General features: G+C 36.8%; 5 protein-coding genes and 1 pseudogene across 5 annotated transcripts; 4 read left to right on the top strand and 2 right to left on the bottom strand.

Annotated features, from left to right (window-relative positions):
• Positions 1–4,283: 4,283 nt before the first annotated feature.
• LOC116125454 (polyol transporter 5-like) lies at positions 4,284–5,509 on the top strand. The gene is made up of 2 exons (XM_031411170.1): positions 4,284–4,370; positions 4,432–5,509. The coding sequence occupies exons 1-2, from the start codon at positions 4,284–4,286 to the stop codon at positions 5,230–5,232; spliced, it is 888 nt and encodes a 295-aa protein (XP_031267030.1). The 3' UTR covers positions 5,233–5,509.
• A 3,148-nt stretch (positions 5,510–8,657) lies between these two features.
• Positions 8,658–11,718, top strand: LOC116125453 (annotated as a pseudogene).
• Positions 11,719–14,780: 3,062 nt separating this feature from the next.
• LOC116125452 (putative polyol transporter 2) lies at positions 14,781–25,894 on the top strand. Its single transcript, XM_031411169.1, has 6 exons — positions 14,781–14,903; positions 15,016–15,362; positions 15,487–16,593; positions 22,744–22,868; positions 22,985–23,223; positions 25,557–25,894. The coding sequence occupies exons 1-6, from the start codon at positions 14,867–14,869 to the stop codon at positions 25,892–25,894; spliced, it is 2,193 nt and encodes a 730-aa protein (XP_031267029.1). The 5' UTR covers positions 14,781–14,866.
• A 3,455-nt stretch (positions 25,895–29,349) lies between these two features.
• On the top strand, positions 29,350–31,709 carry LOC116125473 (putative polyol transporter 2). The gene is made up of 3 exons (XM_031411184.1): positions 29,350–29,660; positions 29,761–30,107; positions 30,231–31,709. The coding sequence occupies exons 1-3, from the start codon at positions 29,501–29,503 to the stop codon at positions 31,347–31,349; spliced, it is 1,626 nt and encodes a 541-aa protein (XP_031267044.1). The 5' UTR covers positions 29,350–29,500; the 3' UTR covers positions 31,350–31,709.
• A 529-nt stretch (positions 31,710–32,238) lies between these two features.
• LOC116125472 (phosphatidylinositol 4-kinase alpha 1) lies at positions 32,239–50,594 on the bottom strand. Its single transcript, XM_031411183.1, has 26 exons — positions 49,394–50,594; positions 48,456–48,797; positions 48,047–48,214; positions 47,755–47,925; positions 47,436–47,594; positions 47,208–47,335; positions 46,706–47,012; positions 44,697–44,865; positions 44,054–44,271; positions 42,879–43,037; positions 42,596–42,775; positions 41,012–41,545; positions 40,553–40,912; positions 39,605–39,819; positions 38,574–38,757; positions 38,318–38,454; positions 38,048–38,201; positions 36,676–36,942; positions 35,945–36,022; positions 35,756–35,806; positions 35,083–35,255; positions 34,801–34,996; positions 34,542–34,682; positions 33,395–33,603; positions 33,043–33,204; positions 32,239–32,946 (listed from the first exon to the last, which is right to left on the bottom strand). The coding sequence occupies exons 1-26, from the start codon at positions 50,318–50,320 to the stop codon at positions 32,688–32,690; spliced, it is 6,048 nt and encodes a 2,015-aa protein (XP_031267043.1). The 5' UTR covers positions 50,321–50,594; the 3' UTR covers positions 32,239–32,687.
• Positions 50,595–53,414: 2,820 nt separating this feature from the next.
• Positions 53,415–54,359, bottom strand: LOC116125451. Its single transcript, XM_031411167.1, has one exon. The coding sequence runs from the start codon at positions 54,357–54,359 to the stop codon at positions 53,415–53,417; it is 945 nt and encodes a 314-aa protein (XP_031267027.1).
• Positions 54,360–54,877: the final 518 nt, after the last annotated feature.

Here is a 54,877-nt window from a genome sequence, read left to right as displayed (position 1 = left end):
AAAAAAGAGAAATAGAAATTTGTGTAGTAACATTTTGTTGGATTGTAATTGTTGTAAACTTTTTTAATTAATTGGATTTAAGTGAATCGTTAGATCTATGGTTTTCTTCGCTTTTTTTAATTGAAGAGTTTTTCCACGTAAAAATTTTCTTATGTTTCCTCTGAATTAGATGTTATTTTCAATTTGCTTAAGGTTTTGTTTTCTCATAAATTTATCCAGTGATAAAGTATTGTGTTTAGTATATTATTTTCTTTCATATTACTGATATTGTATTATTTATTTACTTTTATGATTTTTTTAAGTTTTCACAAATAATGTGAGAGCACGAGCTGCCTGGGCAAAATCCACTACCCTAAAGCTCGTAAAGTCGCCACCCTCTTGGAATTTTCAATAAAATGTACTCCTTCCAATACTAAAAATAGCTTTATTATTGACCCCAAGTGTTCATTAATGGAGGGGGACTACTGGGATCGTTTTCAAACACGCATTCTCGAAGTTGCCACTTCACTTGGATGGCAAATATGCTTGGCATCAGCGCCATCCCTTCGTGCTGTTGGCCGTCGGCGTCTTAGCCATGCCTGAGTCACCTCGTTGGCTGGTCATGCAGGGTCAGCTTGGAACACCAGGAAATCCTAGAGAACCTCCGACTCTAAAGACGAAGCCACCTAAGACTTGCCGATATTAAGAAGTTGTTGGCATTCCCCAAGAATGCAACGACGACGTCGTTTGGGTTGAGAAACGTAGCCACGGAGGGTGTATGGAGAGAGCTCCTCCTCATCCTACACCGGCGGTTCGCACTGTTTAATCTGTGCCATTGGTATTCATTTCTTCCAACAGTCGTCGGGTGTGAAAGCTGTCGTTTTGTACAGTCCCTAAACTTAAAAACAAAGAAACCAAACACCTCCTAAATAATGAATGTTTTAATTGAAATCCATTTGGGTATCACCAAATAAGGATGAAATTTTGGTGGAGCAATATCTTTGCTTACGTTTGTTTGGGTACAATGATTTGTCCTATATTAGGGGAAAACGGGAAAAGGTGCAACAATTAGGAAGCAATGATTGGTTCGATTGAAACTTTTTAGTGTATTCTCAAGAGTCATAATTCGAGTTTAGAGATGTGCGCGGGCCGGGGACCCCCTTCCCTTTCCCCGTCTCGGTTATCTACTCACATGACCATCCCCCGCCCATCCCCGTGGGAGGGGTTTTCTCATGATCGTCCTCGCCCGTAGGGATAGAATCAATCCCATACCACCCAGCCCTACTTGATGAATAGGCTTCGCGGGGAATTTTCCCCCACGGGATTTTATCTCCCGAACGGGGATTTTTGCCCCCGTGTAGATCAAAACTTTCTGCATGCTCTCACGACATTGATATTAAATTATTTTAATTATGAGAAACTAGCGCGTTACTAGGTACTATATTTGACTGCTTAATTTTAGTAGTTAATTCATTAAAAAGGCTAAATTTATGGTAAGAAAATATAAAATCAACATTTTCTTGTAAAATTTAAATTAAGATTTTAAAAGCAATACATAACTACCACCATAAACTAATTTAATTGTTACTAAGTTAGTGACACCTTTTCTATATAGTACTAAATAGAGGAATTTAGATTCCATATTCTGATGTTTTATGTTGCTGAGGCATTGTAATGTTCCACTGAAATAGTCTCATCTGCTAAAATTCATAAAATAAATACCTGAAAGAAAATTTCGCTGAGAATTGATATGAATATGGTGAATAACAACAATTTCTTGGCAAAAATTGAGACATGCTCATGGATTTCAAAACAATAAAATATAAACATCCTTCAGGCTGCAACATAAACCTCATAGTATACTCAAATCATCCATTGCAACATAAACCTTATAATATATTGGTTTTGTAAATTATAATAATCTAATTAAAAATTTGCTTGGGCCATGTTTATTATTTTGTGAAATTCACAAAGTAATAATATATATATTTAATTATTAGACTCCCTCGTTAAATTATTTTTTTAATAAATTAAATACAAACATTAGAAAGTATTATAAAAGTAAATATCATAAATTTAGATACATTACATAAAAGCATGATTTAAATTCTAATTTTATCTAAATCTCGCAAAGGGAACAAAAAAAAACATAAAATTCCTAAAAAAGAGGGGCGGGGCTTCACAGGGACAGGTCAGGTCGAGCCGGGCTGGGGATTGCACTATCCCCTCCCCCGGCCCATCCTCGGCTGCGGGGTTTTTCTTGAGGACCATCCCCGGCCCTATCCCCGAATTTTTTGGGGATTCCCCGTCCCATTAGGGCGGGGTCGGTCCGGATCCCCGCAGGGCTGGGGCAAACGCCCATCTCTATTCGAGTTCCTCTTCAGGTGTTAAATAGCGGTAGCCACTGGAGTTCTTTCTCGGCCAGTAGTTCCAGAGTCTCGAGGATTAGTTGAGGTACGCGTAAGTTGATCCGGAAACTCCCGACCATAAAAAAAAAAAAAAAATTTGGGAAGCTGAATGTTGTGAACTTGTGATCGACAAATTGAGTTTGATTATGAAAGCAATTAACGTTGAAAATTGGCATGTGATTGGATCCTTTGAGGTGGGGATGGTAGCTATTTTTTTTGTTTTTGTTTATGTGCTTTTCCTTACTTTTTCTTTGAGCTTGTAAGGTGTTCAAATACCTGAGGATTATTAGATGCGCACAAGTTAGCTCGGATACCCGGTTACCACAAAAAAAAAAAAAAGAATTTAAAACAAAGAAACCAAACACCTCCTAAATAAATGAATGTTTTATTGAAATCCATTTGGTATCACCAAATAAGATGAAAATTTTGGTGGAGCAATATCTTTGCTTACTGTTGTTTGGGTACAATGATTTTCCTATATTAGGGGAAAACGAAAAGGTGCAACAATTAGGAAGCTAATGAGTGTTCGATTGGAACTTTTTAATGTATTACTCAAGAGGTCATAATTCGAGTTTAGAGATGGCGCGGGCCGACCCCCTTCCCTTTCCCCGTCCCCGTTATCTACTCCCATGACCATCCCGCCCCTCCCCGTGGAGGGGATTTTTCTCATGATCGTCCCCGTCGGCCTGTAGGTAGAATCATCCCATACCGACCCGCCCGACTTGATGATAGTGGCTTCGCGGGGAATTTTCCCCCACGGGATTTACTCCCCGAACGGGGATTTTTGCCGGCCTTGTGATTTTTTTTACGATTTTATCTTTAAATTCTTTACTCTCTCATTCACTTTCTTTATGTTATTCGTTCTTAAAACTTTTGAAGACTAAAATTGTTAAAGCTTTCATTAATCAAGGTACTACAATTAGATTTATTTTATATTTTATCAGTTTTAAGTATGTGTATTGCTTATTTCATTTTAGTTTATTTTAGGGTTGAATCATACTTATGTTTTGGAGTTTTTTTTATTTTAATTTGATGGAAAAAGACATAGATCTTGTGAGTTTGTTTTGTTTTTAAGAATGTTCTTGCTTTCCCAAATTAAATTTTAACTATATTTTATTGAATGTTATTCTTCACCCTTCACCCACCACTTTCCCACATTTCAAACGTCACCGTTTAGTTTCTCAAAATTATTAAAGAAGATTAAGTTATTATCTATGTTTATACTAAGAAAATTTTCCTTTTTTTTATTAATTCATTTTAAAAGTTAAGGCAACGTTGACTTAATTTAAGTTTTGGTTGACTTTCGCTTATACTAGGCCTGATCAAAGTCATGAAAATTTATATTATAATCTTTGAAAGCAAAAAAAAAAAAAAACCAAAAAAAAAACCAAAAAAAAAAAAAAACCAAAAAAAACAAAAAAAAGAGAAATAAGAAATTTGTGTAGAACATTTTTGTTGGATTGTAATTGTTGTAAACTCTTTTAATTATATTGGATTTAAGTGAATCGTTAGATTCCTATGGTTTTCTGCTTTCTTTAATTGAAGAGGTTTTTCCACGTAAAAATTTTCTTATGTTTCCTCGTGAATTAGATGTTATTTTCAATTTGCTTAAGGTTTTGTTTCTCATAAATTTATCCAAGTGATAAAGTATTGTGTTAGTATATTATTTTCTTTCATATTACTGATATTGTATTATTTTATTTACTTTTATGATTTTTTTTAAGTTTTCACAAATAATGTGAGAGCACGGAGGCTGCCTGGGCAAAATCCACTACCCTAAGAGCTCGTAAAGTCGCCACCCTCTTGGAATTTTCAATAAAAATGTACTCTTCCAATACTAAAAATAGCTTTTATTATTGCACCACAAGAGTTCATTAATGGAGGGGGACTACTGGGATGCGTTTCAAACTACGCATTCTCGAAGTTGCCACTTCACTTGGGATGGCAAATGATGCTTGGCATCAGCGCCATCCCTTCCGTGCTGTTGGCCGTCGGTGTCTTAGCCATGCCTGAGTCACCTCGTTGGCTGGTCATGCAGGGTTAGCTTGGAGACACCAGGAAAGTCCTGAACAGAACCTCCGACTCTAAAGACGAAGCCACCTTAAGACTTGCCGATATTAAAGAAGTTGTTGGCATTCCCCAAGAATGCAACGACGACGTCGTTTGGGTTGAGAAACGTAGCCACGGGGAGGGTGTATGGAGAGAGCTCCTCCTTCATCCTACACCGGCGGTTCGTCATTATTTAATCTGTGCCATTGGTATTCATTTCTTCCAACAGTCGTCGGGTATGAACGCTGTCGTTTTGTACAGTCCCAGGATCTTTGAAAAAGCCAGGATTACATCTGATAACCTCAAGTTACTCGCAGCAGTAGCCGTCAGATTTCTCAAGATTCTTTTCATCTTAGTGGCTACATTTTTGCTTGATAGGATCGGACGGCGGCCGTTGCTTTTGAGTAGTGTGGCGAGTATGATCCTGTCCCTTGCCACCCTCAGATTCTCTTTAACGGTCATTGATCACTCCCACGTAAGGTTACCATGGGCTGTAGGATTAGCCCTCACCACGGTGTTATCATACGATGCATTCTTCTCGATCAGAAGGGGGCCCATCACGTGGGTCTATAGCTCAGATATCTTCCCGTTGCAGCTACGCGCTCAGGGAGCGAGTATGGGAGTTGCAATGAATAGGGTTGTAAGTGGGGTCATGGCAACGACTTTCTTATCCCTTTACAAGGCCATATCAATCGGCGGAGCCTTCTTCCTTTTCACGGGAATAGCAACGGTAGCCTGGCTGTTCTTTTATACCATGCTTCCGGAAACACAGGGTAAAACCCTTGACGAGATGTAGGTCCTTTTCGGTAACTTCCATTGGTTGAGGGATTCCAAGCGCAAGAAGAGAAACACTCAACTTTTCGGCAACGGTAACAAAAACAGTGACGGTTCTAGTAACGTTTAGTTAGGGCCGGTGTCTAAGCCCATTACTAACTAGAGGGTAACTTGGTAAATATGATGCTATTTTAAATATTTTGGTGTAGCTTTCTAAAACGATAGTGATGTTTGAGTGAAGAGAGATGAAGGAGGAGAAGAAAAAAATGACAAACCCTTATGCAATGAAAAATCATAAATTATGCAGTGAAATACATTATATTCTATCTATAGTTTGTCCAAGTTTGGTTTGTTACGTTGCTATGATTTTGTCCAGGTTCAGTTTTATTAAACTTGACCATTAAGGAGGTTTGCTCCCTTCTTTGAGTTTTTGGGTTCAAACTTTGGAGTCACCTATCACATTGTGATTTACTTAGTTCTTTGAGCTTGTAAGGTGTTCAATACCCTGAGGATTAATTGAGATGCGCACAAGTTAGCTCGGATACCCCGGTTACCAACAAAAAAAAAAAAGAAAGAATTTAAAAACAAAGAAACCAAACACCTCCTAAATAAATGAATGTTTTAATTGAAATCCATTTGGGTATCACCAAATAAGGATGAAAATTTTGGTGGAGCAATATCTTTGCTTACTGTTGTTTGGGTACAATGATTTGTCCTATATTAGGGGAAAACGGGAAAAGGTGCAACAATTAGGAAGCTAATGACTGGGTCGATTGGAACTCTTTAGTGTATTACTCAAGAGGTCATGAATTCGAGTTTAGGGATAGGCGCGGGCCAAGGACCCCCTTCCCTTTCCCCGTCCCCGTTATCTACTCCCATGACCATCCCCGACCCATCCCCGTGGGAGGGGATTTTTCTCATGATCGTCCCCGACCCATGGGGATGGAATCAATCCCATCCCGGCCCAGCCCAACTTGATGAATAGGGCTTTGCGGGAAATTTCTCCCACGGGGATTTATCCCCCGAACGGGGATTTTTGGCCCTTGTAGATCAAAACTTTCTGCATGTTCTCACGACAATGATATTAAATTATTATAATTATTTTAATATTGAGAAACTAGCATGTTACTAGGTACTATATTTGACTGCTTAATTTTAGTAGTTAATTCATTAAAAAGGCTAAATTTATGGTAAGAAAATATAAAATCAACAATTTCTTGTAAAATTTAAATTAAGATTTAAAAAGTAATACATAACTACCACCATAAACTAATTTAATTGTTACTAAGTTAGTGACACCTTTTCTATATAGTACTAAATAGAGGAATTTAGATTCCACATTCTGATGTTTTATGTTGCTGAGGCATTGTAATATTCCACTGAAATAGTCTCATTTGCTAAAATTCATAAAATAAATACTTGAAAAAAAATTTCACTGAGAATTGATATGAATATTGTGAATAACAACAATTTCTTAGCAAAAATTGAGACATGCTCATGGATTTCAAAACAATAAAATATAAACATCCTTCAGGCTGCAACATAAACCTCATAATATACTCAAATCATCCATTGCAACATAAACCTCATAATATATTGGTTTGGTAAATTATAATAATCTAATAAAAAAATTGTTTGGGCCATGTTTATTATTTTGTGAAATTCACAAAGTAATAATACATATATTTAATTATTAGACTCCCTTATTAAATTATTTTTTTATAAATTTAATACAAACATTATAAAAGTAAATATCATAAATTTAGATACATTACTTAAAACCATGATTTAAGTTCGAATTTTATCTACAATCTCGCAAAGGGAACAAAAAAAAAAAAAAAAAACATAAAATTCCTAAAAAAGAGGGGCGGGGCGAGCAGGGCTTCACAGGGATGGGTCGGGTCGAGCCGGGGTTGGGATTGCACTATCCCCTCCCTCGGCTGCGGGGTTTTTCTTGAGGACCATCCCCGGCCCTATCCTCGAATTTTTCGGGGATTCCCCGCCCCATTCGGGCCAGGTCGGTCTGGATCCCTGCGGGGCTGAGGCAAACGCCCATCTCTATTCGAGTTCCTCTTCAGGTGTTAAATAGCGATAGCCACTGGAGTTCTTTCTCGGCTAGTAGTTCTAGAGTCTGGAGGATTAATTGAGGTACGCGTAAGTTGATCTGGAAACTCCCGACCATAAAAAAAAAAAAAATTTTGGGAAGCTGAATGTTGTGATCGACAAATTGAGTTTGATTATGAAAGCAATTAACGTTGAAAATTGGCATGTGATTGGATCCTTTGAGGTGGGGATGGTAGCTATTTTTTTTGTTTTTGTTTATGTGCTTTTCCTTACTTTTGAAGTCATTTCTTTTGTGTTTGGTTCTGCCCTTTCTTATTTTCTCTATATATTTTTAACAAATTAAATTATGTGGTTATGTTGCTTTAAGAATGAGTGGTCCAATAGCTTGCATGGGTTGATTGAATTGACTACCAATAATAATGCAAAAGCAAAGGAGACCTTATATTAATTCTTGCACATGTGTTATGTTTCCTATTTCTAAAGTTTGGCTTACAGTATTACTACAAGAAAAGTTAACCTTCTACTACATGACAAGTTTAAGAAGTGTCCAATCAGCTTGCGTATCAGAATTTTGATTTGCAAATTTTGGGTTTTCTGTTTAGTCATTTTCGACTTTGGAAAATTTGAATACTGTTTGAAATGTGTTTTTGTTCTTTTGGTTTTGGAGTAGAATTCCATAAAGTCTCACCATGTTTTATCTGGTGGGTGATCAAATCAATTGAAATATTGTAAGCCTAATGTCAAAATGGTCTCTCATATAGTGTCTTGTGGAAATAACTAAATGTACATATACTTAATGTGGAACTGGAAATAACTGAATGTATATATTCTTAATGCGAATCTAGATTACTTACCTCCAACCATATTGTCCAAGCGTTATAAGAGAATCAATCCAGAGATGATAGAAGTCAAATGTATATTGTTGTTAACCTAAGAGATAAAAGTAACCAAATGTAAATTTCAGGATGATGATTTGTGAAAGAATGTTTGAGAGATGTTTTCTAACCTATGCCAATTATAGTTGATATTCTGTTCCCAACAACTACCTTTCATAACTTCTATCAAGGACTAAGATAGACAGTTTACCTTGAATAACTCCTTAAAACTACTCCTTAACTACATAATGTTAACTGAATAATTGTCTTCACTACATAATGTTAACTATATAATTGTGGCATGTGGCCATTTTAAATCTTTTCACTAGGTGGGTGTTTCAAAATCAATTGAAATATTTCCTAACCTAATGTCAAAATGAAGATTGAACCCAGCAAGAACATATATAACAAATATTGAAACACATTGGCCCTCAAAATTTCACTTGGTGTAGTTATATATTTTATAGAACAAATGAAATTAATGAATGAATAAATGAACATGTAAGAGATGGGTAAGAGATGGGCAGAGATGGAGGCTGTAGTTGTAGTCATTGTCGAAGACAAAGAAAGTCCATGCAAATAATGGAGATGTGGTCTGGGAATCTGACACGGGACCAGCTTAATGAAAATCTTTTAGAGATTCAGATCATACAATATATAATTCAGGGACCCATTTTAGTTATAATATAGTATCCATAATTGAAGCCTGTAGGGATTGGTGATCATGGCTACTCACTTAAGAACCCACCACTAGGTTACAACCAGCTTAATTCTTCTCACTTTCTCAGCGATCAGTTGTCAACTGTCTTGTGGTGGTTCTGAAATATTTTCTACCCAAAACTGCGGTGGAGATCCTCGGAAAAATCATAACTATAATAAAAGAATTACAAAGATGATTTCTCATGGAAATTGCAGCCTCACGTTCACTCATCTCCGGATGAAACCTCTTGCGAAGATATCCAATTGAGTCACCTCTACTAAAGCAAGGTAATCCACTGTCTAGCATTAACAACACGGTGTTGATGATACTGTCCATGTAACGACGAGCAGCAAGATAACCCTTAATACACAAGCTATTCATGTACAAAATATCGGCATCAACTTTGAGATAAAAGTTGTCAACAGAACGTAGAAAGATAAAAAGATCCAACTGTAGAAAATGTTTTCATTACCTTTAAAGTATACACTTTATCACAGTACTAATAAAAAGATAAATAATTTGTTGACTAGAAGATTCAGAAACCCAAATGAATTTGTAAGTTCGCGGCAGGCTGTAAAAAATCAGAAATTAACCATGCTTTTACAAATCTAGCAGTGTCAATAATTGATTTTTTATTATTTTTTCTAATGATAAAAATAAAAATTCGGAGTAGGATAAATCGGCATAATTGAAAGAATATGTGAATGTAAATTGCAAGGAAGGAAGGGGGCTCGACTTTGATTATTGACTTGACTATAAAAATATGAAGTCCATTAAGTAATTACCTAATTAATCAATTAGTCAATTATCTAATTAATAAAAGCCTACCTTAGTCCTTGGGTAAAAACGCCGCGCTTATCCTTTTAAAACCGCAACACCTTTGAAAATTCAAATTCATGTAGATAACAGTGTAGTTGGACTCATTGGTCTGAAAGCCGAAGTCTGGACTTCCTTCTTGTCTATAAAGTTCAACTCTCTTCCAACTCATGGCATAGCTTCAAATTCCACCTAATCTCGTTCTCTTCCTCTCTCGCTAGCTTGCTTTTTTTCAAACATGGCTAGCCTGGGAGCCAGAATACCAGCTAACTACTGACCAACGTCCCAAAACTCTTGCAGATTTTGATCCTCCCCAAAACGAAAACGCAACAAGTTTGCTTTCGCTTGCTCCATCTAGCTTCCATGACTTCCATCTTCTCGGCTATGGTAACTTAACTTAATTACTAACGAAAATAAACAAAGAAAGAAACTTGTATAATATTGAGATTTGATAATCTTTGCATGTGTTTTTTTTTTTTTTTTTTGTTTGACAGACATTGGAGTAATGAGTGGGGCCGCAATCTACATAAAAAAGGACCCAAAATCAGCGACGTGGAAGTGGAGTTCTGGGGGATCAACCTTTACTCACTGTTTGGTGCGCGGCAGCCGGCAAACCTCCGACTGGATCGGCGGCGCTACACCATCGTACTAGCGGGAGCCATATTCTTTGTAGGAGCTCTGCTGATGGGTTTCGCCACAAACTATGCTTCCTAATGGTGGGTCGTTTTGTTGCTGGAATTGGCGTCGGTTATGTCTCATATTGCTCCTGTTTACACTTCCGAACTCTCGCCCGCTTCCTCTCGTGGTTTCCTCACGTTCTTTCCCTGAGGTAATTTGAATTTACTTTGTTATTCTCTCCTTCACAACTTTACGCATTAATTATACGAGTCGCCACCTTCCTGGAATTTTCAATAAAAATTACTCTTGCAATACTAAAAAACTGCACCACAGGTGTTCATTAATGGAGGGCTATTACTAGGATACGTTTCAAATTACGCATTCCTCGAAGCTGCCACTTCAATTGGGATGGCGAATGATGCTTGGCATCAGCGCCATCCCCTCCGTGCTGTTGGCCGTCGGGGTCTTAGCCATGCCTGAGTCACCTCGTTGGCTGGTCATGCAAGGTCGACTCGGAGACGCCAGGAAAGTCCTCGACAAAACCTCCAACTCCAAAGACGAAGCCGCCTTAAGACTCGCCGATATTAAAGAAGCTGTTGGCATTCCCCAAGAATGCAACGACGACGTCGTTCGGGTTGAGAAACGTAGCCACGGTGAGGGTGTATGGAGAGAGCTCCTCCTTCATCCTACACCGACGGTTCGTCACATTTTAATCTGCGCCATTGGTATTCATTTCTTTCAGCAGGCGTCGGGCATAGACGCCGTCGTTTTGTACAGTCCCAGGATCTTTGAAAAAGCCGGGATTACATCTGATGACGATAAGTTACTCGCAACTGTAGCCGTCGGATTTTCCAAGACTATTTTCATCTTAGTGGCTACGTTTTTGATTGATAGAATCGGACGACGGCCATTGATTTTGAGTAGTATGGGGGGTATGATCCTGTCCCTCGCCACCCTCGGATTCTCTGTAACGGTCATTGATCACTCACACGTAAAGTTACCATGGGCTGTTGCATTAGCCATGACCATGGCGTTCTTCTCGATAGGGATGGGGCCCATCGCGTGGGTCTACAGCTCTGAGATCTTCCCGTTGAAGCTACGAGCTCAGGGAGCGAGTATGGGAGTTGCAATGAATAGGGTTGTAAGTGGGGTCGTGAGTATGGCTTTCTTACCCCTTTACAACGCCATAACAATCGGCGGAGCCTTCTTCCTTTTCACGGGAGTCGCAGTGGTGTCCTGGGTGTTCTTTTATACGATGTTCCCGGAAACACAGGGTAAAACCCTTGAAGAGATGGAGGTCCTTTTTGGTAACTTCGATTCGTTGAGGGACTCCAACCGCAAGAGGAGGAACAGTCAACTTATCGGCAACAGTAACGGAAACAGTGACGGTCCTAGTAGCGTTCAGTTACGGGCGGTGTTTAAACCTGGAGGGTAATTTGGTAAATATAAAAATAAAGATAAGTTAATAAACACTTCTTACAATTTATTTTTACAAACGTTGACGTGATAACTCATATTTGGTCAAACAAGACCATTGTTGGACAGACAAAATCTATTACGAACTGACCAATTGCGTTGACATGTCATTTTTGTGACAAAAATCTAATGAGAAGGGTTTGCGAGTATAGTATTACTATAAATATAATTATGTTTTAAATATTTTAGTATAGCTTTCTAAAAAGATAGTGATGTTTGAGTGAGAGCGTTGAACGAAGAGAAGAAAAGAATGACTAACCCTTGTTCAATGAAAAATCATAAATTATGAATGAAAAACATAATATTCTATCTATAGTTTGTCCAAGTTTGGTTTGATACGTTGCTATGATTTTGATGCCCACAAGTTATTCTATAGAGTAATGCTACATCCACAACCTTTTTTTACAAGCTTTCTCTTGCAACTTTAAATGTAGATTGTTGCTAACCTAAGTGATAAAAGTAACCAAATGTGATTTCAGGATGATGATTTGTGAGAGAATGTTTGAGAGATGTCTTCTAGCCTATGCTAGTTATAACTGATATTCTGTTCCTAGCAACTACCTTTCATAACTTCTATCAAGGATTAAGATAGATCGTTTACCTTGAATAACTCCTTAAAACTGCTCTTTAACTGAACAACTGTCTTAACTGCATAACATTAACTGAATGATTGTGGCATGTGGCCACTTTAAATCTTACTTGTCTAACCCAAATAATAAGTTTCACTAGGTGGGTGTTTCAAAATCAATTGAGATATTTCCTAACCTAATGTCAAAATGAAGATTGAAGCCAGCAAGAACATAACAAATATTGAAACACATTGGCCCTCAAAATTTAACTTGGTATAGGTATATATTTATAGAACAAATGAAAATGAATGAATAAATGAACATGTAAGAGACAGGCAGAGATGGAGGCTGTAGTTGCAGTCATTGTCTTAGATGAAGACAAAGAGAGTCCATGCAAATAATCGAGACGTGGTTGGGAATCTGACACAGGACTAGCTTAATGAAAACTTTTAGAGATTCAGATCATACAATATATAATTCAGGGACCCATTTTAGTTATAATATAGTATCCATAATTGAAGCCTGTAGGGATGGGTGATCATGGCTACTCAAGCAATTGGGTAACGAAGAATTATATTTTTACAAGCCTCACTTGTAACCCACCAGTAGGTTACAACCAGCTTAATTCTTCTCACTTTCTCAGTGATCAGTTGTCAACTGTGCTGTGGTGGTTCTGAAATCTTTTCTACCCAAAACTGCGGTGGAGATCCTCGGAAAAATCACAACTATAATAAAAGAATTATAAAGAAGATTTCTCAATGGAAATTACAGCCTCACGTTCACTCATCTCCGGATGAAACCTCTTGCGAAGATTTCCAATTGAGTCACCTCTACTAAAGCAAGGTAATCCATTGTGTAGCATTAACAGCACGGTGTTAATGATACTGTCCATGTAACGACGAGCAGCAAGATAACCCTTAGGGGGTGTTTGATTCAAGGAATATTAGATTATTGAAAATGTTGGATTACTAAAAAGTTAGATTACCTTGAAGATTCTGGGAATCTTTAGGAAAATATGTTTGGTTAATTATTGAGTATGTTATATTAATATGTTTGGTTGAGAGAAATAAATTGATGAGTATGTTATTTAAATTATTGAATTGTCCTTTAATTAAATATTATCATTATATTATTTTTTAATATTGATTATTATAAACCCCATGCATTTAAAAACTTAGCAAAAAACAACCCTATAATAAAAGTTTGGAAAATCAACAAAGCACCTCTACCAACCTAGCCACTGTTGGTCACCAGCAACCACCGCTAGCCGCCAGGAGCCGGCAACCTAACGGCATACGGAAGATAGAAAATGACCTCTGTGCGCAGTACGGCTATTTCCAGCCAGAGATTTGGTCGTTAACGATATTAACTTTGAGATAAAAGTTTTCAACAGAACGTATAAAGATAAAAAGATCCAACTGTTGAAAATGTTTTCATAACCTTACAAATTGATGCCATGTATCACTCTTCAAAACCCTAGATGGATCTAGTAATTGGGTCATTTCATGGCTCAGCTTGAAGTGTGCGCTCTCAAAACGCATATTTCCACCAGGTGATGTTTCCAAAATGAAACCAAAATCAATATGGACAAGCCGTCCCTTGCTGCATGTATCTTTATTACTGATACTAGAGAGTTATTTACTTTTCTAAAGGATTTGGGGGAGATAGTGAGCCAAACAAGTGATAATAGTAACACGATTTGTCAAGTAGCCGTTCAAAATAGTAAAAAAATTAATAAATCATACGAGCTAGAGCATACTTGACTTCTGCCCCGTGTATTAGGCACAACACAAACTGCAAAATAAGAAAAGCTTAATAGAAGGAAGTGTAAACAGTATACATAGATAACCCTTGTAACTTGAAAGTTAAAACTGGTTCATAGCACTCATCAGAACCAAATTTTTTGGCCTTGGTGACATTTTCTTAGTAACCAATAATTTCAAACATTGAAAGCAAAGGAAAGAGTACATGAATTGTGCCATTCGGAGTAGGATAAATAGGCAATAATTGAAGAGTATGTGAAATGTAAATTCCAAGGAAGGAAGGGGGGCTCGACTTTGAGTATTGACTTGACTATATAAAAATGTGAAGTCCATTAATTAATCAGTTAATCAATTATCTAACCAATAAGAAGCCTACCTTTGTCCTGGGGTGGGAAAAAGTCGCCTACCCTTTTAAGACTGCAACACCTTTGAAAATTCAAATTCTATATAGATAAACAGTGTAGTTGGACTCATTGGTCCAAGAAATGATGTAAGCCGATCGTCTGGCCTTCCTTCTTGTTCTATATAAGTTCAACTCTCTTCCAACTTTCATGGCAGCTTCAAATTCAGTACTCTTCAAAAACCAGATTGCTAACACCATACACATCTTAATCTCCTTCTCTCTCGCTAGCTTGCTTGTTTTTCAAACATGGCTAGCCTGGGAGCCCAGACTACTGCTGCTACTACTACTCATGCTGACCAACGTCCCAAACCCCTTGCAGATTTTGATCCTCCGCAGAAACCGAAACGCAACAAGTATGCTTTCGCTTGCGCCATGCTAGCTTCCATGACTTCCATCTTGCTCGGCTATGGTAACTTAAACTTAGTTACTAATGAAAATAAACAAAGAAAGAAACTTGTATAATATTTCGATTTGATAAATCTTATGCATGTGTGTTTTTTTTTTTTTTTTTTGTTTGACAGACATTGGAGTAATGAGTGGGGCCGCAATCTACATAAAAAAGGACCTCAAAATCAGCGACGTGGAATTGGAGGTTCTGGTGGGGATCATCAACCTTTACTCACTGTTTGGTGCGGCGGCAGCCGGCAGAACCTCCGACTGGATCGGGCGGCGCTACACCATCGTACTAGCGGGAGCCATATTCTTTGTAGGAGCTCTGCTGATGGGTTTCGCCACAAACTATGCGTTCCTAATGGTGGGTCGTTTTGTTGCTGGAATTGGCGTCGGTTATGCTCTCATGATTGCTCCTGTTTACACTTCCGAACTCTCGCCCGCTGCCTCTCGTGGTTTCCTCAGTTCTTTCCCTGAGGTAATTTGAATTTACTTTGTTCTTCTTCTCCTTCACAACTTTACGCATTAATTATACGAGTCGCCACCTTCCTGGAATTTTCAATAAAAAATACTCTTTACAATACTAAAAAACTGCACCACAGGTGTTCATTAATGGAGGGCTATTACTAGGATACGTTTCAAACTACGCATTCTCGAAGCTGCCACTTCAATTGGGATGGCGAATGATGCTTGGCATCAGCGCCATCCCCTCCGTGCTGTTGGCCGTCGGCGTCTTGGCCATGCCTGAGTCACCTCGTTGGCTGGTCATGCAAGGTCGACTCGGAGACGCCAGGAAAGTCCTCGACAAAACCTCCAACTCCAAAGACGAAGCCGCCTTAAGACTCGCGGATATTAAAGAAGCTGCTGGCATTCCCCAAGAATGCAACGACGATGTCGTTCGGGTTGAGAAACGTAGCCACGGTGAGGGTGTATGGAGAGAGCTATTCCTTCATCCTACACCGACGGTTCGTCACATTTTAATCTGCGCCATTGGTATTCATTTCTTTCAGCAGGCGTCGGGCATAGACGCCGTCGTCTTGTACAGTCCCAGGATCTTTGAAAAAGCCGGGATTACATCTGATGACGATAAGTTACTCGCAACTGTAGCCGTCGGATTTTCGAAGACTATTTTCATCTTAGTGGCTACGTTTTTGCTTGATAGAATCGGACGACGGCCATTGATTTTGAGTAGTATGGGGGGTATGATCCTGTCCCTCGCCACCCTTGGATTCTCTTTAACGGTCATTGATCACTCACACGTAAAGTTACCATGGGCTGTTGGATTAGCCATCACCACAGTGTTATCATTCGTCGGGTTCTTCGCGATAGGGATGGGGCCCATCGCGTGGGTCTACAGCTCTGAGATCTTCCCTTTTAAGCTACGAGCTCAGGGAGCGAGTATGGGAGTTGCAATGAATAGGTTTGTAAGTGGGGTCGTGTGTATGTCTTTCTTATCCCTTTACAATGCCATAACAATCGGCGGAGCCTTCTTCCTTTTCACGGGAGTCGCATTTGTGTCCTGGGTGTTCTTTTATACTATGTTCCCGGAAACACAGGGTAAAACCCTTGAAGAGATGGAGGTCCTTTTTGGTAACTTCTATTTGTTGAGGGACTCCAATCGCAAGATGAGGAATAGTCAACTTATCGGCAACAGTAACGTAAACAGTGACGTTCCTAGTATCGTTCAGTTATGGGCTGTGTTTAATCCTGTTTTTTATTTTTGTTTATTTTTATATATATATTATTTAATATATTTTTTTTATTATTTTTTTTTATTTATTTTTATTTTTTTTTTCTTATTTGTTCATATTTGTTCATTTTTGTTTTTTTTTTATTTATTTTTTACTTATTATTTTCTTTTTTATTTTTTTTTTTTGTCATTTTTTTTATTTTAATTTTTTGTTATTATTTTTTTATTTTAATTTTATTTTTTTTTTAATTATTTTTTTTTATTTTTTTATTTTTTTAGTGATGTTTGAGTGAGAGTGTTGAACGAAGAGAAGAAAAGAATGACAAATCCTTGTTCAATGAAAAATCATAAATTATGAATGAAAAACATAATATTCTATCTATAGTTTGTCCAAGTTTGGTTTGATACGTTGCTATGATTTTGATGCCCATAAGTTATTCTATAGAGTAATGTTATATCCATAACCTCTTTTCACACGCTTTCTTTTGTAACTCCAACGTGACAGTTCGATAATTTATCAGATGAGACTAAAGACGAGCTGATTAGTTACGAACTACTATATCAGGATTGTTAGAGAAAGTTTGTAAGAAGAGGTTGTGGATATAATATTTTTTTATTCCATATCATAAAATTTGTTCAGATTTCAAACTAATTCTGTTTTATTAAATTTTGCCTTTTCCTTCCTTTAGAAGTCAATTTTTTTTGTGTTTGGTTCTGCCTTTTCTTTCTTTGGATTTTTCTTTATATACTTTTAACAAATTAAATTATGTGCTTATGTTGCTTTAAGAATAAGTGGTCCATTCTTTCTTGCATTGGCTGATTGAATAATTTGGATTGACTACCAATAATAATGCGAAAGCAAAGGGACCTTATGGCACCAAGTTTGACCTGGTGGGTGATCAAATCAATTAAAATGGTCTCTCTAACCCAAACTATAAGTTTCACGAGGTGGATGTTTCAAAATAAACTGAAATATTGCCAAGTGTAATGTCAAAATGAAGATATTTTCCCACCTACTAATTTTTAAAATACCACTTGTCCACCCAAATGACACTTTCCCACCTTCCCCATCAATTGCCGATTGATTCCAACATCGTTGTGATCCAAAACTGCCATCATTCTCTTCCCCGATCATCACTCACTAAAACCCCTCAAACCTTACTTCTATCGACTCCACCAACTGTTAACAATAGAGCGATTAGGGTTTGCGTAGCCTGATGCGACTAAATCAACCCCAGCAAGCGCACTAGTCGTGTTTAAGTAATAAAGTGATAAGTTTGAGTATCGTCCCACAGAGATCAAAGAAAATATTCGTAATTACCTAAAACCACCTACACGTTATTTGAGAAAACGAAATTTTAGAGTGTAAAACTAACAAATAAGTGTAAAACTAACAGATAAAAATAAATAAATTAAACAAATAAACAATGTGAAGAACTTTGCAGTATTAATGAAGTTAAGGTACAAATTTTCCCCTAATTATGCTTGACAGCTACTCTTAATACATGTTTATGCTATGAGTTGGTAGGATTATTCTAAGACCAATTATCCTTATTTAGACATAATATTCAAGTTAATACAGATCCTATTCGGTTACTTTGAAATTAAGAAGCATAAATTCATCAATCCTTTACAACTAATTTGCCTTATTCGAGTATGAATTAGGTGGAACACAAATTAATCCTAGAATCTCTATTTGATTACTTCTAGTTTTAATTTGCTTTGCAATGTTATTCCAATAAAACAATTATGAATATGAATTAAGCAATCAACCCTAACTTCTCTATTCGAAACATCATCAAGGTAATTAAATCAATCCAACATTCATAAAACATTAAACCTAAACTCTTGCACAAATTCATAAACATAAATCTGGTATTAAGAATAAAAATTGTTTAAAACATAATTAGGGTTCATAAACATAAATCTGGTATTAAGAATAAAAATTGTTTAAAACATAATTAGGGTTTCATCCTCCCCTAACAAAAGAGATTTACTCCATCCTAAGAACAAAGAAAAAAACAGAGAAGAAAAAAACATATTTAGACTTGAAAAATAAACAAAAATCAAACTCTTAAATCTAATTTTTAGTCTTCAAGCCCCAAGAATGTGTCTTCTCTGCTCCAAAATATGCAATATTCGTCATTGACAACTAATCTCCATTATACTTAAATACCCAAAAGAATCCTAAGTGAAAAAGAAAAAAAAAAAAACTAACAAAAACACCTTAATATTTTCTGCCAGGGCCTTGGCCGTGGCCAAATTTAAGTCACCACAGCCTAGGCTGTGATGCTTTCTAGTCTCTTTGTTTTATCTTAATTCCACCACCATGGCCATGGTGAACCACCAAGGCATGACCATGGCCTTCAAGAATGTTAGGTAGTCTTAACTTCTTCAAGCTTTAAGTCTCAATTTCATTCCAATGCTCCAATCTACTCAATCAAAACCTGAAAAACACAGAAGTTATTCAAATCAATAGCTAACCATTCATATCTCAAGCTTAATAAAAATTAACACCAAAACAAATAAAAAAAATGAGAAATTAACTAAACTAACATAAAAACAATCATAAAAACACTCAAATTATGCAAATTATCATAGATGCCCCTCCCAAGTCAAATGACGACCAATCACGACCATCAAAATCCAATCTTCCACCACCAAAAGACTCGTCAGCCTCCCATCTTCGAGAACCCCAACGACATGGACCAAGTTTGCTCTCCATTTACCATTGACTAAAAAAGCTTATTTTTTTGGGTGGAAAAGTGGTATTTCAAAAGTCTGTGGGTGGAAAAATGTCATTAAACCATTATTTGGGTGGGAAAAAGCCGTTAACTCTAGTTATACATTTATAAAACAAATGAATAGATGAACATGTAAGAGATGCGTAGAGATGAAGGCTGTAGTTGTAGTCATTGTCTTAGATGAAGACAGAGAGTCCATCCAAATAATTGAGATGTAGTCTGGGAATCTGACACAAAACCAGCTTAATGCAATTTTTTTAAGAGATTAGATTATACAATATATATTTTAAGGACCCATTTTAGTTATACTATAGTATCCATAATTGAAGCCTATAGGGATGGGTGACTATGACTACTCAAGTAATTGGGTAGGAGTTATACAGAATTACAGATAACCAGTTGAACAATTTTTCCTTCCAATTTCGGCCTATGGTTGCAACAAGCTGTAAAAGTTTAAAAAATAAAAGGGAACTAGAATTATATTTTTACAAGCCTCAAGAGGAACCCACCACTAGGTCACAACCAGCTTAATTCTTCTCATTTTCTCAGTGATCAATTGTCAATTTGTTGTGGTGATTCTGCAATCTTTTCTACCCAGAACTATGGTGGAGATCCTCGGAAAATTCACAGCTATAATAAAAGAATTACAAACAATAATTTACAAGTGAAGACGAGGTCCAAAATATTCTTGTTGGAATTTGAACATTTTTTTTGTAATTGATAAAGAAAAGGCAATCACAAAGAAAAGGCAAGCAAGAAGAAAAGGCAAACAAGAAGAAAAATGAATTTAAGTTTTAGACGAATTTCTAGTTTAGGAATTTGTAATTGAGAATAATTGTTTTCCTTTTCTATTGTGAGATGTAGTAGGAAAGAAGAATTGGTTTAGGACTTTATTTTAGTTAAAATAGGAGAATAATTTAAATTAGAGGAGTTTTATTATGAATAGGAATATGAATCTTAGTAAAATAAGAATGTCTTATTTTACCTATAAATAAGGGAGTCCAAACCAATTCAAGATTATGAGAGATGGAAGTAAAGAAAGAGAGAATGTAGGAATACAAGGGGTTTTAATGTAAGGGTACTATGGGTATCGGAAAAATACCAAGGGGTATTAAACATCATAGGAACAAGATGTTCGGCTGAGGAATTAGAGTATCCAACGATCGCTCATAATGAAGGTTGATAGTGTGATGAAACATTTGTATCGTATTCATATTATTATTGTGAAAACTCTCTCATTCGTGGATGTAGGCAAGTTATGCTGAACCACATAAAATATCGTGTGCCTTTGTGTGTTATGTGTTGTTCTTTAATTTTATGTTTTTTTACTCTTCTGATTTTCAACATGGTATCAGAGCAGATTCTGATTTTTCAACAATTCTTTACTTCTCAATGCCCTATTGTAGATACTGTATCAAGTCATATCCAACAGTGGTCCATTTGTTGTAAGCATCTGTGCATACATTTCTCATGAAAATTGTAGCCTCGTGTTCACTCATCTCTGGATGAAACCTCTTACGAAGGTTTCCAATTGGGTCACCTCTACTAAAGAAAGGTAATCCACTATCTAGCATTAATAGCACAATGTTGATGATACCATCCATATAATGACTAAGCAGCAAGATAACCCTTAATACACAAGCTATTCATGTAAATAACGGAGTCAACTTTAAGATAAAATTTGTCAACAAAATGTATAATTAAAAAAAAGATCCAATAAGAAACTCTTTCATTACTATACAAATTGATGCCATGAATTACTCTTCATAAACCCAGATGGATCTTGTAATGGGTCATTTCATGGCTCAACTTGAAGTGTGCGCTCTCAAAATGAGGTGATGTTTCCAAAATGAAACCAAAATCAATATGGAGAAGCTACCCCTTACTGCATTGTGATAGAACCAATGAAGTCCTAGTCTATAGTAGGAAGAGTAAAGAAGTGAAATAGAGAATTATAAGCCAGAACATGGGAGGGTGACAGAAATGTACAGGACATATGGTTTTTATTAATAGGTAGAGTACAATATTTTGTTATATGTGGGAGTGCTGGATGAATTAAAAAGGGAGAATGACAGGAGATACAAATTATTGAGAAAAGTTGGGAAAAAAGGAAAGGGGAGGAAGTTGGCCCTCGGAGCTCAACGATGTCCTTGTTTTTCTTTGAGTCTTTATTTTGTTTAATGCATTCTATGAGTTAGACAGATAGTAGATTTGCATTCCAAAAGTGTATCACTTTGATTTATGTCATTGATATACACATTTTCTTGAATCTTGAATCTTGGTTTATTGTTTGAGTTGTTTTGTTTCCTTGAGTGTGTGTGTTAAAGAGAAGGAGTCTATCAAGTGGTCTCAGGGCAATCGCTCACTAGGGCATGGTTAACACTAGAATGGAGAGTAGAGTTGATAATGTTGAGAAAGAATTCACGGTGGTTTAGAGAGACTTAACCAAGTTGATGGAAACTGTTACTCCATGAGGGAGATACTGGTTGACATGCAAAACTAGATACAGTGGAAATATGAAGAAGAAGAAGCTCATAGAATAATGGTGTTGGAAGAAGGTAACCACTTCGGAATAGGAAACCAATATGATGGACAAACTCGCCTGGAAAACGAACCACCACCACTACCACTTGAGTATGGGGGTTATAACCACGGTGAAGGGGGAAATTGGAGAGATTAGGGGGGATGAAAGCTTGAACTGCTGATTTTTTCTTTTATGATGACCTTTATAGTTGGATTTTTCAAGTTGAACAATACTTTGTCATCAATTAGGTAAAGAGGAGAACAAAGTCCTCTCTACGGCGCTGTGTATGGAGGGAGAAGCCCTTAATTGGTATCATTGGATAGAATCCAAAAATCCAATACTGGCTTGGCCGGCCTTTAAGGTGGTGCTCCTTCAAAGGTTTAGTAGTGCCTAGGAAGTCAGTCCTCAGGAGTTGCTCATGTCAACGAAGAGGTAGCAGTACTAACCATCGACGAGAGGGAAGATGTTCTCACCGCTACCTTCATGAACAAACTAAAGTCAGATATCAGGGCTGAAATTAAACTCCAAAGACCCAACCTACTGGACCAACCTAACTCCTTAATCCAAGCTACCACCTTAGCCTAAAGAGTTGGAAGGAATATTGTATTGGATTAAGCCTGGGTAGGTTCGGGCTGACAAGGGAGAATGGGAGGAAATGTCATTGGGCCCCAAAATTTTACCAACCCCTTCAAACCCGATGAATATGATAAGGCCCAACTTGACCTTACCCAAACCCACATGACCTAATCCCTTATGACCCAAACCCACCCAACAACTAATCAAAGAACTCAACCCACTCCATCGACATTCAGGCGTTTCTCCACTAAGAATGCATGCAACTAAGGTTAACGCCAACCAAGAGTTTCAAATCTAACACTTTTCGGTGGGATTTTCCCTTCAGGAAGCTTATTTAGGCAGAGATTCAGAGGAAGAGAGAGGCGTTTATGTTACAGGTGTGATGCAAAATTCTTATCTTGTGATGCAAAATTCTTATCTAGGCATTGATGTGGAGAGAAACAATTATAGGTAATTTTGCTTGAAGAAGGTGAGGCAGACCCAAATCCAACCAATGAAGAAGATGAAGAAGAAGGTAAGGATATTGAAATTGAACAATCATAGAGTAATGTTGAGTTGTCCATCAGTTCAATGGCAGGAATACATGGGCCAAAAACGATAAAGCTAAAAGGGAATGTTCAAGGTAGGGAGCTGATTGTTTTGATTGATAGTGGGGCTTCCCACAATTTCATCAGTATAGAGGCAATAGGGAGTTTAGGGATCCCAATTGTTGCAACTCTTTCTTTTAGAGTTAGAGTTAGAGTTGATGATGGGTATCGGGTTACATGTAAAGGGGAGTGTAAAGAAGTTCCCTTGGAATTACAAGGTATGGTGTTCGTCTAGAATTTCTTTTCCTTTAAAATGGGAAGTGTCGATGTGGTGCTTGGGATGGCATGGCTAGAGACCTTAGGGGAAACAGTGATAGATTAGAAGAAACAAACCATGAAGTTTAGGTTAGGAGAGAAAACTATGAAGTCGTGTGGAGACCCATCCTTGAGTAAGACAATGGTGTCCTTGAAAGTAATGATAAAAAAGGTACAGAGTAAAGGTCAAGGTATTTGGTAGAGTTTGGGGAGATTCAAAAGCAATCTGGAGGTGAGGAGAGAATGGATGAAGCATTGGCTGAAGTGTTAGACTAGTTTAGGTAAGTGTTTGAACCCTTAACGGGACTGTCACTAGTTAGAAAATATCAGGGTATTTGGTGGAGTTTGGGGAGATTCAAAAGCAATTTGGAGGTGAGGAGAGAATGGATGAAACATTGGCTGAAGTGCAAGACCAGTTTAGGCAAGTGTTTGAACCTTTAACGGGACTGCAACCAGTTAGAAAATGTTAGGGTATTTGATGGAGTTTGGGGAGATTCAAGAGATAGTTGACCATGAGAGCTCAAGAGAGAGATTTTCAATCAAAATGAAAATTAGATTAAATTTGGGAATATCACTTATTTATATACAAAGACCATTTTGCAATAATTTGAAATTGTTTTCAAGTCCTTAAATTAATATGAATCCTATATTAACACTTAACACAAATTCAATATTGTTTTTAAGTCTTTAAACTAATTTCAATTTAATATTAACTCTTAATATTAAATCATTATTGATCCTAAGTCCTTTAAACAATTTCAATTTAATATTAACTCCTTAATATTAAATCCTTGATTTAAACAAATTTATAATCAAGGCATATAAAATAATCTTATTTAATATTTGTCCCATTATTGAATCTAGTTCAATAATATATTTTAGTCCATAATTGAATCTAATCCAATAATGACCAAATTACCTTATTACCTTTGGTAAGTGCTAGCTTTCGATGAGTAGTCATTTCTCACCAATACATAAATTCAGATACACACGTTTACATCTGAACATCGTTAACCTTTAACGATATGTATTACTTTCTCTTCTCATACTTGGTTTTTAGATGTGACCACTTAGGTTCACTGTAATCTAGCCATAGGCCCAATATCACAATCTGATATGTTTCGTCATAACTCTTTATGATCGAAACTCCCACCGATCATGGTAGTTATCTAGCAATGCTCCATAACCCCTAGGTCACAATGAAGTTAAACTCTAATAAACCTTTTTTCCCGATCGTACGTTCTATGTAGTAAAATCTCTCCGTCGTCTAATCCCGATTAAGTATAAGTTCATGGTATGTCAAAACCCTTAACTTGATCTTTATCTGAATTGTCAATCAATATAATGGAACGTGTCATCATGAAACACCTTTTCATATGACTATTTTGTACTCTAGCTTGAGATTCCCTTTTTCCAATGTTTATTGACATTCGTTTGGCAACTCGGACCAAACTATTTCGAGTTAACGGATCACATCTTGACTATCACTTGTCTCACACATGAATAACATATGACTAAACCGACTTCTTACACAAAACATGACTAGTCTCGTGTATATATACCATATGAATCATATGTATCCTATGTCGAGTCCAACCGTGATGTCTCAAGTCTAAGGATCAATGATACACTAGTACGATCCTACGATGTATCATTGACCACATTCTAAATGTCCATGTAATTCATCGTAATTAGTCATATTCGATAAACAGTTCACCAACCTTTTATCCATGCTAATGCCCTAGTGATATACCTCTTATAATCACCCACACTAATACCATCACATGATATTCAATGGAGACATTCAACTTGCCTACTATGCAATGTTATTGCCCGATTAATATTACTTACGTAGAGAATGCTTCAATGATTTGATATTCTAAAGATCAGTATCATCCTGAAATTTCACATGCATTATATATAGTATAAATAAAGCAGTAAACAACATGTGAAATCACAACTCTTTCTTCCATTCTCAAAAGAGTATTTACAAGATATAATGCCTTGAAACAGACAACACGATTGGTTCTTAGTGCATACACTAACAACTACATCCTCCAGGAGTTAAAGAACAATCTGATTCATGCCCAAAATAGGATAAAAACTTATGCATATAAGAAGAGAAGGGAAGTCACTTTTGAGGTAGGGGACTCGACCTATTTGAAGCTACAACCCTACAGGCTATGTTCCTTAGCAAGGCACCATAATGAAAAGCTTAGCCCACGATTCTACGGTTCGCTTGTGATCAAAAATAAAATTGGGACAACAGCTTAACAATTGGATTTACACCTATCAGCCCGCATACATGATGTCTTCCACGTTTCACAATTGAAGAAAGCCATCTTCTTTATTCCAAATAGTCAACCACTTCCAGAGAACCTCAATGAAGACCTTGTGCTGATCGTTGAACCCGAAAATGTGCTCCAGAAGCGGAAGTTGTTGAATGGACAATGGGAGGTCCTCATTCAATGGAAGGGGCCACCTCCTCATGAAAGCACTTGGGAAGATTTCCACACTATCAATACCCAATTTCCCTCGTTCCACCTTGAGGACAATGTGATTCTCCTTGGGGAGGGTAATGATAGAACCAATGAAGTGCCGGTCTACAGTAGGAAGAGTAAATGGGTGAAATAGAGGATTACAAGCCAGGACATGGGAGGGTGACATAATTGTACAAGACAGATGGCAAGACATATGGCTTTTGTTGATAGGTAGAGTACAATATTCTGTTATGTTGGAGTGCTGAATGAATTAAAAAGGGAGAATGTCAGGAGATATAGATTATTGAGAAAAGTTGGGGAAAAGGGAAAGGGGAGGAAGCTAGCCCTCGAAGTTCAGCGGTGTCTTTGTTTTTCTTTGAGTTTTTATTTTGTTATATGCATTTTGTGAGTTGGATAGATAGTAGATTTGCATTTTGGAAGTGTCACTTTGATTTCTATCATCAATATACACATGTTCTTGAATATTGTTTTTGGTTTACTGTTTGAGTTGTTTTGTTTGCTTGGGTGTGTGAGTTAAAGAGAATGAGTCTATCACATTGACATTCATATTGAGGTTAGATGTCTTTTTGAGTATCTTTATTACTAATACTAGAAAATCATTTACTTTTCTAAAGGATTTGAGGGAGATAGTGAGCTAAACAAGTGATAATAGTAACAGGGTTTATCAAGCAGCCGCTCAAAATAGTAAAACAATTAATAAATCATGCAAGCAAGAGCATACTCGTCAAATAGAAGATTGCCGTTTTGTCTATCCTTGGGTTGTATTAAAACTTAAAAGGCTAGCAACTGCATAACCAGCACTGCTAATGCTAAAGTTCTCACTTGCTGTTTCAAAACTGGGATCTGGTAGACCCAACGGGCCATAGTTCTGTTGAAAAATCTCGTACAAGCCACCATCGGTTGTTTCACCCATGTGACTTCTGCTCTGTGTATTAGCCTATTAGGCACAACCTGCAAAATAAGAGAAGGAAGTGTGGACAGTATATATAGACAACCCTTGTAAGTTAAAACTGGTTCACACTTCATAGCACTCTTCACAATCAAATTCTGTGGGCTTGGTGACATTTTCTTAGTAACCAAGAATTTCCAAGGAAAGAATACATGAATTGTGCCGTTAGATATGATTTCAACTTAGGAGACCTTCATTTCTCAGTTGTAGAAAACTTTCCATCACAAAGTATACACTTTATCACAGTACAGTACTAATAAAAGATAAATAATTTGATGACTAGAAGATCCAGAAGCCCAGATGAATTTGTAAGTTCGTGGCAGGCTGTAAAAAATCAGAAATATTTTACAAATCTTTTTTTTTTTTTAATAGCAAAAATAAATAGGCAACGAGTTACTTTTTCCCACCCAAATAATGGTTTAATGACATTTTTCCACCTAAGATTTTTAAAATATTATTATACCATCCAAATTTATATTCCGAGACGAATAAAGAATAAACTCTGTTCAGACTATTGGGGCTTTTGAAGAGAGGAGGCTGATGAGTCTTTTGATTGGAATTTAACTTGGGAGGGGCAGTTCTGTAAATCCTAATCACTCAATTGTTAATAATTGATAGGGTCGGTGAGAATAGAGTTTAAAGGGTTTTGGTGAGTGATGATTGAGAAAGAGAATAGTGATGGTGTGGAATTGCAACGATGTTAGAATCGAAAACGGAATATAAATTTAAATAATAAATTAATATTTAAAAAATTTATGGATTAAAATGTGTAATTAAGTCATATGGGAAAAAGTCGTCTACTCATAGGCAATAATTGAGGAGAGTTAGTGAAATGTGAAATTGTGAATTGCAGGGGCCCGCTTGACTTTGAATATTGCCTTCACAAAATAAAAAAAAGTGAAGTGTGTCCATTAATTAATTAATTAATTAATCAATTAGTCAATCATTTAATTGAAATAAGAAGCCTACTTTTGTTGACCCAAGAATTAAAAAAAAAAAAAAAATTTGTTCACATTGGTACATGTACGATTGAAACTTTATGAGTCACCTGCCACTCCTTTTTGTTTTTGTCTTATTCATTGACTGACTTTACTTTAAAAAAGAAAACAATCATACTAACAATGAAAATTTTTGGATTTAGCCCGTGGTTTAGTGTTTGTCTAATAATTTGAATACAGTTTACATTATAATATTAATTTGGTGTTATTTTACCCCATTTTTGTATGTTTGCCAAAATGATATAAGGGTAATATTACACTTATAATCTAATTTTATAAATTTTATCTCATAATCCTGACATCAGGGTAGATCCAGCCTAGTTTTGAATGGGTCATAACCTATCCTTAATTTTTTTTTAAATACTAATATGTACAATTTCTAGATTTTGGCCCATCTTAACAAAAATATTAATGTGTAATTAGTTTTTATTTTTGCTCATCCTAACAGAAATTTTTGGATCTACTAATGCTTAACGTGATAACTTGCAATTGATTAGCTCGCAAATGAGTCTCGTCTGCTCGTTATAGGTCTCGCCTGACTATATAAAAGTTAACCGATTGTGAGCTGTTACGTCGAAATTGTGAGAGAAAATTTGTAAGATTAAGTTTTGAGTCAATTTTTATCCATAATATAAATCATCCATTAGTATAAGATTTTAAACCTTAAACTATACTAACATAAATGGAGGACAGGGTATGATTTCTCGTACCAATAAATGGTAAATCTATGTGGATGAAATGATTAAGATAATCCTTGGTATGAGAAATTAAACCCCAACCCATATCAACAAAAAATATAGGTTAAGGTCTTATTTCTTATATATAAGTTTCCGGTAATAATACATTCTAATTTCTAGATTTGATGGAAGGAGAAAAGGTAATATATAATTTATTATTTGGGTATAGTTATAAAGAATTGAGAATTTATAAAGTTTTCTACCTAAAAATTATTAGAAACACCACTTCATTAGAAATATGGAGCTTGATTATTGTAATAAGGCCCAACTTTGAAAGTCAAATTAAGGATTTTAAGAGGAGTAAACGCCATTTTCCCACCCAAGGTTTGCCTTAATGGCCCTTCCTACCCCAAAAGTTTCAAAATATCATTTTCTCACTCAAAAGTTAATACTCTATTACTACCCAAAGCCAATTTTTACGGCAAAAATTTTCTCTGTCAGTACTATTTGAAACTTCGGTTTCCTCTCTACAAACCCCTCTTACTCCAACACCTGATTTCTCGCTGATTGCTAGCCATCACAAAGCTATGATTTTTTGTTCTTAGCTGATTTCTGATTGATTCCGACGACGAATATTCAATCGATCACAACTATTTGATCCATCGGCCTCCAATCTATAAAACCTTTCGTACAGTGACTCCTGGTAACTTGTCAAACATCGATTGAGAAAGTGAAGTGTATTTTGAGTATTAACGGAATCTAAACCTTGGGTGAAAAAGTGATATTTTGAAACTTTTTGGGTGAGCAAATAATTAAGGCAAACCTTGGGTAGTTGTTTATTCTTTAAAGAGTGTGACCTCTTTGAAAATTCAAATTCTATTTAGATAAACAGTGTAGTTGGACTCATCGGTTGGTCTAAGAAATGATGTAAGCCGAAATTTAGTCTTCTTCTTGTTCCATATAAGTTCAACACTCTTTAACACAGCGCTTCACAACAGCCAGTGGCTTAGTTTCATGGTAGCTTGAAATCCACTCTTCAAAAACCAGATAGCTAACACCATACACTCTTAATCTCCCTCTCTCTACTTCTCTCGCCAGCTTGCTTATTTTCAAACATGGCTAGCCTGGGAGCTGAGACTACTGCTGCTACTACTCATGCTGACCAACGTCCCAAAACCCTTGCAGATTTTGATCCTCCCCAGAAACCCAAACGCAACAAGTTTGCTTTCGCTTGCGCCATTCTAGCTTCCATGACTTCCATCTTGCTCGGCTATGGTAACTTAACTTAATTACTGACGAAAATAAACAAAGAAAGAAACTCGTATAATATGGAGAATTGATCAATCTTATGCATGTGTGTGTTTTTGTTTGACAGATACTGGAGTAATGAGTGGGGCGGCAATCTATATAAAAAAGGACCTCAAAATTAGCGACGTGAAAGTCGAGCTTCTGGTGGGGACCATCAACCTTTACTCACTGTTTGGTGCGGCGGCGGCCGGCAGAACCTCCGACTGGATCGGGCGGCGCTACACCATCGTACTAGCGGGAGCCATATTCTTTATAGGAGCTCTGGTGATGGGTTTCGCCACAAACTATGCGTTCCTAATGGTGGGTCGTTTTGTTGCTGGAATTGGCGTCGGTTATGCTCTCATGATTGCTCCTGTTTACACTTCCGAACTCTCGCCCGCTGCCTCTCGTGGTTTCCTCAGTTCTTTCCCTGAGGTAATTTGAATTTACTTTGTTCTTCTTCTCCTTCACAACTTTACGCATTAATTATACGAGTCGCCACCTTCCTGGAATTTTCAATAAAAATTACTCTTGCAATACTAAAAAACTGTACCACAGGTGTTCATTAATGGAGGGGTATTACTGGGATACGTTTCAAACTACGCATTCTCGAAGCTGTCACTTCAATTGGGATGGCGAATGATGCTTGGCATCAGCGCCGTCCCCTCCGTGCTGCTGGCCGTCGGCGTCTTAGCCATGCCTGAGTCACCTCGTTGGCTGGTCATGCAAGGTCGACTCAGAGACGCCAGGAAAGTCCTCGACAAAACCTCCAACTCCAAAGACGAAGCCGCCTTAAGACTCGCCGATATTAAAGAAGCTGCTGGCATTCCCCAAGAATGCAACGACGACGTCGTTCGGGTTGAGAAACGTAGCCACGGTGAGGGTGTATGGAGAGAGCTCTTCCTTCATCCTACACCGACGGTTCGTCACATTTTAATCTGCGCCATTGGTATTCATTTCTTTCAGCAGGCGTCGGGTATAGACGCCGTCGTTTTGTACAGTCCCAGGATCTTCGAAAAAGCCGGGATTAAATCTGATAACGACAAGTTACTCGCAACTGTAGGCGTCGGATTTACCAAGACTATTTTCATCTTAGTGGCTACGTTTTTGCTTGACAGAATCGGACGGCGGCCGTTGATTTTGAGTAGTATGGGGGGTATGATCCTGTCCCTTGCCATCCTCGCATCCTCTTTAACGGTCATCAGTCACTCCGACGTAAAGTTACCATGGGCTGTTGGATTAGCCATCACGACGGTGATATCTTTCGTCGCGTTCTTCTCGATGGGGATGGGGCCCATCGCGTGGGTCTACAGCTCCGAGATCTTCCCGTTGAGGCTACGAGCTCAGGGAGCGAGTATGGGAGTTGCAATGAATAGGTTTGTAAGTGGGATCATGGGAACGACTTTCTTATCCCTTTACAAGGCCATGACAATAGGCGGAGCTTTCTTCCTTTTCACGGGAATCGCAATGGTGTCCTGGGTGTTCTTTTATACGCTGTACCCGGAAACACAGGGTAAAACCCTCGAAGAGATGGATGTCCTTTTTGGTAACTTAAATTGGTTGAGGGACTCCAAGCGCAATATGAGAAACAGTCAACTTAATGGCGACGGTAACGGAAATCGTGACGATTCCAGTAACGTTCAGTCAGGGGTGGTGTCTAAGCCCGTGAGTAACTAGAAGGTAACATGGAAAACAATAATGTTATATCCATAATCTTCTCTTACAATCCTCAACGTAGCAGTTCGTTATTGGTTAGTTTGCAAATGAGCAGGTAAGATCCATACAAGTAGACAAGACTTATTTTACAAGTTGACCAATGACAAATTACCATGTCGGGAGTTGTGAGATTAAATTATCGATCCGGCATTACTCGTTAGTAAATATGATGATGTTTTAAATATTTTAGTTTAGCTTTCTGAAAGGATAGTGATGTTTGATTGAGAGGGTTGAACGAAGAGAAGAAAAAAAAGGACAAACCCTTATGCAATAATGCAATGAAATAGATAATATTCTATCTATAATATTTCTTTTTTGTCATTTGTGCAAGTAAATGGTCCAAGTTTGGTTTTATACGTTGCTATGATTTTGATGCCTATAAGTTAAAAATTTAAATTATGTGGTTATGTTGCTTTAAGAATAAGTGAGTGGTCCATTCCTGCATTGGTTGATTAAATAATTTGAAATTTTGAATTGACTACCAATAATAATGCGAAAGCAAAGGGCCGGTACCTGGTAGGTGATCAAATCAATTGAAATACTGTAAGCCTAACGTTAAAATTTGTCCCCTCTCATACAATGTCTAAAGTCTAAACCCAACTTACAAGTTTCACTAGGTGGGTGTTTAATAATTAATAATCAATTGAATTTGAAATATTGCCAAGCCTAATGTCAAAATGAAGCCAGCACGAAAATAATAAATATTGAAACACATTGGCCCTCAAAACATTTTACTTGGTATAGTTATATATTTATAGAACAAATGAAAATGAATGAATAAATGGAAGAACATGTAAGAGCTGGGCAGAGATGAAGGCTCTAGTTGTAGACATGAATCAGGACCAGCTTAATGAAAATCTTTTAGAGATTCAGATCATACAACATATAATTTAAGAACCCATTTTAGTTATACTGTAGTATCCATAATTGAAGCCTGTAGGGATGGCTGGTAATGGCTACTGAAGCAATTAGGTAAGAATTATACAGATAACCGGGGGAACATTTTGTCCTTCCAATTTCGGCCTATGGTTGCAACAAGCTGTAAAAATGTTAAAAAAAAAAAAAAAAAAAAAAAAACTAAGAATTATAATTTTACAAGCCTCACGAGGAACCCACCACTAAGTTACAACCAGCTTAATTCTTATCATTTTCTCGGCGATTAGTTGTCAACTGTGTCATGGTGGTGATTCTGCAATTTGTTCTACCCAAAACTACGGTGGAGATCTTCGGAAAAATCACAGCTATAATAAAGAAATACAAACAGGAATGTACATTTGAAGACGAGGTCCAAAATATTCTTCACTTCTCAATGCCCTGTTGCAGATACTGTATCAAGTCATATCCAGCAGTGGTCCATTTGTTGTAAGCGTCTGTGCATACATTTCTCATGAAAATTGCAGCCTCACGTTCACTCATCTCCGGATGAAACCTCTTGCGAAGATTTCCAATTGGGTCACCTCTACTAAAGCAAGGTAATCCACTGTCTAGCATTAACAGCACGGTGTTGATGATACCGTCCATATAACGACGAGCAGCAAGATAACCCTTAATACATAAGCTATTCATGTACAAAATAACGGAGTCAACTTTGAGACAAAAGTTGTCAACAAAATGTATAAAGAAAAATAGATCCAACAAGAAACTCTTTCATTACCTTACAAATTGATGCCATGTATCACTCTTCATAACCCCAGATGGATCTAGTAATTGGGTCATTTCATGGCTCAGCTTGAAGTGGGCACTCTCAAAACGCATATTTCCACCAGGTGACGTTTCCAAAATGAAACCGAAATCAATATGGACAAGCCGCCCCTTGCTGCATAGACATTAATATTGAGGTTAGATGTCTTTTTTAGTATCTTTATTACTAATACTAGAGAATCATTCACTTTTCTAAAGGATTTGTGGGAGATAGTGAGCTAAACAAGTGATAATAGTAACGGGGTTTGTCAAGTAGCCATTCAAAGTAGTAAAATAATTAATAAATCATGCAAGCAAGAGCATACTTGTCAAATAGAAGATTCCCATTGTGTCTATCCTTGGGTTGTAGTAAAAGGCTAGCAACTGCATAACCAGCACTGCTAATGATAAAGTTCTCCCGTGCAGCTTCAAAACTGGGAGACCCAACGGGCCCATAGTCCTGTTGAAAAATCTCGTACAAACCACCATCAGTTGTTTCACCCATTTGACTTCTGCTCCGTGTATTAGGCACAACCTGCAAAATAAGAAATGCTCATTAGTAAGGAAGTTTGAACAGTATATATAAACAACCCTAGTAAGTTAAAATTGGTTCATAGCACTCATCAGAATCAAATTTTGTGACCTTAGTGACATTTTCTTGGTAAACAAGAATTTCAAACATTGAAAGCAAAGGAAAGAATACATGAGTTGTGCAATTAAATGACCTTCATTTCCCAGTTGTAGAAAATTTTTCCATCACTTTATCACAGTACTACTAAAAGATAAATAATTTGATGACTAGAAGGTTCAGATACCCAGATGAATTTGTAAGTTCGTGGAAGGCTGTACAAAAAATCAGAAATGAACCATGCTTCTACAAATCTAGCAGCGCCAACAAAGTTGACATGTTTCAAGTAAAAGCACAATCATACAAGCAGTCATATTGGACTGAACTTCAATCTTTCACTTATTATCATGTCCTCTCATATTGGCTGCTTAGTCTTCATTCAAAACCAGGGATAATTCGGAAAAATTCTGCTATTTCAGTTTTCTTTTTGCTTGAATGCTCAAATTTTGAACAAGAATTTAATCATTGTGCTTGCAAACACTTGGATGCAGAACAGCTGATTCAGTAAAATTCGGGCCATATCTCTTCAGCAAAATCCCATGAATTGAACAATGCAACACATATGGATTTCTTTTTCCTGACCTAAATCAATTTCCGATTCTTGACAATGCATGCAAAAAGAAGGTAAGACAGAAAGTACAAGATTATCTTACTTCACTTAATTTCAAGATGTAAAAACAAAGTGATCATGTTACTAAGAGGGAAGAATTTGTAAAATGGTCCAATATCGAAATGTAATTCAGTAATTAAATGACAAGAAAAAAACTTTAACATTGGCTAAAACAATCATCCTGATCATATGGACACAGATTTTACCAAGACTTTTGAAAAGTGTAGTTACTCACCTCAATTATACCTCTCTCATGGCCAGTGGGGAGAACACCATATGGGAAAAGATAAAGATTAAGTCCAACTGCTTGAAATATGTCTCTTAGAAGTGATATCACTTGAAGAGCGAGAACATCTTGTCGACAATCGTCACCAACCTTAAATTAGGAAACTTAAGTCAAGCCATGCCTAAGCAGATTTTACCTTCACTTTTTAAAAAACACTTTTTGCATCTAGCCAACAGCCAGATTCGTGTACAAAAACGCACAAGGTTACCTTAAAAATGCAAGCTTGGGGCTTCACATTGCTTGGGTCACCATCCCGATCAATCACATTAAATGTGATCATAATTGGAACTTTGGCTGCTGATTGTAATGGTATTCCACTATTTACCTGAATACCCTTGACAAGCTTGTTCGGAGCAGTTGGTAGATAAAGGTCTTCTCCCTCCACTTCAATTTTTTCCAACTCCCTATTATAGTAAGAAGGTTAAACACCCAGTTCAATTACGAGAAATAAAAAATAAACCAATGTGAATAGAAGCTTGAACAAGTTTACCTCCTAATACGAGCTCGGCGTTCTTCTTTGGGGAGCGGAAATAATACACCAGAAATAGATGTAACTTTGTCAAAGAAATCAAACTCTCTTTGAAACAATTCAAGGGCCCTGGGAGTGAAACCATCAATAATATGCTGCCGAACGGTGGGCAACAATGCTTGAAATGACTTATTCTGAAAAAAAAAAATAATAATAACATGTAGAAAAACAATTTATTGAGCCTAAATAACAGGTTAAAGAAAAAGATCGAACAATCCAAACAGAAAAATTAAGAACCCCTTTTAGAAACTTTGCTATTTCCAAATACAAAATCAAGCAAACATGTCTCAGACAGTAAGCTATCAAAAATTGGTTATGCATAAGATATAAAGGACAGGTATTGAACAATAAGTACGGAAATTAAGAGGGTATTTATATATGCTTTGACAGTTTCAACAATTTGCATGAATATTTCCATTTACTCTCTGTAGTTAGGAGTATCTATTTTTAAAAATGGACATTAAGTATAATTATGAATCGACACCAAAAATGATTCTGGATTTATAAACCATAACATGTACAAAAGATATCTTCAGTAAGTGACTTCCAAGGCATTGACAACAGAAGTTCATATCATTTATATATTAATAAGTTCTTATTGTTGATAAAAAGGAGTAGGCATAGAATGACATACCTTCCCAGCATTAGGGTCTTTCCCGGATTCTGGTACAACAGATATTTCACCCTGCCATTCCAAACAAATAAAAAAAATGAAATTCTTATAGTTATACTTAAAGCAAATAAAAATATAAATTCCGCCTAAATTGACCGAAAAACTAATAATTGCAGGCCTTCAAGTAATATAAACATAAATATTTCAAACCTGTAGATGCCATATTAAGATATGGGCAAATATATCACTTCTTTGAGCTGCTCTAAGCAGATACCCTTCCACCAATTTCTGCAAAAATTATGAAATACAAATTTAACAGAAGAATAGATTAATTTAAGTGTTAAGGTGTCTGGAATATGTTTTACTTTCATTAGTATGGCATCGTGTAAGTGTTTTAGTAAAGTTGATTTATTCTTAACAATATATAAGGAGGTTACTGTATATTAAGACTTTCCACTATTCTGCATTTCTCTACCCCCACTCAAACAATACGCTTACTGAACGCACAACAAATATTAATTAGCTCTGTGCATCCAGAAGGTTTATCGATCAAAACTCATTGTAATCATCAAACACCTAGCTTAGACTACTAATCTATGTTTGCCAAAGCTAAATTTGTTGAGCATAATTGCCAGGTTAAACAGGCACAAGTTAAAGCCTATCTATTGTGTAGATTGGGAAAAAAAACAGTAACTCATCATTAAATTTCGGTGTGGCAAATGTTGAATGAAAACAAGCCATTAACCAAGGATGAATCAATCACAGGTTCACCTGAATTTCCCAAAATCTCAGCACAATGTAAGCGAAATTGAGTGAATCAGGATCATTCAGCCAAGCCCAGGACAATGCTCAATGGTCTGAATCAACTTCCACGAGCCCCAGGCCCCATACTAGCGTAAAGACATAAATGGTAAAATAAACATCTTCATTAAACAACTCACCTCGTCATCATATCGCAAAGCCTGAACTAGCTGTGGCATGAAGAAAGTCACTCGTTCAGGAGGATAGGATTCCAAAACCCTTAAAACATATGCCATGACACGTGAATGACCCTTATATGCAGGAGTTAGGAACTCAAGAGCTTGAGTAACTGAACAAGCAGCCCAGTGTGGCAATTGGTGCAAAAGTGCTGAATCTTCATCAACTGCCTTAGGGGTCACAAAATATGGCAATGCTTCGGGTATACAGCGGAGTTCCAATATATGCGACTGCAAGAAAGCACCAGTTTAATCAAGAGAATGCATAAAAATAAAATGCGACAGAACTGGTACTACAAAAAAAAGAACTTTATGCTGAATTTTCCCTTTCATTGAAATTATGCATGCATCTAAGAACCATATTAAGAAATAAAATCATCATATAGTAATATAGGACAGTGAATGATATGTTTCCACACTTTTGGACTCCCAATACATTTTCTTGAACAAAACAGGTGTTCTAGAAAGAGTTATCAACTTTTAGTTATATAGAATCTTAATTTTACTTTAGCCATTTATCAGTTGACAAGAAGAATTTCTTCGATAACAAGCAGCACTCGCCCAGAATGAATTCAGTAGAACATATCAAATAAGAGAAATGAAACTAGACAACTGATGGTTTATATGATGTGTTAAGAGCTTAAACCTATCTGCCTAACCTTTTGGGCCACAGAACTACTTAACATGGTATCAAAGTCAAATTAACCAATTGATCTTGTGTTCAAATCTGTCTATTGTACACACATTATAAAAACCTGTCTTTTTTGTTGTTAGTAGTTGTGGTTGCGGTGGTTTTTGATCCATGTGAAAGTGCACGTGAGAGGTCATGTTGGACTTAAAACTATTTGGTCTCTAACCTACCAACAAAAGTTTTGGGTCAACTAGCTACTTACACCATATAACTTTGGCAAGCAGTGCACAAGTAGCAATGTACACTGAGCAATTCATTTTTCTTATTAAAAAAAAAAAATCCTTCTTGTGAATCATGCAATATTTTTTTCCAAAATGAACCCGAAAAAGAATCCTAGTAGAAATGTTGCTTAAAATAACTTATACTTCATATTTATTGCCTTAATAAAATTCTTCCAAACTTTAATACTAAAGAACACAATAACAGATCTTTTTTTGTGCATAAAATCAGAGATGTAAAACAATGAAACTTTGCGTTTTCAAATGGCCACATTTTTCACTCTGCCATTTCCCAAGTGCATTCAGCTAACCTTCACACATCTCCCTCCCAAATTACTATCAAAACAACAAGCATATTAGCAAAAATTTTCATATGAGAACTATGATCTAATGACCAAAATGATTCCTAGTCAAAATGAGAACATACCTGAACCAGATTAGTTACTTCACCCTTCAAAGAAGCGTTTGACGGAAACCTTGATGCCAAGGATAGAGCAATCCTAGGATCAACTGAGAATGCAGTTCTAGCATATTCAACCCACTTCTCTGAGCTAATTTTAGGCCGAGAAGATATACTATCCCTGAATAAGAAAAGAAACATATAAATAATTAATAAGAAATTATCAGTACAAGAAGAAAAATAAAGACTAAATAAATCAGATGCTTAATAAATTCTGCAACACAATTAAAGGATTACTTAGAGGTAATTGGCTGTGCCCAGACGTCAAGCCTATCAGCCTCATGCTGGCATAGCATCAGAAGTAGCTGCTTCCTTTTTTCTCTTCCCACAGAATAATTTTCTATCTGGCCCCAGACTGGGTGATATTGATTGTTCTACAAGTATCTAAGTAAATTTAGTAATAAAGCGGGATAAACAACTCAAAGGATTACTATGTCAACGAAATTAACATTGTAGATGAATGTTCTATAACAAATAAATTTAAACACCTCACCATATCAGCCAAAGGGCCACCATTCTCACGCCCCCGTCCTTTTGGGTCAGGTTGAATAGCATCTCCTCGCTCATTTGAAAGATAGTGAACAAATACAGAGATGGACTGAGCCTCAGACTGGGCAAAATTCATATATTTTGTGTCATACCATTCAGGCTCATAGGCAAACCAGCCCAGTGATGCCCTGTAAAATGCACCAAAGACAAATTATGATTCCTTCAAACAACATATATTGCTTAAATTTGACTTGAGAAAACAAACCATACATACCATTTTTTTTATCTAGTATAATGCTAATAAACACAAGTATGCAGAGACTTTGATTTATTGTTCAAGATGTTTAATGGAAGCAAACAAAAGTAAGCCCTAACTATACAGAGGACAGGATAAACAAGAATTAAATACGAAGGAATTCACAGTATATACTCCACTTAATAGGTACTTCACTATGTGCAGCAAATTGTCTAAACTAGATGGTCAGCAACATAAATTATGCAATCATAGTCATGATTGGCTCAAAGATTCATGAAAAAGATTTTAATTAACTTTCAAGTATTTCACATGCATTAAAGTTTCTACAGAATTTAAACACAGATGGAGCTGCACATTTTAACATACATACTTAAAAACCCAACTTGAAGCATCGTAAAATTACATTGCAGAATTATTGAATTGAACTGAAAGGTTATGCAAAGTTGCTGTAACACCCAGCCCCTCCGCCCACCAAATTAGAGAGAGAGAGGGAGGGAGAGGGAGAGAGAGAGAGATAAGTACAATCGCATATATAATGAACCCCAATTGTCAAGAAGCAAAACATAATCAGGAGTTAAAAGATCCCCCAAAAAAACAAAAGAAAGAAAGAAAAAGCAAACAATCAAAAACTAATTGTCCCTTATCATATGGACAAAAGCTATTGTTATGTCAAAACAAAAACAAGCTACCTAGATCCCATAAGCCAATGATGCATGATTAAAAAAAAGCAGCAAAAAGATGCAGATAAACTCTGAGAGCATGGAATCACTTGTAGTCACCTATAGATCCGATCTTCCAGAAGTTGAAGTCCTGTTTTGAAATTTTGCAAATTTCCCTGGGACTGGCAGGAGCAGAACTTCAGCCCAAGAAGCATGAGAGTGAAGAAAGTACCAGTAGCTGCAGGATGGCGTGAAAAGTTCCATGGGAGTTTAGTGGTCCCTTGTAACATTCGACCAAGGAGCAAGAGCTGCTCAACACTATTGTGGTGAACTACCTGTGCAACCAGGACAAGATTGAGCAAGGAAGGTGACCACATGAAGGTTAACAGAACACAAACTATGTGTCTGTGCATTTTTAGCATGAGAGAGAGAGAGAGATTATATAACAAGAAGTAGAGCAAACACAAGCTTTTTATACTGGTAATTTAGACACTGGTTGAGTGATTAGGTCTTCATTTAATTTAAGAGTTGTGCTATACATCTGAAGTGATATGATATTATTTTAGAGCTACATATCATGGATCACATAATCAACACGTATCTCTAATATAATATCATATCATTTGGGATGCAAAACTTAGAATACATAAGTTATTCTCAATTTAATCATATTGAAATGATCAAATAGCAACACTAATTCCAGAGCCAGAAACAGTACATGTCAGAATACTTTTGCATCATTGCATATATTTAAACCTAAAAACCGATTGATGCCAGATTTATCAAACATGTGTTGATCTTCATATGAACACATGAGATCGAATTCTCAGAAGCCACAGCTTTTTCATTGAGATTGTAGGCCCCTATAGACTAGGAAACCAGATCTGTTATAGTTCTGGAAGATACTATCTGGACAACTGAAAAGATAACAATGATACATACACGAACCTTACCCTACAAATCTAACATATTATGAGCTGCTGCAAGTAAATTCATCTTGACATCAATAAGAATGGCAGAGCAGGATGCTTGAGACACAGATATATGCATAAAAAAATTAAATCCTACCTCAAAACGATCAATGAAAAATCCAAGCCATAGTCTATGAGCAATTATTTGCTCAACAGGATCAACTTCAGGCTGCACCTCTGGTTCCCCAGGTGCAAGATGAGGCCTCAATTTTGCAGCAGGTCCAGAGTACTTCACTTCATTTGCAAAGAGACCTCGTTTTGTGTCAATTGTCCATAGCCATGCATCAACAAGCTCAGCAAGGACAAGGGACCCCAGTTGGGGTGCAGCAGACACTAACCAAGTCCAAATGAAAACACCAGTTTCCATTGCATCAGGAGTGGAAATATAAGCAGGACACCAGCAAAGAAGCCGTAAAAGTTGTGAGAAGCCCTCTACATTTGACTTGGAATTAGAACCCTGAAAAAGAAAACCTAAAATTCATAAGAAAACAATGTGGACCGAAGAATATTTGTTGATACTAGCAAAATACAGAAATGATGAGAATTATTCTATTACCAGATTTGAAAGAAGCAATGCAGTAGCCTGAGAACAAGTTTCACGAAATAGTGACTTGTCCAATTCGCCACCTTTTTCAGCAATGTTAACAAATAGTTGAAGTTGACGCACAAATTTGGAAAGCAACATCTCATTAAACGAATCATCCTCTGCATCTGACTGTAGGGAAAATGCTCCAGCAATTAACTTCTGGAAGCCACTACCAATACCAAACCCTGTTGTATTGGTGCCAGTTTGAAATCCACCAATGCTGTTATACAACCTTCTCATGCCAGCAATCTCTCCAGCATGGTTGCATTTGGCTGTTGCACTCACAATGCCAGTGCCTAGCACCTCCAAATTGAATGCTTCTGTCAGTTTTAAGTTTGCTCCTGAAGCTGCAGCTGCAGCAGCCATTACAGCAGGAATATTTGCTGTTCGTATACCTGGCCAAAAATCATTTTTACCCGTACCAATCCGTATATCAGATAAAAGAGAAACCACATCAGTTGTAGGCTGTGTTCTCTGCCATGTATTTGCCTTACAAAGTTTTTCCTATAGTATAAATTTGAAACCATGAAAAGGGAATAAGTACAAAAACAAATCAATAACAGAAGTGACAAGTACAATGAAGTAAACAAATTTCCAAATTAACTGAGCATTCGACAGGAAGAATACATAGTCATATATTACAAAAGGAAAAAAAAAATTCCATTTCAAGAAAGCACCAAATTAAAATCTAGACGACCACAGTAAGATAACTGAGCATCAATATGAGGTCGTAACATATAATATAATTCGCAAAAGAAACGACCAACAAATAAAGGGCTAAAGAGAAGGAAATGAGATTAGAACCCAAATTTTCCATGACAATCCGACTTTAAACCAACAAAATCAGACTTGTTCATGTATCTTTTGTAGTACCAAACCGTTCACAGCAACCGATTACTGATTGATAATCACTATTATCAAGAAACCATTTGATCCAAAAGCTTAAAGTTATCGACAAGGACACAACAACAGAGTTAAAACTCTAATATGCTCCCCTATAAAAACTTGCAAATGGACCAAACACAACCACCACAGCCACAAAGACAACTAATTATAATTTTAATTAATAAATGGAGGTATTCAAACACAAGACCACTAGCTCAACTTAGCTCTGGTAACATGTTAAGCAACCTTAAGTGTATGAATTAAGGCCCAGCAATACTATTTACACTTTAATAATTGCCATTTAGAAAACGAAGGGAAAGGAGGGGACATGGAAGTACTTCCTAAGTCAAACAAACATGTCAAATCCCCATATTTTCTTTCTTTTTTTGATGAGGAAAACAAAAGAACACACCTAAATACACGTGGTTTACAGCAGATTGTGTCCTCTATGGATAAATAAATAATTTTTTGAAAAAGACAAGTGAAGATCACATAGACCAGCTCTGAAAAGTTACAGTCCACATGTCCAATTCCCAGCTGAGAGAGAAAGATATAGATAGGACTGGCAAAAAACTGACCATTCGCATACTTGAAAAGCGGAAAAATGAGGTGAGGGAAGAAAAATATATGAATCCATATGATTTCACAAAAAGGAGAGCAGTTGTCAACCTGAAGCAGGCCTTGGGTAGTGCAAGGAGCATATGAAAGAGATATGATAACCCATTCTCGTACTAGTCTCTGATACAAAGAACGAACAGTTGCTACCCAAGCAGGATCATTGATAACGCCAGGTGTGCCACTATCAACTGAAAATAGCAGGGAATCTAGACAAGACGAATTCCACAAAATCTGCATGCATGTAATTCAGGTTTTCAATTTTACGGACAAACGAAGAAGACAAAAACAAAACAATTAATTGATCGAGAGAAGAGTATCAGTGATATCCTTTTACCTGAGGAAACTTATCTCTAAGCTGGATTAACAAGTTAACAGAAATATCCCGAATGTGTTCCTCCCTCTGGGACATACTTTTTATGAGAAAACAGGCATGTGCAAATAGAGTAGATTCTCTGATCTCAGCGTCACTGCCTGTTTCTGATGTTCGCTCTTCCTGTTCCAAAATAAAAAAAAAATCAGTGTCGTCCATATAGTAAAGAGAAAGAGAACAGCAACCAACATCATATTTTAAGGAAAAGGTAGAATACATCTCTAGTGTCCTATAAGCTGTCTAAAGCATAAGTCATTCAACAAGAAACTATGAATTAATCGATGTCATTTACTAGAACCCATCCATGAGATGTTATTGGATTATTTCTTATTTTCATAAGAGAAAATAATCACCAAAAAAAAAAAAAAATTATACAAGAAATACCAAGCACATGTCCCTAGAAAACATCATGGAGGTTTAAGCCTCAGGATACATATGAGAAATTTTAACTTTGTGTTTTATAAGTATATTAATCAAATTTTATATTATGAGCAGTATATAAGAGTAAAATTTGTTTTCGACATTTTAAGCGTATAGTAAAAACTAACCAAGAAAATATATCAATGTTTCAACACCAATTAATTAATAAAAGTAGTATAGGGCATTGTACAGTGGAAGAAACTATATCCCATATGAATCAAAGATCATTGGTATTGTAGTCATGCTACTCAAAACACTAGAATTGGCCCTTGCACACTAAGAGCAACAACAGTTCAAAAGAAAAAAAAATAAAATACAACAAAAGCAGCAAATGTTCTTAATGAAAATAGTTACCCTTAAGTTGGCCTTCACCACAATAAGAGAAATAACAGTTTAATGAGAAAACAATTAAATATAAGACAGCAACATTTGAGCTTAATGAAAATAATTAAGCAAGCCTTGGAGTAGTTGTGAAACAAAGGCTAGGCCTTGAGACAATGAGGAAAACTTACTGATAGGCATATCTCACAAAAGCTAATGCAGATACAAATAGAGAGATAACAGAGTATATCCGTTAGTCTAGTTTAGTTTTGACAACATGATGCAAGATCTGTACTCCTATGGCCCTATATTATCCCCCCAATACATGAATCTTCCCTACATGTGAAGACAAAAAGAAAAGGGCTCCAAAAACTTCATATAAATAAAAAAAAACATACCAGCCACGAAACTGCAGTTTCAAAAGCCCTGAGCACAATTGCATTCAAACACTGGAAGACAGATGGCATAAGATTTGGGGTTTTCAGGTATTCAAAGACACAACTGAAAGCACTTCTACAGGCAGTCAAACTAGTGCCACCATTAAGGATGCCACCATTGCTGCTGAAGCGTATAATCTCGAGAAAAGCAACAGCAAGAAGATAGGTCGCCTTCACTCCTGTAAAACAAATAACCACTGCCATTGTTATTCATATATCAAACAAGAAGCAATATTTAATATATTTAATGATTTTCTAAGGGCAATGTGATTTCATTTGAGAGTTCAGTCTACTTTTGTTGTTTTTAGGTCTCCTGAGGATGCAGCATTCGGTCGATTATTGACTGCTTCCTCTGTCACCCTTTTAAGGTTTAGGAGACACTTAGTCCAGGCTTTGTGAACATGCGTGTTCACCCTTTCCTATATCTCATTACATTTAATTCAAGTTTATTTTGGTTCTTAAAAATAAGTATACTGTTGAATAAACATCAAAAATTAATTCAAGACCATAGGAACTGAAAAATTCTACCAAACAGTTCAACTCGCATATACATTTACTGAACATCACATTTAATGCTGCAGAAATGCTAAGAAGCCCACTTAACCTGAAATTGTGCTCATTGCTGCAACCTCAACTCGTCCACCTAAAGCAGAAGAAAGAGCTGTTCTTTGGGTTCCAGCTGCTTTCTCATTGCCATTCGCTCGACGACTGCCAGGGTTATGAAGAGCATTGAGTTCCAACTCATCTTCAAGCCATTTCACTGAACTGACAACCTGGAAAACCCAACCGTCATGTTACAACTTCAATTTCAGATATGGTTTGAGATCATTTCGCTGTAATAAAACACAAACAGATCGTCCATTTTAATAATAATTATATAAATTCAGGTTGAGTTGACAAGGCCAGTCCAGGGAGAATAAGTATATTCATGAATGCGAAGTCAACTTTCATAACAAAATGGTGCAGTCAACTAACTAATCCAAGAAGATTGAGCCTCCCTAACCGAAGTATAATTTGGAAATGGCTAAGCTTAGTCTAGGCATCAAATAGTAAGACTTTAATTTTGAACTTCAGAAGGCTGTTCCAATTTCACAAGAGGCTAAAATACTTAAACAGACTTTAAATACTGTAGCTGAGTCCTATAATAAGTTTAAACTCTTGGAATTCACATTTTCTCGACACTGCAGTCAAGCCAGGTTGACTGTGTTTGAATCCCCTCATTCCACCAACTTAACTACGACACAGAATAGTTGAAACTATTGTTCGATGCATGAGACAAGTACATTAATTAGATTCAACCAAGCAAGTGAGAGGGTTTGTTAGAGTCTTAGAGAACAATGCCCTTTCCATCAAGCTTTTGAGACAAAACAATACTAAGGCATGCAAAATGCTGCAAAGCTTCTCCAAACACTAGAAGAAAGCACAAGTTCAAGCTCTTGAAGAATGATGAAAACTAAATCATAATGATATCCATAACAGCATACTGATTTGAAGGACACAATACAGGCATCGAGAAGTTCTTTCTAAGAGAACTGTGGCAAGGTCTTCCTTCAAAATTCTAGTAAATTACAAGTATCCTAATCTAAGATTTTCTAACACTGAAGTGCCTCCAGCACATGCATCAATTCAGCTACATCGTCCACTTGGGCATATCAGAAAAGCAGAAGTTGAATATCCACAAACTCAAAGGTTGCGGTCATTTATTGTTTTAGGTATTCAGAAACTCATCAGCCTTACTACCTTGTGTATTGAGACAAAAACTAGGACTCTTGTCAGACCTTACAAGTTCTAAAGGTCAGGAAAATCCATGAGATTAAATGCTCTAGGTCGGTGATCTCAAGGGGATCTAACCTTCTAACCCTTGATTGGGAACAAAGGATAAGATAATTCATCGCCTCCATTGGGGTTCCTAGGTCCCATTACTAATCTGTACAAACACACTTTGTAATTTTATTAAGTTCTACTATTTGATTTACATTTGCCTTTCTAGTAATTTCCACATAGTCCGAGGGAACTTTTTATTTGCTTATAGTCATAAACTCAACAAATTAGGTTAATCCTTTTCACGATAACCAAAACTAACTTTATGTGGAAAAAATAAAAATTTTTGGAGAATTTTACAATTGCGTTAATTAATTGACCACAGCTAATATGGATATATAGATATGTGCAAAATTCTAACCCTTGACATCTAGTAGGCTTGTTTCAATAGATAGCTATTTCTAACATATGTTGCCAAACTCAAGGCTTCAAAATCTCAGGTGACTCCCACCAAATACTTTGCAAGCAGCAGCTAGCCAATCAACAGACATTGTCTGAAAATTATGCTTCGCAAAGACTTCAATATTTCCAACTTTTCACAAGTACATTAAATAATAACATAGGCATAAGACATAAAGGAGGATATTCTAATGATGGAAAATCAAAGACAGATTGCACATTCATGCGAGAAGAGAAATCTTACAGCAAATGAAAATGAAAAAAAAAAAAAAAAAAAAAAAAAAAAAAAAAAAAAAAAAAAAAAAAAAAAAAAAAAAAAAAAAAAAAAAAAAAAAAAAAAAAAAAAAAAAAAAAAAAAAAAAAAAACATTGAAATAAATTTGCATCTTCTTACAAGGGGCGGAGTTCCTTGAGCAATCCGTTTAACAGCAGAAGACCACAGTTCATTCCACATGTACGGCCCACCAACTGCTTGAAGAGGAATTGCACCCATGCTTCCCACACTGTTCAGTGTAGTGGAAACCGACTTTGCTAGTGGTTGAGATTTCTGTATGGGAGGTGCTAAACCAAAAAGAGCAATATAGAACCACAAGTTGCGAAACAACTTCAAAAGTGATGGTTCCACATCTACAGTAGGATCAAAATCAGAACATATTTCAGCAACAGCAGGAAGTAGAGGCCCCAAAAAATCTGCTCCACTCCTGCAGCAGTTAGTTAGGAGTATTGAATGTGAAATGTCCAAACATACAACACAGTGAGGCAACAAAATGTATAAAAAGCAAAATATGACTAGCCTCCAGAAGAGTGCATGGATACTTATAAATCAATTGGAGATATCTGAATAGCTCAAATATGACTAGCCACTACAAAACAAACTAGAAACAAATTTATCTTACCTCCCACTTCTAGACTCAGCAGCCAGCCCTACATCAGAGCATAAAGATAGCAAACGATGACGATAGTCTGAACGCAATTTGGGATTCTTAAGACCACTAGCAATCAGAAGGAATCCAGCAGGTAGAGTCTACAGTACAATTGAAGCAGTTAGCAACCATTTAATCGGATTAACTGTCAAGCCAGCAACAGTATCACATATATTTCATATCTTAATGACACAATATTACCTCAACACGTTCTGCAGTGGCTTCGGCTGGCATTGTTTTGCTTTCAGCAGATCCAACACTTGATAGCTTACTCAAGTAACTTCTTGTCATCAGAACAACTGTTTCACGATAAGACTTCTCAAAACCTAAACTTGCCATGCGAGACACAGCATCAAGAAGCTGCAGTAAATTAGGGAGGAGGTTGAGAAACCATGCAACAAAATCAAAGAACCAACAGCCACAAATATTGGGTCAATAACCAACATAGAGCAAAACAAATAGATACAGGACGCAAAGTAAGTAATCACAAAGAGATGCTCTAAAGACAAAGGTTTCATACTCGAAGTCGCAATGAACTAGGAGTTGAAGCATCACCCTCTTCTAAGCTCTCAACAAAAAGTGGCAATATCATGTCTACCACTTCAGACTTGTTAACAGTAACAGTCAAATCAGTGAGCAAGCGTATAAGATTAAGCTGCAGAGGAGGAACCGGATGTTTCTCTTTATCAACCTGAAATAAGTTTGGTTGAGTAAGCATGGAAAGGTAGTTAACAACACAATCCAAATTACAAAATTAAAATTACCATCTATATAAAAATAAAGAAGGGGGTAAACAGAATCATTGAAGCAACCTGGTCATCATAATCATTTCGTTCACGAATACTTGTAGCTAATCCCATGATAAATGTGTCAACAGGTGCCCGGTCCTTGGTCCAGCCAGATTCAATTATCTCACAACTTGTCTTCATAATACTCTCAAACATGGCTCCTCGGCTGCTGCCCCAAGTATCACCTTGGGGCTACAATTACATCATACATAGTATTAAGAAAACAAGATCAAATAATTAAAAAAATAAAGAAATACTTATTTATGATATACAAAAATGAAGTTTAACTTTGCACCATTATACAAAATCAAAACGGATCCATAGTTTACACTTGTGCACATGCAACTGGCAAGAAAAAATCAAAACCCATCAATAATCTATACCTGCACACATGCAGTTAGCACAAGAATAAGAAATCATAAATGAATTATACCTGTGCACATGCAGTTAGCACAAGGGGCTTGAAGCGAATGAGTAAAACACGGAGCAGCTGACCTCCCCTAATAACAGCAATCTGTGCAATCCCCGCAAGCAGTGAACTGAACAGCTCTTCACAAACTCTCAGCTTTCTCCATACAGAGAGCAAACATGCTTCAGCAGCATCTAGAAGCGATGCAAGAGCATCAAGGACCAACCTTTTAGAGTTTTTCCCATTTGGATCAAGAGATGCAAGGCTCTTAATTTTCAACCTAGCCACAGATTGATAAACAGATAGTTTTGCATTTATCCTGGCTTTCAAAAGTGGCCCTTGTTCATTCCAGTCCCGCTTCCTTATCTGCCCACGCAACCAACATAACTTTAATAAACACTTTCTTTACAATATCAAAATTTAACTTCTCTCATAGAATATTGACAAAACAAATTTAACTTCTTAACAACTATCTGTTTGATACATTAAACTTTCCACGTTTCGTATACATTTCACAATCTATGCAAACCCTCTCTCTTCTGTTTCTCATCAATAAGTTCAATAATTAACTTTTCCAATACAAAGTACTGGGAGTAATCTAGATTTATCCACATAAAAAATAAAACAAACTTTTTCACATCAAAATTAATCACATCTAAGCTTTTCTTTTATAAAGAACATTTCCTAAACAATGCACTATGATTTTTCCACTTGTACCTACACATTAGCATGAAATAAAACATCTTATCACCAGAATGCAATTCATACATATTGATTTTTCCACTTATACCTACATATTAACATGAAATAAAACATCTTATCAGCAGAATGCAATTTCTCTTCAGCAAGTTCAGTAATTAACACTTCCTGCACAATGCACCAAGAATTGAATTCTCTACTTATACCTACACATACAATAAATCACACATGGTATCACTGAAAATTATCTACAATACTTTTACCTTCATAAAAGCACATAAGGAGTGGAGCTGCTTCTTCGCAATAAACCTAACCTGCTCCAAAAGCTTGGAATCAATCTGTACTTTATCCAAAATATGTGTGATCAATTTAAATGCAATCTCCTGCTTCTCCAAGCTCTCAACGGGTTCTTCCTCGTATGAAGCAACCTGTTGCCTGACTTGTGGTACATCATTCACTCCACCAAATATGCTTCCCCCACCATTGATTGACACACTCGACACCGAAATGTGGCTGGTCACCTCATTTCCTGGACTTGACTCGCTCTCGTTATTGCTACTGAGCTGCAGCTGAAGGTGGTTTAAAATTATCGGTGAGCTCTGAGACGACGACGTTTCTGAGTTAATTATCATTTGTTCTCTCGGTGAAGCCGGAATTGGTACTGCAAACTGATCAAAGAGACACGTCACCACTGTATTCGCATCTGAAGCTAGAATTGGCGGGAAATTTCTCGACAAAGCCAACAGAAACGCTCTAGAAACCCCCGAATCTTCGGCCATGTTGCAGTTAATTGCTGCCAAAACCACCTCTCCGGCTACCGCGGCAATATCGGCCACGAAATCGGGGGAGACACCGGTGGATTGCGACAAGTAGCCTAAGAAATCCGTAAAGAAAGACAAAATTGAGTCACTACTGAACGCCTGAGGCCAGAACGAGCGGTGAAACGACAACGGAATGGCACGGAAGAACTCGAGCACCACAGATTTAGCACGTGACTCGGGCTCTTCCCCACATTTCGACAGAAACCGAGCTACGGCCAGTACGGCATTGAGATGAGAACGAGAAACGCGTGGGGATCCGGACAAAAGCAAGTCAGGCTGTGGACACCGGTTGCAAATCCACCCGAGTTTATCGGAGAATTGCTTCGGATTCTGCGCGATCAGATCGCACAGCTCGATCAATGCCTCCATCACAAGAAGAGGAAATTTACAAAAAATTAATAAATAAATAAATCAAATGCAGAGGGAAAAGAAATTAAGAAATTATGATATAATATTAGGGTTTAAAGAATCAAAATTGTCGCTCATTTTCTCTAAATAATTCATCGAGTGTTGTGTGTGACAAGTCGTTTTTGTTTCTCTGCTTTAATATATGTAATATTGTAATGAAATCCGTGTGTTCATTGTAATTGTTTCTTCTTTCTGGCGCCTCTCATATCGTGCCTCTGTTAATCCGTCACCGTAAATGGAATGTAATTGTGTGATATACGGTGAGTTGACTCGGAGAGTTAAGCTGTAAATTTAAAAAAAAAAAAAAAAAAGAGTAAATGACTTTTTCCCACCCAAGGTTTGCCTTATAAATTTTCCACCCAAAAAATTTCAAAATACCATTTTCTCACCCAACCTTTATATTCCATTAGAGCATTGCTATGCTTATAACTAAATCAAACAACCAGACAAAAAACAAAATAGTCATTTTACATAAATTTTATGTAATTTTTATCTAGTTGTATAACTCAATTGTAAGCAAAATATTATTGATTTTGTTAATACCCAAATACACTTCACTTTCTCAACTAGCGTTCGACGAATTGCTAGGAGTCAGGGTAAGAGCGTTTTTGTAGAGTAGAGACCGATGAATTGAATGGTGGTAACCGATTAAATATTCGATTCTGGAATCAGCCGAAAATCATCTAAGAACAATAAACCTTAACTTGATAGTGGTCAGTAATCGATGAGAAATTAAGTGTCTAAGTAAAAGGGTTTTTGTAAAAAGGGGACCAGAGGTTCAAAAGGTGATGACGGAGAGAGTTTTTGCTTTCGGAATCGACTAGAATTGGCTTTGGATAGTAATAGAATAATAATAACTTTGTGTGAAAAATGATATTTTAAAACTTGTTAAGTAGAAAAGGTTCATTAAGATAAACCTTGGGTGGAATATAGTAGTTTACTCTAAAACAAAAAAAAAAAAAAAAAAATGGTTAGTTGTGGTGAGTCACGTGCCTTTGATATTTGAAACGGTAATGTAACGAAAGCTAAAAGAAAGAATCTCGGCTGGCCTATGCTTCTTTATAATTAGAATAATAATTATAATTATTAAAAAAAAAAATCATGTTAACACGTATGTGTTTGTTTGATAAAAAGAAAGCACTTTATGTTAATTTATTATGAAAGGTCCTTTTCTTTTAATTAGTAGTGATAATGACAATGCTGCTCGTGCGATATGTTGAGTACCCAATGCAGTGAGGTGGGCTCATCAGGTTGACAAATTCTACTGTCTGTTTGACTAAGCAATTACAGTAGAATTCTTTTGCCACACCCTTATACCGAAGGGAAAATAATATACTGCATGTTTGGCTTAATATTTTATCCCTATTCTGGATCCTATTCTTCAAATAATATTTAGCATACTATTCCAGAAATATTACCCTATTTTTTTAATTATTTTTAACCCCATAAAGTTATTAATTTCACTAAATACCTCCTGAAAAAAGTTTAAAAATTAACAAAAAACCCCCATCAACCCAACTTGTCAGATTCCGGCAAGCACTGTTGGTGATAGCCAGAATCTGTACAAACAGCCTAACTTCAGACCAGAAATAGCCGAAAGTTCACCGCTGTGGTCTTTTCCGGCCAGATCCACCACGGATCTGGCCGAAAAAGGCCAGATCTGGCCGTCAGCGACGGCCAAAGAAATGGCCCTCGTTGACCGAAAACGACGGCCACATCTTTGGCCGTCGATGGCCCTCGTTTGGCCTTTTCCGGCCGTCGACGGCCATAACAGACCGTAGATCTGGCCTTTTCCGGCCAGATCCACCATGGATCTGGCCGGAAAAGGCCATAACGACGTGTTACGGCACAGATCCGATCGGTCTTTGCCGTAACGAAATTTTTCGACCAGATTCCGGCGGTGGTGGCCGGAATCTGATACTGTAGGTGGTGGGGGTGTTTTTGTCATTTTATATGCTAGGGTCTTTAGTTAAATTAGTAAACCTTAGGGCTTTTTCAAAAATTTTTAAAATTTACCTCGTAATACTCCCCTATCCAATAACCCAATACTATCCCTAAAATCCTATCCAAAATACTAAACCAAACGCACCCAGTTACTCAATAATGTACAACGAATTCATACATCGAATGATATGGTACTATCTTAATTATTAATTAATTATGAATTAATACTGATCGACAGTCAAGATTATACCATATTATTCAGTACATAAATTCAGTATGTATTCGTTGATAACTTTAGCATTGCTCTATATAGAAGATAATTGTCTATGTAAATAACTGAAATAATATTTTGGCAGCGATAAATATAATGTAAATTCAACCCCAAAACCTAGTTAAATGGCCAGTGGTTAATTAAGACTTTTAGATTTATTACTCAAGAGGTTTTAGTTCGATCCATTTGGGAATGGTTAGATTTATCTAGCTATCAACTTTAAGACTATGAGAAATTAATTGAGGTATATACAAGCTAGCCTAAACACCTCCAATCACGAAAAAAAAAAAAAAAAAAAAAAAAAAAAAAAAAAACAACCGTGGAAGAGGATTGCTCATTACTAAGTTACGTCCAAATGGACTCGAACACCCGGTTACCCGAAAAAAGAATGTGATGTAAAAGGGAAGAGGATATATATGGACTGCACAAATCACAGGAGATAATGGTAATTGACCTTGGTCACGTCAAGCTGTAGATAAATGAACTGGCATCACTGAAATTAAGCCATTTAATTAACGCTTTGATAATTTCATCGAATACTTTATAATCAGATAGAAATAAACAAAGTCCTCTTGCTGCAGTCAAGCCTCAACCTGAAAATATGTGCACCTACACAAATAAAGTGAGGCCGAGGCAGAGGCAGTAGTACATCACAGTCCAAATAATGAGTAGAATATTCAGAATTTTAACAGTCTGTTCTAATCAAAACTTGCAACTGTTTCATTCACAAAGTAAAGATTCTAAGAACTGCCTAGACAATAATCAAGAGATGTGAAAAAAAAAAAAAAAAAAAAAGAAAAGATCGATATGATCACTAACGGTTGAAAAGTTTGATCAATCTCAGCGATCAAAAGGGCCTTTGGGATCAAGTTGCTTGCACAGGCCGAGATACGCAAGATAAAGAACACGATCTTTAGCCCCAGTTCGATGATTCTTGGTATGCTTGCAGAAATACTTCAACTGATCGAGCGTACAGCAACCCAACAATTGTCCCAAAAGCAAAAACAGCCAATTCATCTGCTTCTTCTTCAGTGGAATCACTGGCTTGGCGCTGTTCTCTTGTCCGCAAAATTTGCACGTCGGCAACACGGGGTTCATCCACACATTGGGAGCCCTGTCATGCATACTACTCTTATTGTCTGCGATAAACTTCCACACTTCGAGAAACTTCTCCCGCAAATCATACTCCATCTTGTACTGTTGCTCGCATTTCTTGCACTGCACATCACCGCTTATGGTGGTTATATTCTTTGCCACCAAATAATTGAAACTCTGCACCGTGGCACGTTTCGTTGTGGCCCACGGGAATAGGGCTGGCACCGTCTCGCCTTTTCCTTCACCGGGCGCCTGTGTCGGGTTCCTTCGAAGACGTAACGGCTTTTGGGTAGCCGGTTCTTGGTGACGGCACATGGGTAAAAGGGTGGTCTCGTTTAACGAGGAGACGTAAATGGCGTGCGTTGGCGACAGTTGAAGTGGATGTGGCAGTTGCGGCATTGTTACTGGAAAAGAGTCTAAAGGTTCTGATGGCAATGGTGAAGATTCTTGTTCTGGGATCTCCCGTATGGGTTTTGTGGGACAAAGCGAGAGAGAAAGAGAGAGCATATTCTCTTCATCTTCTTCTTCTTGCCCCTCATGGTTATTTTTGTTGTTGTGATTAAACTTCTTTGAGTTCTGGTATTCGGTATTGTTGCCTTTGCCGTTGCTGTTGGTGCTGTTCTTTCTCTTTCGGTTGACGTTTTCATGGACGTCGCTACAGTTCTTCTTCGTGTCGTCTTCGTTGGTCATGATGGTGGCGCTAAAAAAAAAACTAGATTAGGGTTTTAGATAAAGTGATAACAGAGAGATTTTCTGTAGATGAACAAAAAAAAAAAAGTGGAAACAGATTGGATTTAGGAAGTTGGGTTTGGATGAGAGCTGCTTTAAATTCGAAAACAAAAAAAAAAAAAAAAAATGATGTAAAAGGAAGAGGATACTATTGCTGCACAAATCACTGGTTTTTGTTTCTCTGCTTTAATATATGTAATATTGTAATGAAATCCGTGTGTTCATTGTAATTGTTTCTTCTTTCTGGCGCCTCTCACATCGTGCCTCTGTTAATCCGTCACCGTAAATGGAATGTAATTGTGCGATATACGGTGAGTTGACTCGCAGAGCTAAGCTGTAAATTAAAAAAAAAAAAAAAAAAATCACCGTAAATGGAATGTAATTGTGCGATATACGGTGAGTTGACTCGCAGAGCTAAGCTGTAAATTAAAAAAAAAAAAAAAAAAAAGAGTAAATGACTTTTTCCCACCCAAGGTTTG

This window comes from Pistacia vera, unplaced genomic scaffold (genome assembly GCF_008641045.1).
Source record: "Pistacia vera cultivar Batoury unplaced genomic scaffold, PisVer_v2 Contig166, whole genome shotgun sequence".
Taxonomy (NCBI): domain Eukaryota; kingdom Viridiplantae; phylum Streptophyta; class Magnoliopsida; order Sapindales; family Anacardiaceae; genus Pistacia; species Pistacia vera.
The sequence above is the reverse complement of the archived record's forward strand: the minus strand, read 5'-3'. Positions and strand labels throughout refer to the sequence as shown.

Coding starts and splice junctions, on each gene's coding strand:
- LOC116125454 (XM_031411170.1), top strand. CDS start 4,284: ATGCGTTTCAAACTACGCATTCTCGAAGTTGCCACTTCACTTGGGATG. Junction 4,371..4,431: donor AGCGCCATCCCTTCCGTGCT/GTTGGCCGTCGG, acceptor ATGCAGGGTTAG/CTTGGAGACACCAGGAAAGT.
- LOC116125452 (XM_031411169.1), top strand. CDS start 14,867: ATGCTAGCTTCCATGACTTCCATCTTGCTCGGCTATG. Junction 14,904..15,015: donor TTCCATCTTGCTCGGCTATG/GTAACTTAAACT, acceptor TTTGTTTGACAG/ACATTGGAGTAATGAGTGGG. Junction 22,869..22,984: donor GTGGAGAGAAACAATTATAG/GTAATTTTGCTT, acceptor GTTGTCCATCAG/TTCAATGGCAGGAATACATG.
- LOC116125473 (XM_031411184.1), top strand. CDS start 29,501: ATGGCTAGCCTGGGAGCTGAGACTACTGCTGCTACTACTCATGCTGAC. Junction 29,661..29,760: donor TTCCATCTTGCTCGGCTATG/GTAACTTAACTT, acceptor TTTGTTTGACAG/ATACTGGAGTAATGAGTGGG. Junction 30,108..30,230: donor TCCTCAGTTCTTTCCCTGAG/GTAATTTGAATT, acceptor ACTGTACCACAG/GTGTTCATTAATGGAGGGGT.
- LOC116125472 (XM_031411183.1), bottom strand. CDS start 50,320: ATGGAGGCATTGATCGAGCTGTGCGATCTGATCGCGCAGAATCCGAAG. Junction 34,683..34,800: donor CCCAAGCTTGCATTTTTAAG/GTAACCTTGTGC, acceptor TCCTAATTTAAG/GTTGGTGACGATTGTCGACA. Junction 33,604..34,541: donor ATGAGAGAGGTATAATTGAG/GTGAGTAACTAC, acceptor CTTATTTTGCAG/GTTGTGCCTAATACACGGAG.
- LOC116125451 (XM_031411167.1), bottom strand. CDS start 54,359: ATGACCAACGAAGACGACACGAAGAAGAACTGTAGCGACGTCCATGAA.